General features: G+C 35.9%; 7 protein-coding genes across 11 annotated transcripts in view; 6 read left to right on the top strand and 1 right to left on the bottom strand.

Annotated features, from left to right (window-relative positions):
* LOC132617807 (E3 ubiquitin-protein ligase RMA1H1-like) overlaps positions 1 to 1,680 on the top strand; it is a 1,833-nt gene extending 153 nt beyond the window's left edge. Inside the window, exons 1-2 of the mRNA XM_060332881.1 lie at positions 1 to 7; positions 508 to 1,680. The exon at positions 1 to 7 is cut by the window's left edge and continues 153 nt beyond it. Coding sequence (XP_060188864.1) covers positions 513 to 1,256 — 744 coding nt within the window. The 5' untranslated portion in view covers positions 1 to 7; positions 508 to 512 and the 3' untranslated portion in view covers positions 1,257 to 1,680. The remainder of the gene's footprint in view (positions 8 to 507) is intronic.
* A 25,067-nt stretch (positions 1,681 to 26,747) lies between these two features.
* On the top strand, positions 26,748 to 30,029 carry LOC132617443 (expansin-A12). The gene is made up of 3 exons (XM_060332446.1): positions 26,748 to 27,187; positions 27,994 to 28,303; positions 29,325 to 30,029. Exons 1-3 carry the CDS (start codon positions 27,043 to 27,045, stop codon positions 29,635 to 29,637), a joined length of 768 nt encoding a protein of 255 aa, XP_060188429.1. The 5' UTR covers positions 26,748 to 27,042; the 3' UTR covers positions 29,638 to 30,029.
* Positions 30,030 to 30,589: 560 nt separating this feature from the next.
* Positions 30,590 to 34,774, top strand: LOC132617867 (pentatricopeptide repeat-containing protein At4g21705, mitochondrial-like). The gene is made up of 2 exons (XM_060332935.1): positions 30,590 to 31,189; positions 33,174 to 34,774. The coding sequence occupies exons 1-2, from the start codon at positions 30,875 to 30,877 to the stop codon at positions 34,365 to 34,367; spliced, it is 1,509 nt and encodes a 502-aa protein (XP_060188918.1). The 5' UTR covers positions 30,590 to 30,874; the 3' UTR covers positions 34,368 to 34,774.
* Positions 34,775 to 36,428: 1,654 nt separating this feature from the next.
* LOC132619183 (choline transporter protein 1) lies at positions 36,429 to 43,543 on the top strand. Its single transcript, XM_060334138.1, has 9 exons — positions 36,429 to 36,844; positions 37,729 to 38,087; positions 38,169 to 38,314; positions 38,727 to 38,910; positions 39,959 to 40,146; positions 41,031 to 41,387; positions 41,983 to 42,243; positions 42,343 to 42,570; positions 43,126 to 43,543. The coding sequence occupies exons 1-9, from the start codon at positions 36,651 to 36,653 to the stop codon at positions 43,309 to 43,311; spliced, it is 2,103 nt and encodes a 700-aa protein (XP_060190121.1). The 5' UTR covers positions 36,429 to 36,650; the 3' UTR covers positions 43,312 to 43,543.
* Positions 43,544 to 44,393: 850 nt separating this feature from the next.
* Positions 44,394 to 53,035, bottom strand: LOC132619184 (putative nuclear RNA export factor SDE5). Of its 5 annotated transcripts, none has more exons than XM_060334139.1 (12): positions 52,882 to 53,034; positions 50,645 to 51,289; positions 50,165 to 50,190; positions 49,224 to 49,301; positions 48,126 to 48,196; positions 47,768 to 48,018; positions 46,867 to 46,952; positions 46,673 to 46,729; positions 46,099 to 46,166; positions 45,899 to 45,999; positions 45,749 to 45,816; positions 44,394 to 44,751 (listed from the first exon to the last, which is right to left on the bottom strand). In XM_060334139.1, exons 2-12 carry the CDS (start codon positions 51,258 to 51,260, stop codon positions 44,617 to 44,619), a joined length of 1,557 nt encoding a protein of 518 aa, XP_060190122.1. In that variant the 5' UTR covers positions 51,261 to 51,289; positions 52,882 to 53,034; the 3' UTR covers positions 44,394 to 44,616. The 5 variants fall into 5 exon arrangements, with proteins under 5 accessions (XP_060190122.1, XP_060190123.1, XP_060190125.1 ...); XM_060334140.1 differs by having other exon boundaries at positions 50,645 to 51,269; positions 52,882 to 53,025; XM_060334142.1 differs by having other exon boundaries at positions 44,517 to 44,751; positions 45,895 to 45,999.
* An 11,803-nt stretch (positions 53,036 to 64,838) lies between these two features.
* Positions 64,839 to 69,684, top strand: LOC132616632 (uncharacterized). The gene is made up of 3 exons (XM_060331180.1): positions 64,839 to 64,996; positions 68,081 to 68,171; positions 69,118 to 69,684. Exons 2-3 carry the CDS (start codon positions 68,090 to 68,092, stop codon positions 69,222 to 69,224), a joined length of 189 nt encoding a protein of 62 aa, XP_060187163.1. The 5' UTR covers positions 64,839 to 64,996; positions 68,081 to 68,089; the 3' UTR covers positions 69,225 to 69,684.
* Positions 69,685 to 70,166: 482 nt separating this feature from the next.
* LOC132619363 (putative glycine-rich cell wall structural protein 1) overlaps positions 70,167 to 70,706 on the top strand; it is a 738-nt gene continuing 198 nt past the window's right edge. Inside the window, exon 1 of the mRNA XM_060334295.1 lies at positions 70,167 to 70,706. This exon is cut by the window's right edge and continues 198 nt beyond it. Coding sequence (XP_060190278.1) covers positions 70,167 to 70,706 — 540 coding nt within the window.

Genomic DNA, 70,706 nt, shown 5'->3' with positions numbered 1-70,706 from the left:
TCTATTGGTGCGTTCTTGATTCTTCATCTTTCTGCTTGTTTTTACCTTAATGTTTTTGAGATCTTTATTTTCGCGTATGTGTACTGTACATAATATTAGTTTGTTCTCTTTGTTAATTATCTGAGACCAAGTTTTGTGATCATGTTTGTACCCTCTTTGGAATTGCAAATTGGCAATTTGCTCCTTGAATTTCAGGCTGAATCTTCAATTGGAGCTTCAGATTAAAAACTCTTAAATTTTTTGTCTTTTGACATTGTAAATAAATTGGGTCCACATGCTTTTATTGGAAAATCTCATTTATTTCAATTGTTTCTGGTTATGGTTGGTAGAATGGTGTTAATTATTTTCGTGAAAAAAGATGTCTTTACATTCATTGAACTATTATCATAGATCCTGTCCTTGTAGATTTCCAGGTTAAGTTTCTATCGACAGCCATTTAGGATTTTTTCGTAGTGTCTGAATAAACTTTATGAGGTGACTGATTTATTTGCTAATGTCCTTTAACAGATCTCATGGCTTTGGAACACAATTTTGTTGGTGAAGATATATTCAGTTTTGTATCTGAAGAAGATGTTTCCCTTAAGAAGAAAAGTGCAGTTCCAGTTCCAACATCAAGTTCTGACAGTATAACAGGAGGTTATGATTGTAATATATGTCTCGACTCAGCACATGAGCCTGTAGTCACCCTCTGCGGTCACCTCTACTGCTGGCCTTGCATTTACAAGTGGCTCCAGGTTGAGAGCTCTACTCCGGGATCAGAAGAGAACTGTAAATGTCCAGTCTGTAAGGCTCACATCTCAAACTCATCGCTGGTACCTCTCTATGGCCGTGGAACATCATCAACAGAATCTGAATCCAAGAAGTCTCAACTGGATGTTGTAGTACCGCGCAGGCCTCAAGCCATTGGGATAACAACTCTGGTTAATTCATCGTCTCCAACTTCTCACGTGAGTCAGCAACTTCATCACAGGCGATCTTTCCCCTCTGCCTTTGGTACCTATGCTGCTTTGGCTCCATCCAGCTTCGGGGGTACTCCAGGGATCAGTTTATCCAGCCCGACAGTTGGTGTATTTGGAGAAATGTTTTTGGCAAGGATGTTCGGGAACTCAGACACGAGTTTATTTCCTTATCCTCATCCAAGCACGTACGCCGTTCCAGGAAGTGGCAGTTCAAGAATGAGGCAGGTGGAAAAGTCTCTTAACAGATTATCCATCTTTCTTTTCTGCTGCATCATCCTATGCCTTCTGCTATTCTGAGTGTTTAATATTGATTAATTCTTGATGTACAGATGTAAAAAAATATGTGACTGTTGTCACTAACAGTCAGTCAGTAGATAGTAGAAATACATAGGCTTATAAGAGATTCAACCCAAAAAAAAAAAGCTTAATACCGCGCAAAGGTTGCTTTTTTCCTCTTATTTTCTTTCTGCTTTTTTCCTCTTATTTTCTTTCTGCATTCCCTTCAGAAAGTGGCATCAGATGTATCTATCTGCTCTGTCACTTTGGTAGTCTCTTTTTAATTGTCCTTGAGTAGCATTATTACTCTGCTTATAACAATGGGTTTATTTGGAGGGAACTCTTGTAAGGAGCCCAGTGAACCTTTGCTTTCTGTCCCAAATGGTCTATGATATTTGCAATGTAATATATGAAGAATGGACATGTTCCTTTTTCTATTTTCGTACTTCTGATCTTCATCTTCTTTTCGTTTCTAATTTATTTGGATTTCTTTAGCTATAATTCAAATATGATCTTGCCCGAGTGGACTATTGAAATTGATCTTACATGTTAGGAAATTGACATATTTGTTTCAAGCACTACCATATGTATGAAATCTCGAACATATGTCCAAGATTTCAAAGTAGTGTTTTAAGGCACATACAATACACGAGAAACTTTTCTTCATAAACCTTTTCATGTTGGTTCTTTCTGTAACATCCCGTATGTTCGTACGTTAAGTTGCGTCGTAAGTTAGTCACATAAGCTCAAAGGACAGGATTATGTTTGGAGTTATAAGTGTTTATGTTATGTTTAACAAGTGATAAGCAAGTGCTGTGAAGGTTGGAGGTTAAACGAATCGGAGCAAAAAAAATAAGTTTTGTCAAGTTTGGGATGTTGAACAAGTTATACAGACTCTATGAAATTTTGGTCATATCCAAGTATGCAAATAAAGAGATCGGTGTATAAAAATTGAGTCCCTATAATTCCGCGGATGAACACTGCACGCGGGTGAACAGTAAGGCGGAATGAACCGTGACGGTAAACAGTGAAAATCAGAAAATTTAAAATGAAAAATCTGTTTTTTCTTCAATCACTTTACACCTCTCTCACCCTCTAAACCCTCTCTAAACTTCCCCAAAACCCTCTCTACCAAGTTCATGAAGGTCTAAGATCAAATTCAAGTGATTATATCCAAATTTAACCTCAAAAGTTAACCTCGGTAACGAAGAACAGCTCTATAGCGTTGTGTTGTGTTTAAGGGTGATTGGAAGTTGAATCAGCGGTGGATTTCAAATGGTATTTACCGTTTAAGGTAAGTTTAATATCCCTTTGGTTGTGCTTAAGCTTAATTCCATGTTGGTGAGATTGTTTATCGCAAAATACTACAAGATGGCATTGAAATAGCCTAAGATACGACTACTGTTTCGTTGGATTGTTTTAAGGTGATAAATATGATTTGGGATGGCTGGAAATTATGGAATACAACATGATTGTGATATGGTCTCTGTTGTTATTTGTATATATATGTTTATCAAGTGAATTGGTGAAAGAAACATATGAAATTTGAGATTGAAAGTGAAGATTGAAATGTTAGGCGTGTGGACTGTTTTGAAAGCTGCTCTTATGAACTTCAAGTGGCTGGGAATTATTTTAAATAAATTGGATATGGTACTGTTAGTATGATTATATTGGTTTACATGTCAAGCTTCTTGAGGAAATTGCTAACTAGAAAAGGAAATGGCTATAAAGCACTTGGAAGTTGTCCGCAGTGATATTATCTTGTGTTGGATTTTTTTGGGTAACTTTGAAATTGAGTTGAAGGTTGGAAATCCTTTAAAAAGTATTGATTAGTATACTGGATATACTACTATGTTCAAGGATGAATGACAATGGGGTTGAAGGGTGTTAAAGGGGATCCAATCCGAGCTTACCGCTCGTCGTGAGATATTGATGACTTGTTGTTGACATATTGTTCCTTGTTGTTGATGTTTTATTTGTTGTGTTTCTCTGGTTGTTGTTGTTGATATGTGGAGTTGGAGGAAGTCAATATTATAGGGGAGATGCTGCCCAAATTTATATGGACAAGTTACTAACGTAGAGATTCGACTAAGTCTCTTTACGGTGTTAATCATGGACCTTATTGTATTAATGTAGACTGAATTGTATTGTGGAATGCTTTTGAAAGTATTGGGGAGATGAGGAGATTCAGGTGTGTTAAGGCTAGTCCCTTTCTTTCTAAAGGCATGATTCCTTTCTTATGAACATATTCATGTTTTCCATAACATCCTTATTCCCAAAAAAATGCTAGAAGTTCATGATTCCCAAAATCTTACGATGCTAAAGATAGATGTATTCAATAAGGATAATAATGATGAAAATGTTGCTTTTACTTATGCACTGATATGTATATAGCTACGTGTGGAACCGAACCTACATGGTCGAGTACGGGGATATCGAACCGAACCTACATGGTCGAGTACGGGGATATCGAACCGAACATACATGGTCGAGTACAGTGATATCGAACCGAACATACATGGTCGAGTACGGTGATATCGAACCGAACCTACATGGTCAAGTACGGTGATATCGAACCGAACCTACATGGGCAAGCACGGCATATTACGATGTAGTATGGTGTAGTATAGTATAATATAGTATGGTATAGTATAGTGCAGTATAGTATAGTATGGTATCGTGTATGTATATATATATATATATATATATATATATATATATATATGCAACGTTCCCTTTAGAGAAAGGTTAAATTTACATGATGAAGTCTTAAGAAGTCTATGAAATATAGACTACTCGCTTTATCTTATGCTATCTTCATTCGTGTATTATGTTACTATTCATGCCTTACATACTCAGTACATTATTCGTACTGATGTCCTTTCTTGTGGACGCTGCGTTCATGCCGCAGGTGTAAATAGACGAGACGAGTATCTTTCACCATAGGCTGCCTTCAGGTACCAGTTACGATTGGTGAGCTCCACTTCTTTCTGGAGCATGGCCAAGTCTGAGTCTATATATGTATATGAATTGTGTTAAGGGTACGTCGGGGGCCCTGTCCCGACTTGTATACTTCAGTCATGTTTATAGAGGCTTTGCAGACAGTTCCTGTGTATAGTTTGGTATGGCTGTGTCGGTAGTTATGTTGGCAACGTGACCCATTGTATATATATTTATGCATGATATTATCTTTGTATTTAGCCCTTAGTCTTATTTTTACCATGTGAGACATGGAGGATGCGAGTTATAAGTTGGTTCGCTCGATTCCCGTAGGGTGCCGGGTGTCAGTCACGCCTTACCAAGGTTGGGGTGTGACACCTTCCTTCTGAAGCCATCCAGTCTTTATGTCAATTTAGGTTGAGGGAGTACGAAGTGATCAAGAGAAAGAAGAAGTAACGAAGTTAATAATATCGTAGTAATCGTTTGCTTTTTCTAGCTCTCATCTAGCAGGTGCATATGCTTTATTTTTTTAAAACTTAAGGTGATTGCAAGTTTTGAAACTAATTTCCATGAATCTGTGGATAGAATCTATAGTTGATAGTTCCCTTTCATTATTTCAAGCATCTTTCCTCAAAGGCGGACCCAGGATTTGAAGCTTGTGGGTTCCCAACTAGCAGTGTCTGTTGTCACTGGGTTCTCAGCTCAAATTTCTTATATATTTGAAGGGTTTCACGTTATAAATACAAGGTTCGGATAAAAGTTGTGGGTTCCAGCAAACCCACACCCAATGGTGTGGATCCGCCCCTGTCTTTCCTTCATACAACAATATTAGTCTTTACACTTTCTTTTATATTACCTTTTTTCATATGTAGCGCAATCGACCACACCATATTAAAGATATGAATTTTTTAGCATATTTCTATTTGTTGTTTGATTTATAGTCGTTTAAGGTTTGTTTTGTTAGCTTCACATGTCATTTCGTTATTTTCGATATCAACAAGTGGTATCAGAATGAGGTTGAAGACAGTTCTGTATACGGTAAAACACGGGGTCAACTTGTGTCCGATGGGACCGAAGTAAAAAGTAGGTCCGAATGGGCATGAACGCGTTCAACCCTGCTTCAAAGTCGAAGGTATTTTACCGGACACGGTAGACCCGAACCTAAATGAGCATAGCCGATGTAGGTCCGGATAATCAGTTATGGAGCGGCCACACGTCACCTAACCGTTCCCCCATCTGTGCTGACAACGGTACGGGTGTCAGACCGTACGGATCAGCCTTATCTATTTTAGGGTTTTCTTTTAGAAAGGCTTTTTTACATTGTACTGAGGCCCATTTATGATTACCTATAAATAGAGGGCTACCTCTTCCTTTTTTAGGTTAGCTTTTCACTATTCAAATAATTGTAATCAGCAAAGGATCATAATTATTTCTTCAAGTACTTTGGCTCGGTTAAAGGAAGCTCACTCCAAACCGGACCAACTCACAACATTTGATAACTCTCCCTCTCTAGTTTTTATTGTTATTGCTCAATAATATTTGCTATTACTTACTAATATATATATATATATATATACACACACACACATGATAGAATCTCAAATCTCAAAAGAATAAGTCCACTCACAAATCCTATTCACCATTTATAAATTTAATTGTTACCCACAATCCGGGGGTAAACAGTTTGGCGCCCACCGTGGGACATAGGATAATAGTGGTGGTTTAGTCTTTTGCTACTTCTTTTCTTACTTGCTGTTTGAGAATTTGCAGATTTGCACAGAAAACGTGCAAAATGGCAAGCAGCGGTCATTCCGGGCATGTGAACAACGACGAGATAGTTGCTGAAAACAAAAACAACAGTGGGTTACGGAACCCGCCTGTGGACCAGCCGACCCAAGAGAAGGCCGCAACCGGCAGAATACCGTCAATCAGGAGAATGCCGCCCTTCTAGCCACAGATCCTTTGAATACCCATAACTCAATTACTTTGTCTCGGGCCCAAGGCCGGAAAACACCGGATAAACCAGATGAGATTAACTTACGTTTAATATTTGAAATGTTACAGGAACAAAGAACTGCCATAACCGAACAAGGGATTGTTGTAGCTTAGCTTCAGAGCAAAGACGACAAAGTAGCTTCGGTAAAGCCAAAAGGGGTTACTGAACCAAGGTGAGAGGAAGCACGGATAGTCGAGAGCAACGAGTCCGGAGCCGGTTCGTCTACCTAGGTTTTGAAGATGCTCGAAATTTGGCAAAACGGGTTGATTCAACGGAGAAAAAAGTGGAGACATATAACTCTCGGGTGGATCAGATCCCGGGAGCACCCCCGATCTTAAAAGGACCGGATTCAAAGAGATACATTCAAAGGCCTTTCCCTTCGAGTGCGGCCCCAAAGTTGATCCCGAAAAGGTTCAAGATGCCGGATATTCTAAAGTACGATGGGACAACAGACCCGCAGGAGCACGTGACCTCGTATACTTGTGCCATAAAAGGTAATGATGTCGAGGAGGATGAAATAGAGTAGGTATTGCTGAAAAAGTTTTGTGAAACATTGTCCAAAGGGGTATTGACTTGGTACGACCATCTGCCCTAGCATTGCATCACTTCCTTAGAGATGCTCGTAGATGCGTTTATCAAATCCCATGCCGGGGACAAGAAGGTACAATCCAGAAATGAGGATATTTTTAGGATCGCCCAAAGAGATAATGAGCTGCTACGGGAATTTGTGAATCGGTTCCAAAGGGAACGGATGGAACTTCCCCCAGTCCCAGAAGAATGGGCGGCACAAGCTTTCACTAAGGGGCTCAATCCCTGAAGCTCAACTGCCTCATTCAAATTAAAGGAGAACTTATTGGAATACGAGGCAGTAACTTGGGCAGATGTCCATAACAAGTACGAGTCCAAGATTCGGGTAGAGGATGATCAACTTGAACTCCCCCCGGGTCCAGTAAATGGAAGCAGGAACTCTGAAAGGTCGAGGAGAAATTATGAACCAGAGACACGGCCATCGAGGGAAAGATATCGACCATATTCTCAACCAGAGAAATCTAGATTTAGGTCGGATAAAACAAGAAACGACCCCAACCATCTCTAGAGTAAAGGCGATAAATGAGCTGATCATGGGTCAAACAACTGAGGGTTTTTATTTAGAAGTGATGTCAGTAGTTCGGTCAACAATGGAGATATATCGAGGTTATCAGAGTACAACTTCAACATCAACACATCAGACCTTGTCTCAGCCATCGGCCGTATCACAGAAGCCAGGTGGCCAAGACCATTAAGATCCGACCCAGCCCAAAGAGATCCGAACGTGATGTGTGAGTATCATGAGACTCATGGTCATAGGACCGAGGACTGTCGCCAACTAAGGGAAGAAGTGGCTCGATTGCTGAAAAATGGTCACTTTCGAGAATTCCTAATTGAGCGAGCCAAAAGCCACTATAAAGGAAGGAAAAATCACAAAAAGGCCGAGCTCAAAGAGCCTCAGCATGTAATCAATATGATAATCGGAGGAACGGATACACCACGAAGACCGGTGATGAAAAGAACAAAGGTATCGATTGTACGAGAAAAATGGACCCGGGATTACACGCCCCAGGTAGGGCTGTGCATGTTAACGGTCAAACCAATAACCCAAACCGATTATTGGGTTATTGGGTTAATGGTTCGGGTTAATGGATTACCGGTTCGGGTACCGGGTGGTGTTTTGGGTTATTGGCTTATTAGGTCGGGTCACAGGTTGATCATTTTTGTTAACGGGTTACCCGATAACCCGATAATAATTTAATTAATTACACTTCTACCCTTTCATATATATTAAGTCACTTATACTACAATTAGGGTTACTTCATTTCATTTCATAAAACAGCCTCTCTGCCTCTCTTTAAGCCTCTCTTACCCATTCACGATGATTCTCAAGACCCTTTTTTTCTTGCCTCTTCTTTGACAACCTATTTTACATTCGATTTCGGCCTCTTTCACGAACAGGTACGTTTTCAATTCTCACTCTTCTGTTATGGGGTTTTTGTTGGGGTTGGGAAATTAGGGAAATCACTTCCTTATAATTGTAAATTTGATGTCTTTTCTTTGTTGGGTTGAGAAATAGTGCGAATTTCTTATTGCATTGCTTGCAAATTGAGTTTTTGGTTATGGATTTGTTTTTTTTGCTGTTAAAGTTGCAAACCTGGTAATAATTTGTGCAATTTCTGTTTTTGGTTGAAGCGTTACTTGCAAAAATGGTTCTCTACTTAATTTTTGTGTTCCTTCTTTACAATGTAAGATGAACTGAACTCAAGTTACACAAAATCCAAATGGAATCTGAACACTTAAGCTCCATTTCATCTTATTCTTTTGGTAGTTTGTTTTATTTTTCTCGTAAGAATGCTTCTATATATGTCTTCTTTTAGATATATGCAGAAATTTCTACCTTTTCAAGAATGTGCAGTAAAAGTATTTAAGCCTTTCCTTCTATTTTATCGCAAAAAAACTAACGATTATTTTGTATCTCGTGCAGCTCTATATTCTGCTCTATATAATCGTCATTCTTAGTTTCGGCAATTCAATCATTTTCCGGTAAGTTTCTGATTCTCCTCTTCTTTTCCTTTGGATTTCATTCGAGATAACGAACGTTTGGTTTGTTTTGTGCTATTTGGATTTTTTATGTTTTATTTGCTCACTGTCAATTGTTTGATTATTTGTTTTTTTGAAAATTCATAATTCACAGTGATACAAACACATGGTTGAAAATATGATAATTGATAAAGTAATTGGTGAAAGTGGAGCTTCTAACTCAAAAGCAAGTCAAACTCAAACAGTTCAGTCCAAAAAAAAGGAAAGAAAGGAGAAAAAGGTCTGTTGCATGGACTTATTTTGATCCAGTTATTGATCCTGATGGAAATGAGAAGGGTGTCTATAAATTCTGTAAAAAAGAATATTTTGCTGACACAAAAGACCATGGTACAGGGGGAATGCTTGGTCATATACCCAAATGTAAAAAGATTCCTCGTAATGTTGATATTAATCAAGCACAATTAGTGTTTAAACCTGTTAAGGGGGGTGACAAAGGTAATGTAGTTGTTGCAGCATGGAAATTTGATCAAGAAACCTGTAGAAAGGCTTTGTGTCGTATGGTAATTATCGATGAACTTCCTTTCAGATTTGTCGAAAAATAAGGTTTCAAAAATTTTATGAAAGTGGCACAACCTTTTTTCCAGATTCCTTCCCGTACTATTGTCACTCATGATTGTTTTAATTTTTTTGATTAAGAGAAACAAAAATTGATGATTGAGTTTAAGGAAACACAACAGAGAGTGTGTCTTACTACTGATACTTGGACTTCCTTGCAAAGAATTAATTGTATGGATATTACCGCTCACTGGATTGATAATAAGTGGAAATCGCATAAAAGGATTATCATTTTTTGTCCAATTTCTAGTCATAGAGGTGAAGACACGACAAATGCTATTAGTAAGTGTTTGCAGGAGGTGGGGTTACAAAAGATATTCACTGTTACAGTTGACAATGCCAGTTCAAATGATATGACAGTGAAAGAGTTGTCTAAGAAATTAACTAAATGGGGACCCAATCTTATGACCGGTACTCACCTTCACGTGAGGTGTATGGCTCATATTATAAATCTTGTTGTTCAAGATGGTATAAAAGAATCAATTGAGTCTATTGAAAGAGTTAGGCAAATAGTGAGATACATTAGGCAGTCTTCTGCTAGGTGGGGGAAGTTTCATGAATGTTGTGAAGATGTAAATCTTGTTAAGAAATCTTTATGCTTAGATGTTCGCATAAGGTGGAATTCCACCTACTTGATGTTGAATAGGGCTATTGAATATGAGGGTGCAATTTCAGATTATGCCGATCGTGATATTGGCTTGTCACATCATCTTGAGTTTGTTGATACTATCGATGGAAGTCCTGCAGGTACACTTTTGAATAGTGATTGGAAGAGTGTAAAAAGAATTGCAAAATTCTTGAAATGTTTTTCAAGCTTACTGAGAAGGTTTCTGGATCACTTTATGTTACATCAAATTTTCATTTTCTTGAAATTTGCCAAGTTGCTGTTTACTTGACAAAATTGACATCACATGAAGATATTGTTTTGGGTGAAATGGCAAAGAAGATGAAGCTGAAATTTGATAAATATTGGGGTGCTCCAGAAAAAATGAATAAGATGATTTTTATATCATGTGTTTTGGATCCTCGCTACAAATTTAATTCTCTTAGTTTTGGACTTAAAAAGATGTTTGGGGACAAAGGGCAAAGTGTAGAAAAAGATGTGCTAAAGTACATGACTTCATTGTTTAATAAGTACGTGAAGAACGATTCAAAAGATAAAGGTAGTCAAATTTCTTCAATAGAAGTGGTAACTTCTAATTCAAGGCTCGAACCTATAGGAGAATTTGGTGACTTCTATGAGGAATTATTTAGACATACATCTGGAAGTGGAGGTGCAGATTCTAAGTCAGAGTTAGAAAAATATCTTGCAGAAGATATTGAAATTGGAAGACAAGATTTTAAAATATTGCTTTGGTGGGAAGTTAACTCACCTAGATTCCCCATTCTTTTTGAGATGGCACGAGATGTGTTAGCTATTCCTATTTCAAGTCTGGCATCCGAATGTGCTTTTAGTACTGGAGGGCGCGTTCTTGATTCATTTAGGAGTTCATTAACTCCTAAATTGGTACAAGCTCTAGTGTTCCTTCAAGATTGGATTCGGAGTGAACCAACGCCCATAAGTATTGAGGAATATTTAGATTCTCTCGAGCAACTTGAAAAAGGTAAGACAAGAACCTTGTATTGATGTAAAATTATAAATAATTTATTTAATATTATTGTTGCTTGACTTGTTAATATAATTCTCTTTAGATATGGCCAATCTTGGAAAAGAACCTTCTGTTGATGACAGGTAGAAGTGTAGATTGTTAAGACATGAAACTTTGGTAAGTTAATTATTCAACTCCTATCTTGGATATTACATTTGCTGATTCCAAATATTTTCTCTTCCTTTCTATATTCACTTTGTGATATTGCTTGCAGTTCCTTTTCTCTTTAGGAAGAGAATATGTTACTTTTTTCTTAATATTTCCAGTGTTGTAGACATTAAGTCATCAATTGATACTTTCTCTGTTTTTGTGTTAATTAGGTTTAACCATGCATTGACTTTGTGGTCCTAAAGCTCGATCACCTGTTTGGGATCACTATGAAAAGCTTGAAGAAAATGGTGATGGATGGTGCACCATACAGTGCATTGATTGTGCCTGTGTTGTTCGTTACCATTCAAAGCGTATTGGAACCTCCTTCTTAAGGTCTCATGTTAAGCGTTGTTTGGATCGCTTGGAGCAAGAGCATAACACTATAAGGATTGAGTAGTTTTTGTTTTGTTGACTTGACTAGAACTGTTAGGACTATGTTTGGACTTAATTTTCAGGTTCTTTGACAGTTTGACTGTTGTTTTTCGTTTTCTGAAATTCTGATGGTGTTAGACAAATTATTGCTAACTACAACACCACTTGCATTAGCTACTTTCAGTTTTGAAGTTATTAATATGGAATGGTAACTTATCTTTTATCTGGTGCTAATATGTTTTCAAATGTTGATGGCAGCCTAACCTTATTAGACTGTATACTTGTGCATTGCTGGACTTTTGGTGTTATCGTGCTGCATTTTTATGAGATTAAATGGAAGGAGAAATTTACTACCTGTTTCCTTTTAGAATGTCATAAGCTAGTTTATTCATAGAGTTGAAGAGATCTGGAAAGCAGATTTGCTTGTACACTGTGATCTTGGATCTAGACTGTTTATTAGACTATTTACTTATAGTAGTAAATGCAACTTAAGATTATTCTTAGATCTTGGTACAAGAAGTAGTTCCCTGTGTATGATTTTGCTTGTCACTGTGATCAGTGTTTTGTGCACTGGTAAGCATGCAAGTGAATGAACTATGCATGCTAAGTTGTTGGTTAATTATGCATGCTCCATTGGTGGCTTTGCCTTTGTCGCTGCTGCTCAGTGCCCACACGATGCAGCAATGTTTTGATTATGATAGAGCATAACAAATCATTAAATTTCTTGTAGTAGTAAATGCAACTTAAGATTATTCTTGGATCTTGGTATAAGAAGTAGTTCCCTGTGCATGATTTTGCTTGTACAAAGTGGTCGAGCTATTTTTTTGTTGTGTGAAATCTTAACGGTTAAACCGATAACATACAACAACCGATTAACCGATAACTCATTAACCGATATTTTAACGGTTTAACATGTCTACAAACGGATAACCAATAAGTTAATCCGATAATTTTGAAACCCGAACCGAACCAACCGATATGTATCCCTAGCCCGAGGGTTCCATCTCCTTCAATGATGAGGATGTAGAAGGCATCATTCAGCTGCACAATGATGCATTGGTAATTTCTATTCTTGTTTTTAAATCTCAGGTTAAACGTATTTTGATTGACCCAGGTAGTTCGGCCAGCATTATCCGATGGATAGTGGTGAAGCAACTGAAATTATTGGACCAGATCATTTCGGTAGCTCAGGTGTTCAGTGGATTTAATATGGCAAGTGAAACTACGAAGGGAGAAATTTCTTTGTCGGCCAACGTCGACGGGACTATACAACAGACAGTGTTATACGTCATCGAGGGGGATATGAAATATAATGCTTTACTTGGCAGACCATGGGTTCATAGCATGAGGGCAGTACCATCGACATTACACCAGTTGTTAAAGTTTCCCACCCCGGAAGGGATAAAAACCATCTGTGGCGAGCAACCCGTAGCAAGCGAAATGTTCGCGGTCGAAGAAGCTCCTTTCGTTTCAAAGGGATAGCGAGCCAGTCAAAGATAAGAACTCCAAATAGCAATTAACGAATGCGGGCTCAAATGAGGAGCAGGAGGAAACATACTTGGGTAGTGAAGAGGATGATTTCGGTGTGCCTAGATCGTTGGTATTACCGGATGATTTGAATACAACCAAATCTACCGTGGAGGAGTTGGAGCAGATTGTTTTGTTCGTACATCTACCGGAGAGAAAGGTATACCTAGGCATGGGGTTAACCTCGGAGCTCAGGAAAAAGTTAATTAAATTTCTTCAAGATAATGCCGATTGTTTTGCGTGATCCCATATAGACATGACAGGTGTGCCACCGGAAGTAATAACGCATAAGCTCAGCCTCGATAGGAAGTTCACTCCGGTGAAACAGAAAAGAAGACTAATGGCCGAGTCAAAACATGCCTTCGTAAAAGATGAGGTAACAAAGCTTTTAAAAATAGGATCCATCAGGGAGGTGAAATACCCAGAATGGCTAGCTAATGTCGTCGTGGTGCCGAAGAAAGTATACCTTTGATGTACTTCGCAAATACAACATGAAGCTGAACCCGGAGAAGTAATAACGCATAAGCTCAGGTCATTAGATAAAAGTCACCATTTCTTCTCTCTGCTAAGAAAGAAGAATGACTTTGTTTGGACACTGGAATGCCAAAAGGCCTTGCAAGAATTGAAGCGGTACTTGTCCAGCCCGCCCTTGCTACACACACTGAAGGCAGATGAACAACTATTTCTATACTTAGCAGTATCCTAGGTGGCGGTAAGCGGTGTTCTGGTCCGAGAGGAAGCAGGTACGCAATTTCCAATATATTATGTGAGTAGGACATTAGGTGATGCAGAGACCCGTTATCCGCACCTCGAAAAATTAGCTTTGGCATTAGTAAGTGCTTCGAGAAAGCTAAAACCTTATTTTCAATGTCATCCCATATGTGTAGTAATTACTTACCCGTTAAAAAATTTCATGCATAAATCGAAGCTATCGGGTTGGTTGACCAAATGGGCCGTAGAGATTAGCGGTTATGATATCGAGTATAATCCTAGAACGGCTATTAAATCTCAAATCTTAGCCGATTTTATAGCAGACTTTACCCCCGTCATGATTCCCGAGGTAGAGAAAGAGCATTTGTTAGCCTCGGAAGAGGCTTCGGGTATCTGGTCCCTACATATCGACGGGGCATCGAACCTAAAAGGTACCGGGTTGGGCATTATTCTTAAAGCCCCCGCCGGTGACGTCATTAGACAATCAGTCAGAACTATGAAATTGACTAACAATGAAGCCGAGTATGAGGCTATGATTGCAGGTTTAGAATTGGCTCGGAGTTTGGGGGCCGACGCGATCGAAGCAAAATGTGACTCTCTCCTGGTCGTGAACCAAGTCAATGGCGTCTTCGAGGTCAAGGATGAGCGAATGCAAAGATACTTGGAAAAAACTCAAGTAATATTGCATCGATTTATAGAGTGGATCATGCAACATGTACCGAGGGAGAAGAACAACGAGACAGATGCGTTGGCCAACTTAGGCTCATCGGTTGAAGCGGAAGAGTTCAATTATGGCACGTCGTCCAATTGATGAACTCGGTAGTGAAAAATGGTCATGCCGAGATAAATGCAATGGGTCTGACATGGGATTGGCGCAACAAATCATTGACTACTTGCGTGATGGAAAACTCCCAAACGACCCAAAAGAATCAAGGTCACTTCGAACCAAAGCGGCTCGATTTTGTTTGGTAGACGATCAGTTATATCGTTTGTCTTTTCTCGGACCTCTAGCTAAATGCTTAGGACCTGGAGAAACAGACTATGTGATGAGAGAAGCCCACGAAGGAACCTGCGGTAACCATTTCGGTGCCGAAGCCTTGGTTCGGAAGATCATCAAAGCAGGGTATTATTGGAATCGGATGGAGGAGGACGCGAAAAGCTTTGTCCGTAAATGTGATGGGTGCCAAAAGCATGCGCCGATGATACACCAGTCGGGGAAGTTACTACACCCGGTCTCTTCCAATTGGCCATTTATGAAGTGGGGAATGGATATCGTCGGTCCTCTGCCATGGGCCCCAGGTAAGGCCCGTTTTATTTTATTTATGACTGATTACTTTTCAAAATGGGTTGAAGTGTAGGATTTTGAGAAAGTTAGAGAGAAGGAGGTTATTAACTTCATATGGGATCGTATCATTTGTCGGTTCGGTATCCTGGCCGAGATAACTTGTGATAACGATCCTCAGTTCATTGGCAATAAAGTTAATAACTTCCTCAAAGGGTTGAAGATCAAAAAGATTATGTCAACTCCGTATCACCCGAGTGCAAACGGACAAGCAAAATTCACGAACAAAATCATAATGCAAAATATAAGGAAACGGTTAGACGTCAAAGCACAAATGGAAGGAAGTGCTACCGGAGGTATTATGGGCCTACAAAATGACGTCAAAGTCAAGCACGGGAGAAACCCCTTTTCATTAGTCTACGGGGCCGAGGCTCTAATCCCTGTAGAAGTCGGTGAACCGAGTCTACGTTCCGGTACGCTACCAACGGGTCAAACGAAAAGGCTATGGCCGTAAAATTTGACTTAACGGACGAATTACGCGAAAAATGCGCTGGTCCGTTTAGCAGCTTAAAAGCAGCGAATGGAGAGGTACTACAACCAAAAGACAAACCTCCGATATTTCCAAGTTGGGGACTTAGTACTCCGAAAAATTACCCTGCACACTAAGAACCCCGATGATGGAAAATTGGGCCCTAACTGGGAAGGACCGTATAAAGTAGCCAGAATAACGAGCAAAAGGTTGTATCAGTTGGAAACCGTAGAAGGTCAACGACTACATAACAACTGGAACGTAGCGCATTTGAAGAAATACTATTGCTGAGGTATGGTCTGTTAACCCTTGTGATTATTTTAAAAATTGCCACCTATATTTTTTTGCAGAAATCATATCGAGATAAATTCCGAAGGTATTAGAGCTAGGTCTGAAAACACGTATTGCACTCTTTTCCTTAGGCCGGTTTTATCCCAAAGTGGTTTTCTGGCAAGGTTTTTAACGAGGTAACAAGTACAACGTCTTACCCTATGAAGATGAGGCTTAGAGCCCATAAGTCTGAGGCCAGTTAAACATCGGGGATTGGATAGTATTTCCCCGTTCATACTTCTCAAACAAATACTAGGGGACTACACTATACCCCCACCAAGACCGAAGAAGAGCTCAGCGAAGCAAAACAAGAAACGAAGTCAAGATCTGAACAATTTTTGTTTTTTCTAAATACTCGAGCCTTTTGCATTAGGTTTCAATGTAAGGGCCAAACGATCAAACCAATCGTGCCCGGGTAGTGTTGCTACGGCAAAGAGCATAAGGGATCGGGTGAAATCCGTAGTTTTGTATGAGATAAGCATTCGAAATATGAAGACAAGTACTTCCAAAAAGTATGTCATAAATTCGTTCTTTTGTTAAATTTAACGCACGAGTGGGGACTGTCGTCATAAAATTGACAAAGGCATAAAGGTTATGGTACCCGAACCTAACTTACTAAAAACAAATAGTCAGAAGAAGGTCAAATAATTAAATACCTCGACTTAAATGCCTTAGGTAAGTCGGAGACGTCTAAATTCACAGAGCATAAAAAAGCCCTGCGGGTAAGCCATCTATAAACCTTCGGTCAGAGGTAAAACCGAACAAAATGAAGCCCATAACTGACGAGTTAAGATTGGCTCAATTCGGATAAAAAGCTTAGGGCCAAGACCCGGTCACCCATTACGAAGCAAACGCTCAAAGCAATATCATAAATTATATTCGACTCAAAAATCGAAGAAAATAATGGCAAAAAATAAACATGCATTTCATATATGGCATAGCAAACCGAAGCTTTACATTTAGGATTTTTACATGATCAAAAATAAAAAATAAAAAAGGCTCGTACAGGCCCTATTTTACTCGGTGTTAGAGGAACCCGAGTTTTCAGAAATGGTCTCTTCGGAGTCATCCTCGGAACTATCCTCGAGAGCTTTCTTAGCCTTGTCTTCGACCATCCTTGCATCGAGTATACGAGCTGAGATATTCTCCATACCCCGTTCAACTTGCTCAAGGGTCATCCTTTAGGATTTCCACCATTCATGCTCAGCTAAGAGTGTAGAACGAGCCTCGGCGGCCACTATATCATTAAGAGTTTCATCCAGGTCGGCCTGAGCTTTCTTCAGCTTCTTCTCTAACTCGGACTTCACGTCAATTAGAGTAATTCGAACCTCATTGACAGATGCCAGTTCGGTGTGAAGAGCATCGTTGGCCACGATAGTATCCTCGAGCTGACTCTTAAGCTCATTACTGATCCAGGCGCGAGTCTCAGCCTTTTCTTCGATTATCCTCAGCTTCTCCTTCTCGACGGTTCTTTCGTCTTCGAGCTGTACAAACCTTTCTATCGCTTTCTCAGCCTCGACCTTGACCGACTTAAGCTCACCTCTTAGTTGGGTGATAGTAGCCTCAAACTCACAGAGTTTGGTAGCAAAATTAGCGTTCTCTCGGCTAAGGTTTTTGTTATCCCCGTGCAGGAGCTTGTTCTGTTTGACTGCATCATTGAGTTCGGCCTTTAAATGGAGGTTCTCAACTTTGGCTGCCTCAAGCTCGAATTGAAGATTCGGCGGAGCGACTCCCCGGCTCAGTTGATCCTCTTTTTCCTGCAAGAGAAGTTTGAACTTCTCGGTCTCCCGACCCTAAGCATATAGTTGGGCCTTTAAATCATTCACTAAGTGTTGGGCTCGGACGAAGCGTTCATTTACAAGCACGACACTCTGCAAAAGTAAAACAAACAAAGATATAAAGACCCTTAAACGAAAATGAAGAATCATACATCGGTGCTGTAAAAATACGTAAAAATGCTTACCCGATTGCTAGTATGCATGCCCTCGTTTATAAGACATTTCCACGGGAGTCCTTCCATCTTCTCCTTGTCCGAATCTGAAACAAGAGGTCTTAGATAACTTGCAACCCACCGATCACGGGACAAATCTGCCCATGTCCATTCTTCATGCCTATGTTGGCCGATGATTGTTTCAATCCACTCAGGGAAACCCGCAATAGCATTAGGAATCCATGTGTTATATCCCGTATTTTGTACATTCGGATATCTTAAGATAGTCGTGGTAAGTTAAGGGCAAGACTATGTCCCAAAGTTATTTTAATATCCAAGTTGTTTATTAGTATGGAAATATTGAGAAAGGCTAAGGGTAAAAAGGGAAATTCACAAGGTGGTTCATGGTAATATTGTGGAAGGCTAGGGGAAAAATGGGAATTTCACAAAAAATTCAAGAAAGTTCATGGAAGGACCACTCTTGGCCGTGTGGCTCATGTGTGGTTCCCACCCATGGCTAGCCAATTAACTCATGCCATGAGTGGGGGGCATGTGTCCACTTAATATTAGAGGGAGCTAAGTATATATATAGATAAGTGGTGGCAAAATAAGACATATTCATCTTTCAAGACAAGAAGCTTGGAGAAGAAGAAAAAAAAAGAAAAAAAGATAGGGGCATTCGGCCATGGCTCCAAACATTGGTGTCCATGAAATTGATCAAGAAAAATTATTTTCTTCTAGCAATCCAACCAATTGGAAGGTCCTTATTAACATGAAGGAGTTGTTGGAGCAATCAAATCATTCATTTGTGCAATATACACCCCTAGCCGAGTGAAGAGATAAGTGGAGAAAAGTATGTGTTCAATCTTCTTTTACATGTGTTATGGATGATTTGTGAGTATTGTAGTAGGTAGAAATGGATGAAATTCATGAAATATGGATATGGAGGTCATGGCCGAATATAGAGTGTTTTGATAAGATAAGATGAATTGATTTTATTTAGTAGTTTGATTGTTGTTGTTGTGGATTGCATAATAAAAATGAAGGTTTGATGGTTTGAAATGAAGTTGTAATCGTTGAGAAATTATTGAAGAAGTTAATGTGACGTTAGTATGGTTTCTTGTATTTGTGTAGATAATGTTGTCAACGTGTGGTTGTAGATATAATTCATGAATTTGGAAGTGAGAAATGTGTTGACTTTATTGAGTTTGGAAGATTGAAAGTTGGGTTGTTGTGATTGAATTGAATATAAGTAAAATTTCGTCGAATTATGTAAAAGGAGTTAATAATGTTAAAATGCATTTTGGATTGATTGATGAAGTTGTTAATGTGTAGATTGTTGGTGTAGTTCATGAATTTGGAAGAAAGGAATGTGTTGTTGTTGTCCTTATTAAGTTTGGAAGATTTCGGATTGTTGTTGATAAATTGGCCGAGTTGAATTCTCGGATTGTTGTTGATAATTTGGCCGAGTTGAATTCTCGGATTGTTGATTGATAACTTGGCTGAGTTAAATTCTCGGGGTGTGACATTTACAGGGGAAATGCTGCCGAAATTTCGGTAGACTATAAATGAATTTATTTGAAAGACTAAGACAAGTGTGTGACGATGTGTTTAATGATTGTATCAATTCTCTTGAATGTAGACTAGTAAGCTTGGACGAACAAGCGTAGCTAATAGGACGTGGAACAGGTATGTAAGGCTTACCCTTTCTTTCTTTTGGCATGATCCTTGTGAAACGAACAGACAATGTATATGTATGATTTCAAAGAAACTCCTATTCTTAGAGCCACTAGGATGACTAATGTTCTTGACTCCCGAAAACCGTTTTGCTATGTCTTGATACATTTGTGTGGCTCAAAAAGTTCTATTTTGATTTGATCCATAACGATATTCGAAAGGTACTTGATATGACTATTGCTTTGATTTTCCAAAGATAGCTTCTGAAACGTTCGTAGAGGTTTCTGTACAAAAATGTCCATAACTTTCTTATACTAACTCGGATTGACCCGAAACGTGTTTGTGATCCTTCAAGTGTCGTTTTGAGTACTTATTCATCGAGTCTTAAAATTTGATTTATGTGCATACAGTTTCTCACTACTCTGCTCGTGTATGCCTCAATGTATCTTTCACTGAGTCCCGGGCCAGGATATGTTATCGTGTATATTCCACTGCATTGTTCACCGAGTCCCTCATTAGAGGGCCGGGTACGGTATATGTATATGATGATATGATTATGGCACCGAGTCCCATGATGGGCCAGGTACGGTATATGTATATGATGATATGATTATGGCACCGAGTCCCATGATGGGGGCCGGGTACAGTATGACTTCATTCACCAAGTCCCTCACTAGAGGGTCGGGTACGGTATATATATTTATATATAAGCATGCATGATGACATGATAATGTGATGACATGATTTTTATCTACCGAGTCCCATACTGGGCCGGGTACGGTATTTGATAATGTATGCATGATTTTCATTTCAAAAGGCAAGTGCATTGATGCTTTTAAAAGTCATACTTGTTTTTGGTAAATCTCTGTTTCAGTTATGATCCTCTTTACTGTATTTCATGCCTTACATACTCAGTACATATTCCGTACTGACCCCCTTTCTTCGGGGTTGCGTTTCATGTCACGCAGGTACACCCAGATGAGTAGAAGACATTGCTAGAAGATGTTCCAGCGGGATTGGCGAGCTCCATTTCCTTCCGGAGTGATGCCGAGTCTGAGTATATATGTTATGATTTCTGATTGATGTTAGAGACTTTGCAGACAGAGTCGTGGGTATAGAATGTCATTCTTGTAAGCGGCTCCACCAGCCGATGTGTCATTTTGCGTTATGTTATAAATTCCATATGATTACAAATTTTGTTTGACCTGAGAACGACGAAAAGAATGTTTCTGAAAGCCCTTATTATGTATTTCATTTTTGTTTGACTTAAGAGTCCTAAGCGATTATGTATGAAGTAAGAGTCAGCGGGTTCGCTCGGCCCTAAGTAAGGGTCGGGTGCCCATCACACCTTAGCGAGATTAGGGTGTGACACCATGCTTCGGCTATAATATTGAAAATTTCAGAAAAGGAAGAGAAAAAATGCTCGAATACACGCAAAGGAAACACATCTAAGAAACTCACGTTTATCATTCCATTTTTCAGTAAAAGGCATATACTCAGCCAGAATGATATCTGTGGTCCTAACCTGGACAAAACGCTCGAGCCACCCTCAGTCTCTGTCCTCGTCGATGCGGGAAAGGATCGGGTTTCGGCCTCGTTTGGAGACCTTTATCACACCTCCGCGAAAGATCCTCGGGCAATATAACCGAATAAAATGCGCCAGCGTAAACTCCTTATTGACGTTGTTTGCCAAAAGATGAAGGCAGGCCTCGACCCTCCAGATATTCGGGCCAATTTAGTCGAGGCACACATTATATGTCCGGCACATTTCGAGAATGACCGGATCAATCGGGGGGTCAAGCTTAAGAGTAAACGGATACGTATAAACGTATAGAAACCCTTCCTTACAGTCGGTAATGGATTCGTCATCACCGGGAGCAAAAACTTGTACCGGATGTTTGTCCCATCCACACTCGGCTTGAACCCGAGAAAGGTGATCTTCTTTGATTGACAAGGGGTAACGCCTCACGTCAAAACCCCGGTCCGATGTCTCCACTGCATTTTCAACAACAAATTCATGGTTATAATTAGGCTTCGACGGTATTATGTCTTTAGCCGTGGGTTGAAGAGGTACTTTACCGCTGGGTTTGGAAGCTGGTTCGGCATTCGGGGAAGAAGTCGAGGGTATGTTCTGGGAAGTAGAGTCAGTGTTCATTGACATTTTGATCAAGTATGAATTTATGAAGAGTAGATATGAAGATTTGAAGTCTTGGATGAAGATACGAAGGCTTGGAATGAAGATATGAAGGTCTGGGCTTGAAGATATGAAGGTTTGGTTCAAAAGAGATGAAGATTTGAAGACTTGATGGTTGAAGATAAGGATATTTCGAGATCACAAAGCAGATAAAGCAAAGAAGTGGAGTCAAGAAAAGATGAAAGTGAGAGGTGAAAAGTGAAAAATGTAACTGTAACTCCCTTATATAGACGGATCACTGTGACGGTTTCCAAAGCGATCCAATCAAGAAAGGACATGTGTCCGAAATTTAATGAGATGTGATTTGAAGCGACGTGACCCTGAGGCGGTTATAAAAGTTGGCCATTCGGAATGAGACACGTGGCCAAAGTTAGAAGGACGTGGCGTGAAGAGACGTTACGATTCTTGCTTATTTTCGAGGCAAGAATAAACTTATTAAGGAAGTCACCCGAAGGGTCTTTTCCACTTCCCGTCACTTAGGTGAAACTCTGATCCGAAAAGTGTGGGGACTATCTGTATACGGTAAAAATCGGGTCAACTTGTGTCCGATGGGACCAGAGTAAAAAGCAGGTCCGAATGGGCACGGACGCGTTCAACTCTGCTTCAATGTCGAAGGTATTTTACCGGACATGGTAGACCCGAACCTAAATGAGCACAACCGATGTAGGTCCGGATAATCAGTTATGGAGTGGCCACGCGCCACCCAACCGTTCCCCCCATTTGCGCTAACAACGGTACGGGTGTCAGACCGTACGGATCAGCCTTATCCATTTTAGGATTTTCTTTTAGAAAGGCTTTTTTACATTGTACTAAGGTCCATTTATGATTACCTATAAATAGAGGGCTACCCCTTCCTTTTTTAGGTTAGCTTTTCACTATTCAAGTAATTGTAATCAACAAAGGATCATAATTATTTCTTCAAGTACTTTGGCTCAGTTAAAGGAAGCTCACTCCAAACCGGACCAACTCACAGCATTTGATAACTCTTCCTCTCTAGTTTCTATAGTTATTGCTCAATAGTATTTGTTGTTACTTACTAATATATATATATATATATATATATATATATATATATATATATATACACACACACACACGCGATATAATCTCAAATCTCAAAAGAATAAGTCCACCCACATATTCTATTCACCACTTACAAATTTAATTGTTAGCCACAATCCGGGGGTAAACCAGTTCAATGAGGATTAGTGCCAGCTGCAACAAATTAGAAGGGAGTCCGGCGCCAAAATGGCACCTTTTTGGACGTTGAAGACAAAAATGGTATGTCTTCTTTTTTTTATACTAAAAGGGGCATTTCGTTGGTTATCCAACGAAATGTTAACCCCATTTAACATTTTCCGTCAAATGTTAAAAAAAAAAAAATTGCATTTCGTTACATACCTGGCATGTTATTTTTTTAATCCTTTATTTTGAATATAAATCTAATTCAATTAGATAAAAACATAGTTAAAAGATATAGGAGAAAGAGTAGTTGTAAATTGGTGAAAGAGTAGTTGTAAATTGGTGAAACTTTAGACAGTCATAACTTTGCGCTCGGATATCCGATTTATGCAATTTGTTTTTTTGATTTTGCATATTTTTTCGAGATGCGGTTTGGCCGGGCCGATTTTCTAGAAAACCTCTTTTTTCCCTTCCAATTTTAATTTCCCCCCAAATTGGCGGGAAATTTTCAGTTTTCTTTACTTATAATATGATGATGCGCAATAGACTTCAACATAAAAATTTCGGAGTAATGTAGCTGTGAATGTCAATTTCACTTATGTGGTTTCAATTTTTGAAAATAAAGCTGACTAATTTTCTCGACATATAAAGTTCTATAATAACCTTACAAAAATATAACACTTAAACCTAAAGTTTCCAAAACTACTGCAGTAAAATACTGCTTTATACAAAAAATAATCTGTAACGTGTGTTTTTTTTCTAAGTTTCCTAAAATAAAATTATGAAAATATAAATTTTTGATGCAATTTTATTCTACTATACCCAATTTATTTATTTATTTTTAGTTAGAAAACCTAGCGAAATACAAAAAAAAATAAAAAAAAATTGCATTGCATTTCGTTACATAAATGGCGAAATGCAATAACACAGTAAAAAAAAAAATTGCATTTCGCCATGTATGTAACGAAATGCAATGCAATTTTTTTTTTTTTTTTTTTTGTATTTCGCTAGGTTTTCTAACTAAAAAAAAAAAATTGCATTGCATTTCGTTACATCCATGGCGAAATGCAATAACACAGTAAAAAAAAAAAATTGCATTTCGCCATGTATGTAACGAAATGCAATGCAATGTTTTTTTTAGTTAGAAAACCTAGCGAAATACAAAAAAAAATTGCATTGCATTTCGTTACATACATGGCGAAATGCAATTTTTTTTTTTTACTGTGTTATTGCATTTCGCCATTTATGTAACGAAATGCAATGCAATTTTTTTTTTTTTTTGTATTTCGCTAGGTTTTCTAACTAAAATAAATAAATAAATTGGGTATAGTAGAATAAAATTGCATCAAAAATTTATATTTTCATAATTTTATTTTAGGAAACTTAGAAAAAAAACACACGTTACAGATTATTTTTTGTATAAAGCAGTATTTTACTGCAGTAGTTTTGGAAACTTTAGGTTTAAGTGTTATATTTTTGTTAGGTTATTATAGAACTTTATATGTCGAGAAAATTAGTCAGCTTTATTTTCAAAAATTAAAACCACATAAGTGAAATTGACATTCATAGCTACATTACTCCGAAATTTTTATGTTGAAGTCTATTGCGCATCATCATATTATAAGTAAAGAAAACTGAAAATTTCCCGCCAATTTGGGGGGAAATTAAAATTGGAAGGGAAAAAAGAGGTTTTCTAGAAAATCGGCCCGGCCAAACGGCGGTTTGCACGGCTAGATCTCGAAAAAATATGCAAAATCAATTTTTTTTTTTTGCATAAATCGGATATCCGAGCGCAAAGTTATGACTGTCTAAAGTTTCACCAATTTACAACTACTCTTTGACCAATTTACAACTACTCTTTCTCCTATATCTTTTAACTATGTTTTTATCTAATTGAATTAGATTTATATTCAAAATAAAGCATTAAAAAAATAACACGCCAGGTATGTAACGAAATGCATTTTTTTTTTATTTTTTTTAACATTTGACACCAGCTAACATTTTGGTGTCAAATGTACAAAAAAAAAAAAAAAAAAAAATTGCATTTCGCCACATTTGACACCAGCTAACATTTTGGTGTCAAATGTTAAAAAAAAAAAAATGCATTTCGCCAACTATGTTACGAAATGCATTTTTTTTTTTTTAACATTTGACGGAAAATGTTAAATGGGGTTAACATTTCGTTGGATAACCAACGAAATGCCCCTTTTGGTATAAAAAAAAGAAGACATACCATTTTTGTCTTCAACGTCCAAAAAGGTGCCATTTTGGCGCCGGACTCAATTAGAAGGTAATGAAGAAAGCTGAAGGGCAACATGGGGTTGCGGCGCTTGTTTATCTATATTCGATTTCACTTCATAGTAGTAATAAACTACTACTTGTACTAAATGTAACTGTGTGTATACGAATTACCAAGAGATTTCCACCTGCAGGTATTTACTAGACTAACTGTATAAGAACAGAATTAAACGCAGGCTAATTTTAATTTAACGAGACCATTTGCCACAAGATATATGCTTCTCCGTTTTTTGTTGGAACACTTGATTCTTACAAAATGAGCCATACGAATATGCAATCGATAAGTCTCTAAACTAACATATGTGCCTTTTATTCTCATGGTATGCTTGATCTTACAGTAGTCATATTCCACGGGCCTATCTGAGGAGATCCAGTTCTTTTTCATCGTCGTGAATTGATTGCTTACTAATTACGATGATCAAGAGTTCTTGTTTAGATAATCCATGCAGCGAAGACAAACCAGATTTCAGTTATTCCATGATTCCATCTACTACAATTTTTATTCAAATTCAATTCCAAGAAAATGTTATCTTTTCTTTTTGCCTTCAGCAAATTAATGAAAAGAAAGTACCGGGAAAGAGAGAAAAGTCATACTGCGTATGTACAAACAATATGCTTATACATGTATGCACCTTATTATCTATTTTTATATATAGTTTACTTAATCTATGCAATATCCGATTTAATCTAAATATCTACTTAAGTATTATTTGTGCCTTCAGCCTTCAGCAGGATATCAAGTTCTCTGAACAAAGATTTATTTGTATAAATTAATGAAAAGAAAATACCCGGAAAGAGAGAAAAGTCATACTCCGTAAGTACAAACAATATTAAGTTAATGGAGTTGTATCAATCGACTGACTAAGATAACCTAAATTCATTAGTGTGAATATAATTTGGCTGCTCATATTATCGTTAGCAGCAGACCGGAGAATCACCGAAAAATGCAATATGACAGATTTTCTTGAACTGTCACATGCTCTTGCTTTCTTCTTGTCTATTTTGAACATTTTTTAACAAACTTTTACGTACACTTCCGTTATCTCCAGGGATGTCAACAAAAACAAACGCGCATACTGTTTTGAACTTTCTCAATAATAATAATAATAATAATAATAATAATAATAATAACAACAACAACAACAACAACAACAGCAACAGCAGTAACAAAAATAACAATAACAATAATAATAATAATAATAATAATAATAATAATAATAATAATAATCTCTCCGGTCCTTCTTATTTGATATTTAGCCTTTTGCACACCTAATAATAAGAAAGCTACTTTGAAACATTAATTAAGAATGTCATTGACTATATAAACATTTATCTCTTCTCAAATTTACTCATAAAAATATAAACAATTTGTAGAAATTTATTTTTAGCATTTGTTAGCAAAGGTTAACTTTGAAAAAAATGTAATACATTGTTGGCTTTCGCAAAAATCAATTATCTTAGAAGTACACAAGATTTAAATGAAGTGGCGCAATGCAGGAGAAGATAAAGGGGTGAAGTATAGTCTGATCATATTAGGTGTCATTTTTGTGGACGCCAAATTAAAAATGCTAATTACTACTACTAAAACATAATCATTTTTGCTAATTCGTAGTACTTGGAGCAAGAATAATTAAGTTTCTATTATAAGTAATCACCGACAACCGCGTATTTCTTCCTACTGCTACACTCTGTAGTATGCATTAATGATTTGTTTGAAATTGGGGAATCAAAAGTCTATAAAAGGGTTAATATAGGCACGTTCATTCATGCAGTAATCGAGTCATCATCTTCATTTACTTCAATCCCAAGAAATATCTTAGTACATTCTTGTTCCGCTTTGAAAGTTTCAAGGTTATGGAGAAACTTGTTCCTTGTATTTCGATTTGGGGGTTTGCTTTGTTGTTTACTTGTAATTTGTTTATTGAGGAGATCAATGCCCAAAATTGGCTTAATGGTCACGCAACTTTTTATGGAGTCAATCAAGATCCCAGCACCTTTGGTAAGCAGCTCGATAAATTATAGTAGCATGCATAATTGCATATATTATAGATGTTTGGATATCATGAAATTCTTATACGAATTAGAACACAATATATTTTCCGGGAAATGTTAATAGTCCCACATCGGTATAAGATGAAAATTTGTCTTGTTATATTGTCCTAGACATCCTTTGAGGTTGAGTTAAGCTCAACGTTCAGTTGTTAACTTTCTTATTACGGCAAATGTGAGTCGGGTCATAACATATATAACCCAATTTCCAAATGTGAGTAGCGTCAAAGCATGACATCAAATAAACTAGTCATATATATAACCCAATTTCCAAAAGTTCGCTCATGCCTTAATATTGTCAAGATCGATCACATAAAGGGTTATAATCCAATTCACTCAACATGATACAACTTTCATCCCTTTTATATTGATTTTTGAAAGAAAATAAATACACAATGTGAAAGTTAATATAATTTTCTTAAATTCTTCACATAATTTTCAGTATCCAAATTTGATTCTGTATTTTTCGGTTGCAATTTTGACATGTCAATTACGCTATATATTTTGATCTGTTTTGATCAATAGTATATAATAGGTCGAGTTCAATATGCTCGATTAAGTAAACAAATGAGTCATAGTTGAATCCACCTAACTTGAACAGATTGAATATGTTACTAAAGTTGGCTTCGATTTTGCCACCTGTATATAACACGTACTATCCTTCACCTATACTAAGATGATAAAATTCTTTCGTTAGACGTACCAAGAAGTACAACCTATAAGCTTATAATTAATTCCTAATTGATTGGTCATTAGGTGGAGCTTGTGGTTACGATAACCCGTATCACGCCGGATTTGGAGTAAACACAGCAGCATTGAGTAGTGCTTTGTTCAGAAATGGACAAGCATGTGGAGCTTGCTATAGAGTGAGGTGCAACCGCAATCTTGATCGCAGGTGGTGCCTCCCACACGGGGCCGTCACGGTGACGGCCACCAATTTCTGCCCTCCGAACAACCACGGAGGGTGGTGCGATGCACCGCGCCAACACTTTGACATGTCCATGCCTGCTTTCCTCCGCATTGCTCGACGTGGCAATGAAGGCGTTGTTCCTATTCTCTACACAAGGTAATACACTTTACCTTGTTGTTTAAGTAGTTATAATAATCAGTGATATACGTAGAATTTTATACTATCAATTCGAATCATGGTTTTTTTTTCATTATCTTGAAGCTCGGTGTCATCAAAAATGGATTTACTCTATTCCAAATTAAAGGGGTTAACTGTATATATATCCTTGTTTCAAAAAATTGTTTTAGGTTGGCAACTTACACTCCAAAATAGGAGTATATGTTATTGATTCCCGTTAAAATATACTCGAAAGAAAACCCATAATGCCGCAGAAAATATTATTTATGTATATATTGGTGAATTCTTTCGGGAAAGTAATGTTCGATCGATAACACTTTTCTCCTAGAAGATGTCTTTACGACTTGTTATAAAAAGTTATTTACTTTCATTCCCAATTTAACTATCTATAATTCCAAGTGATATGACTGTACTTTATGGACGTTGGTTAATAAAGTCAAAGTCCCCCTTTTTTCAAATGCTACGTACATTGTAACTTGTAAGACTAAAGAAAACGAAAAGACAACATGTAGAGAAAAGAATAATTCGCATGTGAGCAACTTGCTTCCTGTCCAAGAATAAAGCCTACAATAGAATCACACTACAGTCTATAACAGGATCAACAACTTCTGTATATTTTTAATATATACATAGCACCTTTAAGCACATTTACTTTATATATTCAACATTTATTGGGAAGGCAACGATTTTGAGTATTTGGATTTATAAATTCTGAAAAGGCAACTTATTGAATTATGGATGAATTATTTATACTATCAAATCTCTCTATAACGGAGTATATTATACCATGAAAATTTATTCTAAAGAAAACATGGTTGTTATAGTGAAATTATGTTACAGATGATGGTTGTTATAAAGAGGTCAGCCTGTACATATTAAATGAACTTTTAAACACAAATGCAAAGTCTGGGCTAAAACTATTGAGTTATGCCGAAAGCGTAATCAGAACTGTAGCTCCGTCCCTAATATTCAATACTGATATATATTTTTTTTTTTGCAGGGTGGCATGCAGGAGGAGAGGAGGAGTACGTTTCACTCTAAAAGGACAAGCAAAGTTTAACATGGTGATGATATCTAATGTGGGTGGTAGTGGTGATATTAAGAGTGTTTCCATTAGAGGCTCAAGAACAAGAAACTGGATTCCCATGTATAGAAATTGGGGTGTCAATTGGCAAAGTCACAATGACCTTCGATCACAAACGCTGTCGTTTAGACTCACTTTAGTTGATGGCAAGACCATGGAGTTCATCAACGTTGTACCTTCTGCATGGAGATTTGGACAGACTTTTGCCTCACGCAGACAGTTCTATTAAACTAAATACCATACTTGAGGTCTAATTAGAAGCTTATATTTAACCTACATATTATAATTATGCACGTTCACGGCCTGAGCTTTTTTAGATGGTTCATGAACATGCTAAGTTATTCAAAAAAAATTGTTATAATTTTTTACGCCTTATTTTGCATGACGATTTCATTATATATATTGGAATTAGTCGATGCGATGAATAATGTTTCAAGATTTTTAATGTATTAATGTCTCGGGATGTAATTGTCAGGCTCGAGAATATGAGAGCGTGACAAGCTTCGTATATTTACTAATTTCATTAATTAATGTAATCTCAAGTCTCAAGAATGAGCAAGGAGATGATGTGTTGGTGTTTAATTTCTTCGAAGGTTTATTTTTTGGGGATCTTTTCTTCCAAGTGATTGGAGATGATAGTTAACATTGTTGACAAGGAATAGTGGAGTGGTAAGTGTGCTTTATTTTCAAATCAACCACGAGCAACTTCAGTAATTATTTTGATAAAACAACATACTTTCAACATCCATTAGTAAAATATTTACCTTAAATTAGATTTGGTTTAAATAAGATAAGATATTGTGGGTTAAATTTATTTGAACTCGATGTTTGCATCAAATTAATAAATTCAAGATACATTTCTTTTATATACACATATTTATTACTTTACCATGATAAATTATATGTATTCTCCACTTAAATTTTAATTGCTATATAAAATGATTTAGTTTGGTGTAAAAATTAGAGCGAGTGCGCTTTGCATTCAAGGATAAATCAAAATGATTAGTTTAGGGGAGGGGGTAAACCTATTTACTCAAAAAAAAAAAAAAAAACACGTGTAATATCACTTGAAACTCTTTGGAGCGTGTTGTTCACGTAACATATCATATTCAGGATATTTTTAATATGAATTCGTGATAGTTCACGGAGATTCCTGTGAATATCAAATAGTTTAGGTGTACATTGGCAAAACAGCGATAATTTAAGAATTTATAATCTATTAACTTTTGATAATATAGAGGGTGAAATTGCATATAAGTCATATTACATAGATGTTTAATGTAATTTACCCTTTTTTTTTTTTTTTTTTTTTGTTTACTACTAATAAGGAGGAAGTAATATTCCTTAATACTTTATCATCAGTGTCAAATTGCAATTACTTTATTATTATTACATAGAGATTTTGATTAGCCTAAAACCCTAAATCTGAACTTTCTTCTTTGTGCAACTATTTTTTTACAATTTCAATGTTGGGGACCTTAAACCAGTGTTGTACAGTATCACCACAACAGGCCTCATCAAACTCAATGAATTTTTTTACAGTGAATAGACTAATTTCTTACAACCCTGTTCCAAGAATCCGAGCATATTGCACTGTTGTTTATTGCTCAAATTCAAAGCGTAATAATTTGTTTTCCAGGATTAGCCCTGTTAGAAAAGCGGATCTCATAATTCCAGTTCTTGATCAATGGGTTGATGAGGGTAGAAAAGTCACAAGTATTGAGCTTCAACGTATTGTTCGTGATCTTCGTAGCCGTAAACGGTTTTCTCAGGCCCTTCAGGTTCCATTTCTTATCTGCCTTTTCTTTAAGAATTCGTGCATTTTTTTCTTAATTACTCCATCCATCCGGTCCAAAATAATTGAGGTTTTAGACTTGAACACATGGAGTAAGGAATTCACTTATTCCGCTGTATTGACTAAAATACCCTTCATTAAGAGGGCTCATTGAATTAAGAGGAGAAAATTACATCGTATGTTAATTGAGACAACAATGCTATCAAAATTGATCCTTTTTTGAATTCTACAAAAAATGACCCGAACTATTCTCTCTCTGCCTTCTTATATGTTGGGATAAGTGTTTGTATATTTTGGGCTATTTTTTGTAATTTAAGTTTTGGGCTTTTTTTTGCAATGTTTGTGACCAACTTGTATATTTATGAAATTTTCCCAATTAAGAATGTGTCAAGGGTAAATTTGGAAAAAGAGTAGATTACCTTCTTGATAGACTAAAAACCTCAATTATTTTGGACCGGCTAAATCCTCAATTATTTTGGGACGGAGGGAGTAGTGTTATTAGAATGGGATAGGCTCAGATAGAGTGGAATAAATGTGAAGGATTAATTATAGCCGACCCAACTAATTTGGGATGGAGGTTTAGTAGGTGTTTGGATATGAACTGCGTGATATTTAAAATCAAGTTGAGAAAGGGCTATTTGGTAAATAAGTTAATTTGAGAAAGGGTATTTGGAAGTTGAACATGTGTTTTGACATGCATTTCACATGAAAAAATGTTCAAGTTTTGCCACAGAATTTTGTTTTTGACCAGCTTTTCAAGTTTGGGAGTGAAAAATATGTAACCAAACAAGCTTTTGAAGTTGATTTTTTCCCCAGTTTTTCATTTTTTTTTTCTTTTCAAGTTTTAGAGTGAGAAATCGACAAAATGTATAACTTAACAAGCTTTTTGAAGAAAATTTGAAAAAAGCAAAAAAACATCTTATGTCCAAACAAGCCCTAAGTTGATTGGTTTGAGTGATTTCTTTTTGTTTTCGGGGGAGAGGGATCACACAGCTCTTGAGTATTGAGATTGAGCTTGTATTCTTTGGTTTTAGTTTTCATCTGCAGAAGGCATAGAAATTGCACCTATCAAAAAAAAAAAAAAAAGAAGGCATAGAAATTGTAATGATCTCAATGGCTCAATTGATAGAATTAAACAGCTTCGCCACAATTGTTATAATTGATCTAATGGTCACTAAATCCAATTCCTCATTTTAACAATAACCAAATGAAATGCAATGATACTGACTAAAGAGAGCTAAAGGAAATAGCTATATCAATCGGTAGTAGCTCTTGGCAATTGGCATCAATCTCTACTTGATATATCTGAAGCATAGATCGAAAGCGAAGATATAATAGGAGGAAGAAGGAAGATAGAAGGATAAGGAGTAGAGAGGAGAGAAATATGGATGGAAAGAACAGAGAGAGATATCGGTGAGAATAGATAAATATTGAAGAAGAGAAATTTTAGATAATTCTGGATTCTGACGGCCTTTGCTGTCATATCTCATCTATATATAGATGGAATAAATTCCCAGATCGGCATGGAAGGTGAGGTGCCGAGCGAAGTCTGCTCATGTGACTTCAACCAACCCATGTGCTGCTTAACTGATTGAGGTTGCCCGGACTCTTAAAAAATGTTGACGGGTGTTTGTCGGATCCTCCAAAAGTAGTGCAATTTGTTAGGATTGAACATGGGTGCGAACATTTTTGGAGAGTCCGAACAAGATAGGATTCAGGTTATAACAGAAATGGATTGTTAATGAAGTGTTCTTAGACAATCCTAATTTTTTACAAAGAAGATATTGATTAAGAAAGGGAAATGCTCGTGCATCTGAATGTAGAACGGGAGAAAGGAAACATGTTTCAACTTATGATCTCTTAAATTTTTCTTCTTTTTTGGCTTGAACTGTGTCCTGATACTATTTTACTACTTCATCTGACTTTGCCCTTGTTTCTAAAGTTGTTGCTGCATGCTTGTTGCCATGTAGGTTTCGGAGTGGATGCGTGTAAGAGGTCTCTGCCCTTTCAAGTCAGGAGACTGTGCTGTGCATTTGGATCTTATTGGCATTGTCCATGGTTGGGAAGCGGCAGAGTGCTACTTGAATAACCTAACAGACGAACAGAAGAACGATAAAACATATGGTGCTCTCTTCAACTGTTATATTAGACAAGGCCAAGTTGAGAAGTCCCTAGCCCATTTTCAGAAAATGAAGGAACTTGGTTATGCTTACAGCACTCTTGTCTACAACAATCTCATGTGCCTTTACAGAAGTACTGGCCAACTCGAGCGAGTCTCGGATGTGCTATCGGAGATGAAGGAGAATGGTGTCACCCCTAATAACTTCAGCTATCGGATCTGCATGAATTGCCGCGGAGAAAGAGCTGACTTTAGTGGTATGGAGAAGCTTCTTGAGGAAATGGAAAGCCAGCCTTTCATATCAGTGGACTGGATAACCTATTCCATGATGGCTAATTTTTATATAAAAGCTAAGTTAAAGGAGAAGGCTCTTGTTTTCTTGAAAAAGTTAGAAGATGAGCTACATAAAGATGCAATAGGTTACAATCATTTGATCTCCCACTATGGGAATCTAGGCAATAAGGAAGAGATGTTGAGATTGTGGGGTGTACAGAAGGTTGTTTGTAAAAAGCAAATTAACAGGGACTACATCACCATGCTAGGTTCATTGGTGAAGCTTGGTGATCTAGATACAGCTGAGACCGTGCTAAAGGAGTGGGAGTCTTCTTGCCACACTTATGATTTTAGAGTGCCCAATGTCCTTCTAATTGGATATTGTCAGAACGGCTTAGTTGATAAAGCCGAAACAATGCTGCAAGGCATTGTCAAGAAAGGTAAGACACCAATCCCCAATAGTTGGGCTATCATCGCTGCGGGGTATGCAAATGTGGATAAGATGGAAAAGGCTTATGAATGCATGAAAGAAGCTATAGCAGTACGAGGACAAAATCCAGGATGGAGACCTAAACCCCATCTAGTGTCAAGCATAAGTAACTGGCTCAGTGACCCAGAAGACGCTAGAGAACTGGAGGCTTTCCGAAGCTCGTTAAAGACAATAGTTTCTGGAAATAAAGACGTGCATAATGCCTCTGGAAGCACAGATCCCAGTAGAATAGAAGAAGAGAATGATATCGAAGAAATTCTTAGCTATGAGCAGAGCAAGTAAACTTCTGCTCAGGCCTGAAAAAACTGGCGTCTCTCTCATTTTCTGTATTATCCACCTCCATTTGTTTGGAGAAAAGAGAGATAAAAAAGAGTATGCAGCGGGCTTGAAGATTTGCGGAGAGCAGTTAATGGTATACGATTGCAGCGAGCTTGCTTCTTGTGCTGTCAAACTAGGGGGAGAGAACTGGTGGTTTTGCAGCCTAGTTCAGATTTTTGTTCCAAAATAGATCAGGGTGTACTAGGTGTTTAAGGTTATTTATTTGTTTTTTTTTTTCCTCTCTAAAGCTAGAGTTTGCAAAGATAAAGGATGTACTTCAAGTTGATTGATTTTTTAATTTTGACATCAACGGTTTAGAATAAGCTCATGATTTATTCACAAAGAGAATTATGGAGAATTACTTCGATTGATTTGTTCGAAAAAGACACAGTATGATTGAAAGTTGAAGCCTGAATGCATCAAGTTCACATGGCCAAGTAAGTCCAAGGTTCAGTTAAAATAAAAACATAAGAGATCGGAAAAAAAAAAAAAAAAACATACTAAGAGATTTGAAAAGGCCAATTTCATCTATTCAAATTATATGAGGGTAAAAGATCTCATTTCCTCAAATAAAAGGTTATATGGAGTATTATAGGCGAGCTAATAGTTGTACTTGTATTATACAACAACATATCTAGTATAATTCTACAAATGGGGTATGGCCATGGCAGAGTGCAACAAACGTTACTCCTACTTTAAAAGTAAAAAGTTGTTTCCGATAGATCCTCAGATTCAAGAAAAGGTATTTCAAAGAAAGTAAAAAATATCTGTACTATTATAAGGTGAATTTATATATAAAAGTTCCTTAGAAAATAATAATTATTTTTTAGCTAAGATTATTTTTGTTATGAAAAAATGATAAATTTTCTGAGCTGTTTCAGTCCAACATACTGACACACCGTATCTTGCACTCTTCACAACATTCTGAAGTCGTTGATATATCATTTTCATTCAGCAATTCAAAGCGACAACAGGAAGGAGGCTACTGCCTTTAGTTGTTTCGTTTCGTTGTTACTTAAATTAGTATACTATTAGCAAACTACTCCAGATTTTACGGTGCTGAGAAATGTGTTTCCTAAAATTGCATCATATAAAGGGATGGTTAGTTATGTAGGATAATGAATAATAATTTTGGAATAAAATATGAGATTATTTATTCTCATACTTAGTTGGAATTTTATTGTCACTTTGCCGGTGATGAGCAATTTCGTGATTACTTATACCATAATAGTATTGGTGTTTATTTTTATCTAATAATGTGGGATAACAATTCTTGGATATTTAATCCCAGAATAAAATAATCAAATGACAGAAATATCCTTCTCCATAGCTCATCTTCAATTCCTTTTAAAACGCAAAAGTTAAAATTGAAAAAAAAAACTAAAATAATCTCTTACTACCAAATAAATATTTTATACTATTATATTCTGTATATCTCATTTTAATTCAACATCTATATTACCTGGCGCCTACATATAAAATTTCAACTTTTTTATTCAATATCTTTTTTTAATAGTAAAAATGTTGAAAAATCTATTCTTGGACAAAGTGAAAGCTTTAATACACTTCCCTTGTTTTTTCGTAAAAGTGAAAGCTTTAATACACTTCCCTTGTTTTTTCAACGAGATAGACTTGCTCGTCTCATAGTTTCTTTTCATACCTTATATTATTATTCTTTCATCTAGGATGCTCTTTTACACCATTGTGTCTGTTTTTATAACTAAAAAATAAAAATTATTTCCAGAAATAAAGCCTTTTTCTTTTAAAATTAAAATATTAATTAATCTAATTCTAAGAATATCAAATATTTGATATCTTGAGGGACTAGAGCATTTATTTTGGGCAATTCTTGTATTATACAAACTTACAAGGGTATTTCTAAACTTTGTGAAAAAAAATAATTAAATGAAACTCAAACTAGTCCACTTTAACTAGTTGGCAACTGGCATTAGATTCTGTCTTCTTACCCTTATAAAAAAAAAATATCCAATACAAATCTTTGTCTTAACACTTAAATTTATTTAACTTTAAATCCACAAAAAGCAATATTTTTTTATCAGTACTTAGTGGAACCAATACTGATTAGCAGAAAATATTCCCTTAAACCCCTGTCCCTTTTTCACACTATTCAACTGACCTTTTTTGCTTCTTTTTATCAGTGTGCAAAAACCCCATTTTTATGAACCTTTTTTTCTATTACATTTTCAAGATTTGAAGAAAATTTAGAGAGATTTAAGTGTAGTGAAAATGAGAGGACCTTTAGGAGCTGTAATAGGGAGGTACCCTTCAAGTACTGATGGAGGTACAATTCAGATAGGGGATGGTATAATCAAACACAACAGGAAATGTAGAGATATTGTGTTTCTTGTTATCTTCATTGCTTTTTGGGTTGCAATGATTGTTAATTCTAGCTTTGGATTCAACCAAGGAAACCCATTGAGGTAAAAAACAAAATGATAAAGTTGCTTGCTTTTTCTGTTTCTTTTCCATGTCCTAAATGTGTTTGTGCTGTCTTTGCTATTTTGATCTATTAGTTTAATGTCTTTTGTGTAAGGTGTTGTTTTTTTTTGTTATTTTGTGTTCTTTTTGTCACATCTTGAGTTACTGTAATCTGGGCTTGATTCACTTTTCTTTGAAAGGTTACTCTTTTGTTGTATTTTTCTGATTGCAAATTTTTTCAGATGTTGCTTTGTTTTTCTCTTCCTGATGTAAAAATTCCCTTCTTTATGACTCTGTCTTTTGAAGGGTGTAGAAAATGCACAAGTTTTTCCACTAGTCGAAAAGAATGTTCCTTTTTGGCTCTTTGTTATTGAGATTGTCACTAAAAGAACCTAATTTTATGGCCAAAGTTATCACTTAAAGATTGATATATGTAAACTCCTTGTTTGGAAACAAGAAATTGTGTGACCATAACATCAAGCTCTTAGATTTACTTTTATTTACTTAAGGTATGTCTTCAACTATCACATGTGGCCTGATTCATCTTTTCATGGCCAAAATGTGGAAATTCTTTTTGGTAATAAGTGGCGGTGAGACTCGAACCTAAACAACTGTCTGCTTTGATACCATGTTGAATTGTGTGTCTATCGCATCTAAAAGTTTAAGCTTTTAGAGAGAGAACACTTATATTTACTTAATTATGTCTTCAACAATATCTTTCAAATATTCTGTCTTACTTTACTGTGAAAGGTTCTTTTCTTTAAATAAAATTATATTATAAGAGCTGTTTTCAGTCTATCCATGCCAAAAAAAAAAAAAAATTATATCTTTCCTTTGTCAATGGATATACTTGTCTGTTGTATTTCTGATGCATCTGTTCTGGCAGGCTAACATACGGGCTGGATTATAAAGGCAATATTTGTGGCGACAGAGGTGCCGATCCTGATCTTCGTGAATTGGAACTCAGATACTGGGTGAACCCTAATCAAGTCTATGAAAGTGGTTCAAAGGATAATCGGGCTAAGATTTCTAATGCCAGGACCATTTGCTTGATGGACTGCCCTATCCCATCTGAAGATTCTTTAAATTGGGTGTGTGACTATCCAGAAGGCGACGTTCGTTTGTCGGTAGATGACTGGATCGATAGAAATTATGATTATTTTGCAGACCTTACTCCAGACCTGAGAAACACTTCTCTTCAGCTTCAAGGTCCTTGCTACCCTGTCATATTTCCAAGTGTTAATGGTAAGTGTAAACAGAAGGCCAAATTACAAGTGTTTTGAGATGTTTAATTTCTTTTTAATATTTTAACCTTTTGTGTGCCAGTTTATTGGAGCTGCCAGCTTATCGCCCGTGCATCAAATGTGTCTTTGCGGCATTGGAAGGAGATGGGTGGTGTTAACATTGTTGAGGACATTGCAGTTGATAAATCTATTCATGGCTTAATTAACTCTCGATCATTGGTCTTAAAGGTCGAGTGACATACTTCTCTTGTTTTACTTGTAAAGTACTCAGCTAAAATGTTTTCATTGAAATTTGCATGGAAAAATGAGGCGCTCAATAGTGATAGTTGTAGTTTGCTCGTTTCATTGGCTGTAGATTGCATTTTCACTTGGAACTGCATTAAGACACATAAGCGCATGTAAAAAAAGGTTCCTTTTTATATCCACAAAACCTGAGGAATTCTTCCTTCAATCAGTAAAAGTGTAATTCATTTTCATAAGCAACAAACGTGTTTCATTTGACCTATGACTAAAAGAACAGAATGCTGAAATGTTCGAGTAACGCATATTTTTGTCAAACTTGGTACCTTACTCGTATTCTCTATGGTATCACATTTTGTTATTTAAGAGTTAAAATTTCACATTTGAGTTTCATTTTCAGAGATATGTAGCTGATGTTGGCAAGTCATGGGGAGTGTTGATTGTTTGTGGAGGAATTTTGCCAGTGTTTCTATCAGTGATATGGCTTTTGATGATCCGTCACCTTGTAGCTGCAATGCCTTGGATAACTGTCATCCTCTTTAATGCCCTTATAGTTTCAGTCACAATGTTCTACTATCTGAAAGGTTAGGCTCTCTTTCCTAATGCTTTCCCTCTGTTGTTAGTTGTTACATACTATTAATTGTAATTCATCTCAGCTTTCAGTTCTACATCCAATTTGTAATTGAGATGGAGTAACTTCCAACAGACTTTATACTTCTATTTGTAGTTCTATGTCCAATAGGCTCCTAGCACTGTTAGAACTTCTGATTCTGGCTTTTATATTTTTTTAACCAGCCTTATGGCTTCATCCCCACCCCCTTCCCCCAGGGTTGAAGAAAACTAGACAAGTCACCTTTGTTAGCTTGACTGGCCAAGCTTCTAAAACCAGTTTATTTTAAAAAGTGTTTTTGGTGAGAAGCAGTTTGTGTTTGGCTAATTGATTTGAAAAACACTTTTGAGCAGCAATTAGTGTTTGGCCAAGATTTTAAGAAGTGCTCCTAAGTGTATTTTCTCAGAGGTGTTTTTCAAATAAGTACTGCTACTTTTTTTAGCTTTTGAAAAATAACTTCTACTACTCCCCAAAAACACTTATTTTCTCTTAAAAGCTTGGCCAACACCTCACTTTTTCAAAATAAGCACTTTTGATCTCCCAAAAGCTTGGCCAAACAGGCTATAAGAGTGGTTCATGGGAAACATAACTTCTTCTTTCCTTTTTCTTCCTTCCATTTTCTGATATCCAATTTCATTTCCTTAATGAAACACCGAAAAACAAGCCTTAAATGCTAAAGTTAATTGAAAGGGGCCAGATGAGTCCAAATTGGAAGTTTCGAAACTTCAAGTGTTTGATAAATAATATAAATAGTAAAAAGGCCCTGATCAACAAAAGAATTAGAAAAAGGCTTCTTGTGCACATTCACCAAGCGTATAACAGTTTGATGATGTAATCCTTTCTTTCTTTTTGATAAAGCATTGTTCTTTCTTTCTTATGCAAAGATCCTTCTATTTTTTGTTTTTCCTTTGCTATGTTAAGATTTCGTCATAGTACTGCATTCTATCTTATGTTTGTTGAGTAATTGAACAACATATTTTTCCATTGGGTGTACTAACAAAATTATCCTTTTTCCTGTCCAGCTGGATGGATTGGGAGCGACTCTATCTCCCCCATTATTGGTGAACATGATCCGTATTATCACGTATCTGCAAGGGAAATAGGTCATCTCCATGCTGCTGCTGTTTTCATGACTGTTGTGATGATTATTTCGGTCTTGTCATCCATCGCTATAGTGCGACGTATCCTTATGGCTACTTCAGTCCTGAAGGTAAGTCCATCTCTCCCCCTTTCTGAGCTTTATAGCACCGTGTTATGTGTCCTTTTCTGAGTCATAAAAGGGTAATTTTATTAATAATCAGCACTCAGATGGTGCTGTAATATATATCCAAAGTGAAAAAAGCAAAAAGCAAAATGTTTAGTTCCTTCTTTCTAAAATTTGAAGGATTCTACAAAATCTATCAATGATTCAGCCTCCTGAACATACCCATTCTGCACCTACAGAAAAAATACAGTCAAACCTCTCTATAACAACAATTTTTGTCCCTATATTTTTTGTCTGCTATAGCAAATGCTGTTATAGAGAACATATAATAACATAACACGAAAGAACGGTTTCACAGAAAACATGGTTGTAGTAGTGAAATGTTGTTATAGAGAATGACTGTATACAATAAGCCTTGTAGAATAATAGCACTGTGTGATAGTTTTGCACGGAAATGATGACCCCCATACACAAAAGAGTGTTGTAAATGCCTTTTGCAAGATAGAGTAGAAAACATGAGACGGATGTGGTAGACCCTGGATATTATGAATGATTTCTCAGTTTACTTTCATGCAGAGAAAATTTTCCTATTTGCAGAAACACAGTAAGAAGCAAGTTTGACTGTTTTCTTAGTATTACAGGTTTTGTACATTACCACCAGAATAACAAAAAGAACAAAAATTACATTAAGAAAACATGTCTTGTACTCTCTGTAGCAAAACGCTCACCTAGAAAAATAGCTCGTCTTACTCTTATGTTTCCTAGATAATGAAAGAATTGACTTCATACAGTATCACTGTTTTCCTGTTCATGGGTTTGAGTATTAAGCTATTTATCGCTAGATAAATTTACTTATAAGTTAAGATGATGATTGCAAATTTAAATTGCAGGTAGCTGCCAAGGTCATTGGAGAAGTACAAGCACTAATAATTTTCCCCATCATTCCATATGCTATCCTAGCAATCTTCTACATGTTTTGGTTTGCAGCTGCTCTTTATCTTTTTAGTTCTGGACGGATCGTCCAGAATGATTGCAACACCAACTGCTGTGCTTATGATCTTAAATCAAAAAGAGTGAGCTGTGATCGTTGCTGCGGTTACAGCATCCAATATACTTCCCATATTGCTGCTGCAATTTTTTTCCATTTGTTTGGCGGCTATTGGGCCACTCAGTTTTTTGTGGCAAGCTCTGCAACAGTCATTGCTGGCTCTGTCGCTACATACTATTGGGCTCGAGGCGGAACATCGGTGGGTCATAAATCCTCCTATCTTAATTTCTTTTCATCAGTTTCAAAAAAATAATATCATCTATACATTCCAGAAGTACTTCGTCTTTTGCTGAGATTAATAACCTACTCTTATTAATCCACATAACTTTCTTTCACTTTTCGCTAGATGATTTTCCAAATCATTCAGAATTTCTGCTTTTTCTTCTCATAATCATGTTTGTTGTTTGATGCTTGTCAGCCATCAGCTTCAGTAGCCCATTTCAATGATTTCATATATTGTTGAGATAAAAAAATTCTTGATGTAAAACAGAGTACTCCCTCTGTTTCAATGTGTTTTTCTTACTTTATTTCCTTTTAAGCCTGTTTCAAAAAGAATGCCTCGTTCCTAATTTGGCAACTCGTTAATGTTAACATCCTGCATGGCATGTTTAAGACCACAAGGTTAATGGCATCTTGGTACATTATACATATGTTTAGTTAAAAATAACTAGATTCAAAGTCTTTTTTACTTTCTTAAACTCCGTGCCAAGTCAAACTAAGACAAACAAATTGAAAGGGAGGGAGTATTGGGGTATGTTCTAGTGACTGATCAACTGCTACTTTTGCAAGTGCAGCCAGAAATTTCATTCCTCCCAGTGTTCTCCTCTATGAAGCGGCTTGCTCGTTACAGCATTGGATCTATTGCTCTTGGTTCTCTGTTCGTTTCATTTATAGAGTCTATCAGGTTTATACTTGAAGCACTTCGGCGTAAACTTAAAGGTGCTAAATCTGCACCAGAAAGTTGGTTTGGAAGAATGGTATACAATTCCTCACAATGTCTCCTGCGGTGTATTGGTTGGACCATCAAATGTGTGAATCGTAATGCTTACATCTTGGTAAGTAAAAAAAGTTGCAATCCCATTAGATATTCCTCAAGTCTTATAGTGATTATTTTAACAGCATCAGTTAAGATAGTGCTTGTGATACTTTTGCAGATAGCGATAACAGGAAAAAGCTTTTTCAAGTCTTCTGAGATTGCAACTGATCTCATTATCAGCAACATTCTTCGGATCGGAAAGGTGAATGTCATTGGCGATGTTATTCTATTTCTTGGGAAGCTGTGTGTCAGTCTCGCAAGTGCACTTTTTGCTTTTCTCATGTTGGATACTCACAAGTACAATATTGGACATAACAAGATCTCATCTCCAATATTCCCGGTGCTGGTAAGTCTAATTCTTGTGGACGGATTTTCCATTTAAGCAGATGCATCTATTAATTTTACAAAACTAAGAAGTACCAAATTGCTGAGATCCTTTGAGCAGTTCCTGTTACCACTTAAAAATCAAGCAACGTATAGAACTATAAATAGAGAGAACACTTATATATATGTAAAAACTTTCATAGTATCATTTAGAAAATGCGTTGTTTGAAGATTTCACTTGATAATTACTTGTGAACATGTTTTAGAGGTTCAAAAGAGTGTGTTTCCATGAATGATGACTCATGAACTACGTCTGGTATTTAAATGGATAAGGGTAAAAGAGCTCACATCATCTGCCAGACTTTTGAAGTTGGCTAACAAGCTTCTTCAAATCTAACTTCTCTTCGATGAATCTTCTGTAAACTATGGCGGATCTAGAGCATACTGAATGGGTTCACGGGAAGCCTATACCTTTTGCGCGAATCTCCATAAACTTCAAATCCTGGAACCATCTCTGCGTAAATTCCTAGATAATTAAGTATGGTATATCTGAACTTGACTCATGTTTCTAATGCAGGTCTGCTGGTTTCTTGGTTACATCGTGGCAACTCTTTTCTTTGCAGTTGTGGAGATGTCAATTGATACCATAATACTTTCATTTTGCCAAGACTCGGAGGAGCACCAAGGAAATGCCCAATACGCCCCTCCTCTTCTTATTGAGACATTGAATGACCAAAATGAGATGCAAAGACTCACACAATGATCAATGAAATCATCCAAATGATTGTCTCATGCATTAGCTTGAATATTATTACCTCAAGTGTAATGGTTGATCACCTAAATTTATCTTGTCAGCTCCTTTTCTGACTTTGTTTTAGCCATTTTGATAGATTTTTTATCTTTACATGTAAATATTTTTTTAAGTCCAAATTAGATTAAGCACACTCCATATTGTGTGGCATATGCCGAATGATAATAGTTTCCGTTGGCACTAACATGTTCGTTCTGGATTGCAGTTCTACAGTGAAAAGTTACGGATAATGAGAAAGATACTGAAGTAAATGTTCAAAATTTTATTTTAAATCCAACAGGTTAGATACGAGATTTGAAGTTTATGGGTTCCTGCAGCTACTTCAAGCTAATGTTATAAATGAATAACTGCAATTAAATCAGACTTCGAACAGATATTTACTGAATATCTTGGAATACATACAAAGTTTGGGCACAACAAAAGTTATTGGGTTCTAGTGAACGTGTAACTATACGTTCATGCGACAATTTAAAGGAAAAAAAGAACGCAAGACTTGCAGCTTCAAACTGGCATTTCAAATGGCAGTCAATTCATCTGAAAAGATGTACACTACCCTCAATCCAATATTAAATTCTTCGAGTTCGAGATACTAGCTTGTATTTTTTGAAAAAGGAAACAGTATTAAAGGATGTGCTTAAGCCATATTTACAATTCAGAAGGCAGAAAGTGTGGCCCCGTTCTAACTTATAGGGAGTCCATAATGTCTAGGAAGATTCTGCATCTTCTAATAAGCTTTATTTACACAAAAATATGAAACAAAAAAAAATCATCTTAACTTTTTGAATTTTCTAATAAGCTAGTTCAAGGCACTGGCTTGACTTCTCCCAAGAGAAGTTATCTACGGTTAACCATATAAACAGAAATTCGTTTTATACTGAGTTATTTCATTATGTCAAAATCCTTGATTGAAGAAGTACTTGCAAACATCAAGGCATGCAACTTGGCAAAGGTAAGTGAAAGCAAATGCATGGTTATCTTTTTTTTTTTTTTTTTTTTCTTTTTCGACAATGAAATGCACGGTAAATTTATAGTACTTCTCAAATCAATTTGCAAAGTATTAGTCATTACCAAGTAAATCGGTGCCTAAGCAAGACTTTTTCACTGAAATAAGAAGGAAAACTAAAGGATCAAATATAAGTCCTTTTGTCAGCAAAAAGGGACAAAAAGTTCCTTGTTGCATGAAAAAATGCAGTATTTCACAAGATCCAAGTTCATACAGAGCTCGCAGGTACATCAATTATCTCTTCAGTGATGTACTTATCGATTTCTGCTAGTTGATTTTTTAGCAAAAGTCATTTTCCTCGGATCGATCTCATCCGCTCTTATCACAATCGCAGTGCCGTCTTCTTCTTCCGTCCAAGCTATGGAGTCCCTCTCCAAAAATTTAAGTACCTGCTTTCAAATATCTCAGTCTTCATACTTCTGTTTGTCCAACATTGATTAAAGTAGCTAAAGAAATGAGACGTAATAAACATAGAATAAAGAAACTTTATTCATTTGGATATCCTACTGGGATATGAAACAGTGGAGACTGAATCAAATTCATAAATAAAACATAAAATCTTTTAATCCAACGGCATGGGATAAATCTTTTTAAATGCATCTTGTCTCAACCCTAACTTATCCAAAGTCTTATACATAGAATATTCTTGATCAAAATAATGAAAATGAGAAGAGTCAACACTAAAACATTCTTTAAATCACAGTTGTTTCTTTTATGTACATTTTGAAATAAATTATATCATATACTATTTATTTCCTAGAAGGAAATAATTTGGATATCACCTTAAATTTCCTATGCTTGTAGTATTGATCGGTTAGAAGGACCATAAACCTAACTACACTGACACCTCCTTGGACTATAGTTCTAAAAGGTGCTTGACTGTAAAGTTAAATACTGTAATTCAGCAGTGTTTCGATGTCAGAACATTGTGGATTTACATTTATGAAAGGTGTAAATGGAATTTCCACTTTCATATTTTAGAGGTGAAAAGATGAACTGGCATACAGCTTAATTGCACCGTTTTTTTTCTTTAACAGGTAACAATTACAGCATAACTGCACTTAAACTTCCCATCTGTCAGATTTAAGGTCTATTATCTTCTAGAGTTACCAATCTGGAATGAGTTGTTTAGACTTCAATGCCAAATTTTCTGAACCATCTAGATTGTTAAAAGGCGCTATACCAGGTATGACATGTCAAGAGGCAGGACGAATAAAAAATGACCATTTTCTTCAAAAGAAATTTGTAGATCCTGAGAAACCCTCTTTTCAAGTACAGTTTTTCCAATTATCGATAACGTATACCCGTGAGAAAACAGCAGCAGATGGACCAAATATTCAAACATATCACCACCCAAAAAAAAAAAAAAAACGAAACAAGTCATACCAGACGCTTCCGGGGACCTTTGGCATCTTCGGCAGTCATCCCAACTAAGACTTTGAGATATTGAATAGCTGATAAAAGGAAACCTATCAATGTCATATATATATATATATATATATAAATCAATGAAGGCCTGTAATGACAATAACCTACACGAGAAACCACAAAGAGAAGTCAACTGAAGTTTGAGTACACGCACTGCATCCTTTGGCTCCAAATCGTGAAGGTCGACTGTCACAATTTCTTTGCTGTAACTGCAACCAAGGTTGGAGTATTGGCGTAAATACAAGCTCTGTAAGCAACATACATGAGTAGAGAAAGAAAAGAGAAAGGAAGCTGGTTCTATGCCTGACCTGTTTTCAAGAAGCTTTTGAGAGGATAGTTCATCAGTCTCTCGCGCCTTCGTCATGAAAAATTGTCCCTGTCTCATGAGAAGATTATGAGTAAATTGCCAGCGCACACCACCATAATGAAAATTTAAACAAGTGGATCAACCAAGGCAAGGTCAACTTTTGGGAAGAGAAGATTTCGCACTGATTCAACATTGTACCCAGCATGAAGTTAGAGCTTTTTTCTTTCTTTTTTTTCCCGTGATAGATGATGTTATGAGTATTTTCTCTTCCGTTGTGCGAGAAGTGAAAGATGTTGATGAATATTAAGAACTTGAACCTGGAAGCTTTTTCTTCAAAAGACATTTTACGCTGTTCAAGTTACTTTGCTAAGCAAGTGCATATTTGGATAGTTTGAAATAATATGACAAAACGCTCAGACTCTGACCAATTAACAGAGCTAAGATGGCAATTGCACACCACCCACTCAGCCGATACCAATCAGTAGAACATCTCATAGAGAGGCCAGTTATTTCTTCACTAATATTTCAAATATAATCAGTGAAGGAGACTTTAGATAAAGGAACAAACACCCTACCTCTTCCAGGAATTTGCGTGCCTTGTCAATATCTCCTCTGAAAAATGCTTCAGAAGCCTGGAACACAATTTTAGTTTATAATATCAGTTATGACGTAACAGACTAAACTTTTCTTCTTCTCGTTCAACACAGAATGAAGCATCTTAATGGTATTCAGACCATGAAACAGTAAAAGAGAGATTTCCATGACTCACCGCTTTATAGTACTCTTTCATTGTTATCCAGTACTCCTTTACAGCTTTCCGAAGAACTTCGTAGCTTTCTTCATTATCCTCACCATCTAATAATAGAAATTCAAGATGTGTTCACATGAGAAAATGAAGCAAAATAGCTAAAAGAAATAGAGCACTTTCACTAGTGACATCGCATTAAAGAAATATGTCCCCACCCATCCCCCAACACCCACACCCCACCCCCACAAAAAAAAAAAGTTTAGTTACTAAGCAGTTTGAAGCCATCTAAAGATGCAACAGTGGAATGGTCAAATATCATGCGACACTGCACATCATTGCCAACAATGCATTATAGAAAGATTTAATTCATTTAGGGTAGCAAAACCACCCAAATAGGTTGTATTTCGTTAAACAGAAACCTGCTTTGATTTGAGGGACAATTTATGAGGGAATTCTGGTATACGATATTAGTTTCCTTGCTCAGGTGTGCTATTTTAACATCTAAAGGGAGGATACCACCATTAGAGCTTCTGTATTTGTTCTTACTGGAGCTGAATGCAGCATCCTGCTCAGAGACAAACATATAATTCAAGAGCCTCCAATGTCAATACGATGTTGCAGCAGAGAGAATTGATTTCTAACATATCCATGCGGAAATTAAATATTGAAGGATGACCAGTACTAGTCCAACATATAGAACTTATACGATTAAGAAAAGAAAAAAGAAAACAAGCTCTGCAGTTTCTGGCTTACCAGTGGCAGATTCCAACTGAAAAAAGAAATTTTGCCATAGAAGAGTACAAAATCAATAGAAAAGGCAATCAAAAATAAGATATGAAACCCTTAAGAAAAAGCCAAATGTGATCATAAACACTTTTTCCATCTGTCAAACACAAGGCATAAGCAGTTAACTGCTGCTTACTTTTTGCATCACTTTGGGGCGTCCTGATAAGAATCTGTTGGTGTAACGTGTCCTGTAATGGTTTCTCTACAATGTAACTTGATCGCCTAGACTTCCCAACTTCCCTCAACGGACGAATCACTTCAGCCACATCATGATGTCTTGCAGGTCCATCAAACAATGCCTGCAGAACTTCCTTTTGAAGCTCATACCTGTCCTGCTCCCTCTTAGATAGGCTGAGCCTATTTTTAGTCTTATTATTTGCTTTGGAACTGCATTAGAAAAAAATATAAGGATGACCGTCAATGCATAACACCTTGAAAGCCTAAGAAATCTGTTTAACCAAAAAAAAAAAATTCTTCCTTGGGGAACAAAGTACCCGACAGTTGGATCTAACATTGAAGGTGTCTCTTGCGATGCAACTGATGCAAAATCTGGACTCTCCACAGACTGTTATATTAGATCAGAGAAAGCATAGTAAAGAAATAATTTCATGTGATTTAGACAATTTTTAATTGCATATGGAAGTTGGAACTATTTTTTTCCTGTTTGGAACTATTATAGAATTACCATTAAAGATAATTCTTCTGTTCCTTTCTTTTAAAAATAAATTATCTTAAGTAATAAGGAATAGGAAAGAGTGGTTGGTTATCTATTCTCTTTAATTTGAGAGACGGGGAAATTGGTCTCACCGAGCTTAGCAGCCAACAAAATTCAAAAGGAATTTCTAGATTTCAAAGGAATGTAGATATTTATATGGTGAGTAAAATGAACATTATTAATCTTGACACTCTTTTTACAGCTAGACGCAACGTCAAGTATTTTTGGCGACTGCATCGCTACAGATCCAAAACTATTTCCAGTTCTAGAGAAGTTACCTCACAGAAACCTATCGTTACGAATAAAATATCCCTTACAAAATTACCTCCCAAAATATACTACTCATTTTTGTTGTCGGTAGTCACATCAGTTGGTTAATATTAACTTGAATCTATTTTTTGAAAATCAACTCGACTGCATATTCAAGAGATCAACCTACCATGACAATTTGTAGAGATGTGGAACCCTTTTGTCAAAGCAAAACTGATCCTTAGTACGGTAATAACTTCAGCCATTAGCACTTTTCTCAGGCCAGGAGAGAGAGAGAGAGTCAGGGGAAGAGAACAAACTGGCGTGAGGAGTGAATGGGCTAAGGAGTCAGGGGAAGAGAACAAACTGGCGTGAGGAGTGAATGGGCTAAGGTGGAGGAAAAGGAGAATAGAAGAGAAAGACACCATCCTTTCCGAGGATTTAATTGTGAAAAAGCAATCTCATTTTCTTTCAAGAGCATGGTCAAGAAAAGTGAAAGCATGGCTAGGAAGCAGACTGCCTCCCCAAGATTATTATCACTAAATAACTGTCGCTTGTAAGTGAGATTATCTGTATTTAGTTTTACAGCAGACCTGAGCAACACCAAGTGACATACAAGAAAACTTACTTTCTCGACACCTATGTTTAAAATATCATCACTCTTTCCCAAAGTTGATGCTGACATATCTAGCAGCTTATCCATACTCTGCATATTCAAAGGAAAGGGGGTGTCATATAGGAAAAATGCAAGGTTAGTGCGACATGCAAATCTGTGTAGAGAAGTACACAAATCTATATGTAGTATGCATGCAAAATTTCTGAAAATCAGGGAACGACAAAGATAGAAGCACCCAAGCAGGAACTAAAGAATCATAGTCAGGCTGATGTATTCAGAATCAGATGATCAAACAGCAATAGACAAGCATTGTATTGTCTGCTTAGCATGAAGCTTCTGCAATTCAGCAACAAAAGCTGGCCTCATCTTGCGTGATTCCCCACATGCATTGTGGTTTCTCACCATGAAAATTATAAAACAGTCAGCAAGAAATTCATTTATTGATCCCTAGTTCCTCAAGCTAATTTTAGGTAGATGAGGTAATTACTTTAACCATGATAGAGGTAGTATGGGGCATAATTTATTTTCCAATTAAATGAGGACTTCTTATCACACACATCAATCGTTAAAACTGCTTATTAAACTTTAGCCACAAGATCGAAATCAGAAACAGGATTAACTTTGCAGAGAACCTAGAGAAGTGTATAGCCGATCGCACTTTGGACACAAATCAAACCAAACACAGGATTACATAAGTAATAATATGTGGGAGTGGGAGAATAGACGGGCCAGATGGTATCTGCAGGTTCTTAGAAGAGCAACTTTCACATGTATGCTTAGCACTTATTTCTATCACGACATGGTGTCAATTACTGAGTAACAGCATACAGAGTTAAGTGCCAACATGTCTATGCTGAATGTAAACATAAAATTGAGCCAAATATATTGCTACCATTTGATGCCTCAAAATAGATACATAAAGTATATGAAGTGGTTGAATTGATATCACTAACCTTGTTCAGATCATAGCCGCATTGGTCTGCAAATCGAACAACACCAGATTAGCAATGAGATTGTCCAAAAAATGTGACAGCTCCTAGGAATTAGGATGCAGTTATAGGCTCATAGGAATTACAATGCAGTTATCAGGATGAAAAGAAGGAACGAAAGTTAAAAGTCATCTCAGCACAACCTATAAAGCAGGTGAATACTCTTTTCTATGTAGGGTGGTGACAATGTTGAGCACAACCTGAACATGTGGACCATCCACAAGTTGCATTCTACTTCACAAAATCAAGTCTCAAAACAGAATTTAAAGAAAAATTTAACTGACTTTCGCAAGTTTCATTAGAAGATCAACGAAAAGAAGTGAAGAAAAAAAAAAGACATGATTTCAGGTAATTGAAAGTGTACATTAGCATCACTGCATGTGCCAACGCAACTTCTCAAGTAATCTTACGAACACTTACAATAGACATGAGTAAAGTGCTCACCCACAACATCTTTTATAACACTCATATCAAGAGAGAATTCACTTCCGAGCATTTTGAAGAGGAACTCCTCTACACTGCTGGCAAGGGTTTCACTCATAGCTGCAGCGCCTAATGGAGCTTTCTCATCCCTTAGCACTGGGGTAAAAAAATCATCTGCATTTACTTTCAATGGCTTGATTCTCGTAGAAGTTTCTGTAATATGTGGCCTATTCGTCATATAGTCTTTTGGGATCATGCTTGAGACAGTCCCCATTGACACTGATAACTTTTTTTGCTTTGATGAACTGGGACCAGCTCTCTCGGCATCAACCTCAGATACAGATTCAGAAGTTAATATCACAGAATCCCCTACTTCCTCAAATTCAGATTCAGAAGTCAGTGTCACAGAATCCCCTATTTTTTCTTCTGATGCCGAGGTACTAGCTCCAGAGGTGCTACCTTGCAGATCTCCAACAAGTATATGACCTGTAATAGTTGGATCCCGACCTGCTTTACAGTAAGCTGCAGCAATGTCATGGAGAGAGACAACAGATCCAAAGACATCAAGCAACTGCTCCAGGTTCTTCGTATCATCATTAGTAAGCAAAACTGTTGAAGGAGGTACTTCCATCTTCATCCTTCCAGCCTAAAATGAAACAAGAACCACTGATAAGAAGTAAAGAAACCTATTAGTCAAAGGCTTTGTAACATATTGTAGAGTAACAGAAACCACAAAGTAAAGTAAAGTAGCAGAAATTAGACAGCATAACAACAAGAGAATCCAAAATTTCACGGATAACAGAACCTAAAGAGAACCAATAGTTGTGATAGGAGAAAAGCAACTAAGCAATAATAATAAAAATGGAGAAATACTACTAACTGGCTGTTTTCTGACTTCTTTTTATGCTTTTATGCTTTTATGCCTTTATTGAGCCGAGGGTCTTTCGGAAACAGCCGTCCTACCTTGGTAGGAGTAAGGTCTGCGTACACTCTACCCTCCCCAGACCCCACGATGTGGGATTTCACTGGGTTGTTGTTGTTGTTGACTACTAACTGGCTGTTTAGATCTAACTGACCAAATAATCACTTGTCTACACAGCATCATTACACTGCCATAAGCGTAATGTTGGTGAATTCTTTGGTATGAGAACACGATTTGCAACTGCTGCAAACTAATTCACTTCTCGTATCACCCACAGCCACAAGAATCTCTTTAGGAATGCCAAATTTTAGAACTAATTCACAAAGGCACATTGCAAGTCAAAACTTTCAAGTTTCAACTCTCAAAGAAAATCGCGAAGAGGCACATTCTAAGTCTGACATTTCAACTTTCAAGAAATTTGATACTCTTTTCTTCCTCAAATTGCTGAAGATTACATTAAGCATACAACTATTAAAAGATGCTAACACACTATCATTCAGGCTATTCTGATGAATGAGAAAGGAAGGCAGTGCTACCTAAGAGTGGAACTGTTGAACAATATTCACAAAAGGAAGAAGAAATACTATCTCCTCAACATTCCTTAAGGAAAGTTATTATCAAATTATACAGGACATTAAAGAAAGAACAAATAACAATAAATGCTAATGTACATACACATTACATTCACCAAAAAAAAAAAAAAAAAAAAAAAAAAAAAAGTCTAACCGTCTAGGTCACAAATTAAAGGCAGGCTTTTCATTCCATCACTTTCCGCAACGAAGTTCGCAACTGACACAAATTTATTTTTTGTGCAAAAAACTAGGTGCTTCTATAAGTGCTAAACAAAGCAAAATGCAATTCAGTTCATTTGAATTACAAATGATTAATCACATCATACTTGATTAGAATGTGTATTTCCCTTAAGAAATTAATCGCATGTTTTTTTTTTCGCTTCATTTTCCACAACGAAGTTTGAAACTAACACGGCAATGTACTTAGACAATTATCCACACACACACACACACACACACAAAAAAAAAAAAAATCATAACAGTAAAAGGAACATTCTCCTATTGAAGTATAAACATCAACACTTTATTCAAAAGTGACAAATTTATTATTTCGCCATGCTTCGACGAATGCTACACAATGCAATGCAATTCGATTCATTTGAATTACAAAATTGCTTGAGAATATACGGTGATAGAACAATTAAATTTTTCAGCCAATAAAAACAAAAAAAAACAGTGTGATTAATGATTAAACAAAAAGAGAAATAGAATCATACAATAAATTTTGAAGGTTAAACTAAACAAAGTTTGGTATAATAAAGTACCTTCCCTCCGCACAAGAGGTTTTGTTGCTCTTCGGCTTCTCAGAGAAGGAAGAAGATGAAGAATGAAGAGATACAAACAAAGTTTCTAATTAAGTAGTGCTACTACTATTTTATTGTAGACACGCGGAAATTGCTTAAAAGTTAATGAACAATATTCGTTTGACTGGTACTTTATTCTAAACTACTATTTTATTATTTATTTAGTTTTTTTAAAGGAAAAATTGTGTGTACTGTATTCACTCCGAAATAATTTTTTATACATATATGATATATGTATCAACTTAAAGATAAAAATATTTGAACTTTTAAGGCAAAATAGTAAAAGATCATGTGCGGCTTATTTCAAAGTGGTTGTAAAACTTTAAATTATAGGGTATTTGTGCGCTTAAACTCAATATAATCAATTTCCAGGGCTGCACAAATAAAGATAATCTGCTAGTAGATTTTGAATATGGATCATAAAGTAAAAAAAGGAAAATTATTTTCAAAAATTTTTAAAAAAAAAAAAAAAAAAGCAAAATATACGCTCCTAAGGGCATAAAATCGAAAATTCAGATTGGTTTCGATTCTCTAATTTTTTGATTTTGATTTTAAAAACTTGACTCTTGGTTCGCTTCTAGGTTTTAAATTATTGATATTTTGGTTAACTGAAATACTGAACTATTTTAGCGAAATTACACGGAGTATTCTCTGTGGTACTGATACTCATTTTTTGTCCCCATATTACATATGCTGCAAAATACCCTTTTTTATTTATATTTTTGACGAGCACAAACACACTATAAAATAAGCTTGTGCTGCGTAAAAGATAGTATAGAAAAGTATCGAACCCACAAAAACTGGAGTAAATCAACAACAACATAACCTATGTAGTCCCACAAATGGTGTCTGAAATAGTTATCAATTAATTTCTTCAGGCAGTGAAAGTATAAAATCCAAGTTTTTTTCTTAAAGTTCTAAAATAAGAATTTAAAGTGATCTAATTCTAAACTAATTGAAGATTTAAAGGAAGAAGACAGGGCACATAACTTTGTTCCTTGTGTTAATATCTATTCTTGAACATAAATATTGATTGCTTCTCCTGAATATAATCGTCAATCCCTAAACTCAATTACACTAAGTCTTCTCTCAAATATAATCGCATATCCCTAAAATCATTACACAAGGTCATTTCTCGAATAACTGTAGTCTAACATTTTAGAAATGCATTGGGTTCAACAGGTGTATGGTCATTAAGTGACAAATTTTAGGATTATTGAAACTTTTCTCAAATATCCTAATGCTTTAAAAATGCTTCCACAACTAATTGTTCTCGCCAATAAACGAGTTAGAGAAGAATAATCTTATAATAATATATTTTTCTCTTGAATAAATAAATCACAAAAATCAATTCAAGCATATAATCGATTTTATTACTTCTCTCGAATAAAATAAAGTCAATCTTGAAGAACATACCGTCAACCATACATAACAGATATTAAAACAAGAAATTAAAGTCTAAACTAAATCATCATCAAGTTTCCATTAAAAATTATTCCGTCAAGGCATTTATGTTGTAAAGCATAAGAGAAGAAGAGAAAACATTACAACCAAATTGGGAATGAAATCTATATCTCCGTTGTCCCTCGCTCAAAACTTCAATGTAAGTGTTAAAAGACCTTTTGTTGCGGCGGTAAACCTCCAAGATGCCCTAATTTGGACAATTTTAACTCTTATATAGTTCAAGAGGTAAACAAAGGCTATTCCAAAATTGACCCTGGGAAAAGAATCACGTCAGCACAGTGCACTGCAGTGCAGCTGAAGTCTGGACATGCAAGTGGGCATGCAGCCTTGACAGTGTCCGGTAAAAAGATCACAACTTTGCGTAGGAGAGTCAAAAAGACATGCCGTTTGAATCACTAAAACTAGATACAAAGCTCTACATTTTCTTCAAGAATAATGATAAAATTCTTCGTAAATTGGGAGATATCATTTGTTAAATTCGGATCATATATTTCTACACAGAAACTATTGCTCCATGCTCTAATTCTCAATATCTATTGCTTGAATCTTCATTACTTATGCCATATGACTACCAAAATATCGTATTAAATAATCAAAAACTACCATTTGCTATATTTTGTATATTCTTAGACCTTTTCACATTTTTCTTCTAATGTTTAACCTCACAACTTTTGCACATCAGTAAAATATAAAAGTGAGTTTTCTAATAAGAATATCACCGAAATTACTCACAAATGACTAGCAACATCGCGAAATATAACCAAACCAAACCCTTGATGTGCACTCATCAAGTGCCCCTACAATTAATGCTTGCTCGTTTCTAGCAAATCAAAGAATTAAACTCACGCAAAAACTCGACTCTTAAAGATAATGGACAAGCAAAATCAACCAAGAACAATCCTTTAAATGCATACAACCTTAACCTCAACCATGCTAACCTGTTGAAATCGAAGTCAAGTCGTCACCAAATCCTCGATAACGCCTCACAAAGAAGGGATTGTCCATAATCACAATATACTCATGAAGAATAAAATTGGGCAATCATGCAGTATTTTGCTCACACTCATACAGAAGTAATTCATGCTTTGAAGAATACCTTAAGCTTGGCAATCGTGTCTCTCCACTAATGTAGAAACAAACGAGTCAAGTTCATGCAAGGCTTTGCATTTGGTTGTAGTGTAGGCTTCGGGATAGCAGAGATATATGAATAAGCGTGATGCACTTCTACCTTGGCACTACACTTTCTGAGCATTATACGCAAAGAACTACACCCTCGATTCTGTAGCAAAAGTCACAACCTCGTTCTCCCAAGTTCAATCCCTCACAAAAGCATTTTTTTGTTTTGGTCAATCCTTTTTTTTTTCTTTTTCATGAGAGGTAATGCCTCAAACTTTTTTTATTATTTACAACTAACGTTCCCCATGCTTGAGTAAAATCATATGCTCAACTTCAACATAGTGCCAAGAGAAGAAGCAACATAAACAATATAGGTATTGATTCACAAAATTAAGCTAAGGGTTAAAATAAGCTACAAAGAAAAAGGATAGATTTTTCAGGCTCAAAAGGGCTCGCCAAGGATAATAGATTAATCAAGGTAGGTTATTTAAGGCAAAAAGGGATAACAAAGAAGGTCTACCATCACCTCCTGGATCAAAAGTGTCCTAAGACTCTGCCTTGAATCACAATCAAGCCAAATTCTAAATTCTTCAGAACATGATTATTAAGCAAACATGTCTCACCACACAAAGTATTTAGGAATTGCAGACGACTCAGCCTCAGTCACGGTAAGCTCATCTGACTTCAAAGAGAAGGTGAGCATGCATCCTGCAGGCTGGGCTCAGTCAATTCTGCGCTTCCCAAGTCTTTTTCATCAGCTCAATTTAACTCCTAGTAGTATTCAAAAATTTACTAAGCAAAATAAAATGTAATCCTAGAATATTCTTGGTTCAAAATGTTATAACCATGGTAAAGAACCAAACAAGAAATCCATGAAAGTACAGGTTACGAAGTTATACTAGACAAATGAAAAGAAAATATTTTTCAATTTTCTTATTTTGTTTTTTTCCACATAAGTAACACATAAAAAGGCTCAAAAGAAAAACACATATATATACAACTCTCTAACCACACTTAAATTGTGGCTTGTCCCCATGAAACACAAATAAAAGATAAGAGGTATATTCTTAGACCTCTTCACCTTTTTTTCTAACGTTTAAGTTCACAATTTGCCTACACATCAATAAAATACAAAGTGAGTTTTCCAATAAGATTACCAAAATTACTCACAAAATTACTAGTAACCGCACGAAACATAACCAAATCAACCCATGATGTGCGCTCATCGGTTTTTGTATAAGTTATAGTTGATATTTTTACTCTTTCATTCCTATGTTTCTTCTCCAACTCTTCTTTTTTACCAATACTAACACAGTTCTTGAATTTTGGAAGCTTGAACTTCTTGTTTTGGGGTGGAAACTCAAAGCTAATAGTTGATTATTGTTTAAAATCATTCGAGTGTCGATTATCTATGCTTAAATTTTTATTATCTATGCTTATATGTTTAGTTCAAAATTTGATTTAGTGTTTTTTTAAGTATCTTGAAACTCCATTGTCGGTCTTTAGGTTTAGTGACTTTTTAAAAATATCTCAAAACTCCATTGTTGGCCTTTAAAAAGTGTCGAAGAAGACAAAGCGGATATTCTTAAGTTTGATTTAATGTTTTCATTCCATCAATTTCCACAATGAAGTTTGCAACTGACACAAATTTATTTTTTGTGCAAAAAGCCCAGTGCTTCTATAAGTGCTAAACAAAGCAAAATGCAACTCAGTTCATTTGAATTACAAATGATTAATCACATCATACTTGATTAGAATATGGATTTCCCTGAAGAATTTAAGGGCATGTATTTTTTCCCCCCTTCATTTTCCACAACGAAGTTTGCAACTAACACGGCAATGTACTTAGACAATTATCCACACACCAAAAAAAAAAAACAAAATCAACAAACATAACAGTAAAAGGAACATTCTCCTATTGAAGTATAAACATCAACACTTTATTCAAAAGTCAAAAGTGACAAATTTATTCTTTCATCATGCTTCAACGAATGCTACACAATGCAATGCAATTCGATTCGGTCAAATCGCAAAATTGCTTGAGAATATATTGTGATATTCAGTCGGTGATAGAACAATTAACTTTTTTAGCCAATAAAAACAAAAAGCAGTGTGATTAATCATTAAACAAAAAGAGAAATAGAATCATACAATAAATTTGAAGGTTAAACTAAACAAAGTTTGGTATAGTAAAGTACCTTCTCTCCACACAAGGTTTTATTCACTCTTCAGTATCTCAACCTTCAGCTTCTTAGAGAAGGAAGAATATGAAGAGTGAAGAGGTGAAAAAGTTATTTTTCTAATTACTCGTAAGTACTAATACTACTGTTTGATTGTAGTCTCGCGGAAATTGCCTAAAAGTAAATGAACAACATTCGTTTGACAGGTACTTTATTTGACACTACTACGGCCTTTATTATTTATTTAGTTTTTTTAAAAGAAAAATTGTATGTACTGTATTCACTTCGAATAATTTTATACATATATGCATGACCTTAAAAGACAAAAATATTTGAACTCTAAGGCCAAAAGGTAAAAGTTCAGTTATATGAAATTTCAGACACATCACGTGCGGTGTTATTTCAAAGTGGTTGTAAAACTTAAATTATAGGGTATTTGTGCACTTAAACTCGATATAATCAATTTCCGGTGTTGTACAAGTCAAGACAATCTGCTAGTGGATTTTGAATATCGGATCATAAAGCAAAACAAGGAAAATTATTTTCAAAAATTTAAATAAAAAAAAGAAGCAAAATATACACTCCTAAGGGCATAAAATCGAAAATTCGGATTGGTTTCGATTCCCTAATTTTTTTGGTTTTGATTTTAAAAATTTGACGCTTGGTTCGCTTCTAGGTTTTAAAGTATCGATATTTTGGTTAACCGAAATACTGAACTATTTTAGCGAAATTGCAGGGAGTATCCTATCTGGTATTGATACTCGTTTTTTGTCCCCATATTTCATATGCTGCAAAATACCCTTTTTTATTTATATTTTTGACGAGCGCAAACACACTATAAAATAAGCTTGTGCTGCGTAAAAGATAGTATAGAAAAATATCGAACCCACAAAAACTGGAGTAAATCAACAACAACATAACCAATGTTGTCCCACAAATGGTGTCTGGAATAGTTATCAACTAATTTCTTCGGGCAGTGAAGGTATAAAATCCAAGTTTCTTAAAGTTCTAAAATAAGAATTTAAAGTGATCTAATTCTAAACTAATTGAAGATTTGAAGGAAGAAGACAGAGCACATAACTTTGTTCCTTGTGTTAATATCTATTCTTGAACATAAATATTGATTGCTTCTCATGAATATAATCGTCAATCCCTAAACTCAATTACACTAAGTCTTCTCTCGAATATAATCGCATATCCCTAAAATCATTACATGAGGTCATTTCTCGAATAACTATAGTCTAACATTTTAGAAATGCATTGGGCTCAACAGATGTATGGTCATTAGGTGACAAATTTTAGGATTATTGAAACTTTGCGCAAATATCCTAATGCTTTAAAAATGCTTCTACAACTAATTCTTCTCGCCAATAAACGAGTTATAGAAGACTAATCTTATAATAATATATTTTTCTCTCGAATAAATAAATTACAGGAATCAATTCAAGCATATAATTGATTTTATTACTTCTCTCGAATATAATAAAGTCAATCTTGAAGAACACACCGTCAACCATACATAACAGATATTAAAACAAGAAATTAAAGTCTAAACTAAATCATCATCAAGTTTTCATTAAAAATTATTCCGTCAAGGCATTGATCTTATAAAGCATAAGAGAAGAAGAGAAAACATTACAACCAAATTGGGAATGAAATCTATATTTCCATTGTCCCTCGCTCAAAACTTCAATGTAAGTGTTAAAAGACCGTTTGCTGCTGCGGTAAAACTCCAAGATGCCCTAATTTGGACAATTTTAAGTCTTATATAGTTCGAGAGGTAAACAAAGGCTATTCCAAAATTGACCCCGAGAAAAGAATCACGTCAGCACAGTGCACTGCAGCGCACCTGAAGTCTAGACATGAGAGTGGGCGTGCAACCTTGACAGTGTCCGGTAAAAAGATCATAACTTTGCATAGGAGAGTCGAAAAGTCATGCCGTTTGAATCACTAAAAACTAGGCCCAAAGCTTTACATTTTCTTCAAGATAATGATAAAATTCTTCGTAAATTGGGAGATATCATTTGTTAAAATTGGATCATATTTTTCTACACAGAAACTATTGCTCCATGCTCTAATTCTCAATATCTATTGCTTGAATCTTCATTACTTGTGCCATATGACTACCAAAATATCGTATTAAATAATCAAAAACTACCATTTGCTATATTTTGTATATTCTTAGACCTTTTCACATTTTTCTTCTAATGTTTAACCTCACAACTTGCTTGCACATCAGTAAAATATAAAAGTGAGTTTTCTAATAAGAATATCACCGAAATTACTCACAGAATGACTAGTAACAGTGCGAAATATAACCAAACCAAACCCTTGATGTCCACTCATCAAGTGCCCCTACAGTTAATGCTTGCTCGTCTTCTAGCAAATCAAAGAATTAAACTCACGCAAGAATAATCCTATAAATGCATACAACCTTAACCTCAACCATGCTAACCTGTTGAAATCGAATTCAAGTCGCCACCAAATCCTCGATAACGCCTCACAAAGAAGGGATTGTCCATAATCACAATATACTCATGAAGAATAAAATTGGGCAATCATGCAATATTTTGCTCACACTCATACAGAAGTACTCATGAAGAATAAAATTGGGCAATCATGCAATATTTTGCTCACACTCATACAGAAGAAATTCATGCTTTCAAGAATACCTTAAGCTTGGAAATCGTGTCTATCCACTAATGTAGAAACAAACGAGTCAAGTTCTTGCAGGGCTTTGCATTTGGTTGTAGTGTAGGCTTCGGGACAGGCAGAGATATATGAATAAGCGTGATGCACTCCTACCTTGGCACTACACTTTCTGAGCATTATACACAAAGAACTACTCCCTCGATTCTGTAGCAAAAGTCACAACCTCGTTCTCCCAAGTTCAGCCCTTCACAAAAGCATTTTTTTGGTTTGGTCTATCCTTTGTCTTTTTTTTTTTTTTTTCATGAGAGGTAATATCTCAAACTTTTTTTTTATTATTTACAACTAATGTTCCCCATACTTGAGTAAAATCATACGCTCAACTTCAACATAGTGCCAAGAGAAGAAGCAACATAAACAATATAGGTATTGATTCACAAAATTAAGCTAAGGGTTAAAATAAGCTACAAAGAAAAAGGATGGATTTTTCAGGCTCAAAAGGGCTCGCTAAGGATAACGGATTAATCAAGGCAGGTTATTTAAGGCAAAAAGGGATAACAAAGAAGGTCTACTACCACACCTCCTAGCTCAAAAGTGTCCTAAGATTCTGCCTTGAATCACAATCAAGCCAAATTCTAAATTCTTCATAACATGATTATTAAGCAAACATGTCTCACCACACAAAGTATTTAGGAATGGCAGACGACTCAGCCTCAGTCACGGTAAGCTCATCTGACTTCAAAGAGAAGGTGAGCATGCATCCTGCAGGCTGGGCTCAGTCAATTCTGCCTTTCCTAAGTCTTTTTCATCAGTTTAATTTAACCCCTAGCAGTATTCAGAAAACTACTAAGCAAAATAAAATCTAATCCTAGAATATTCTTGGTTCAAAATGTTATAACCATGGTAAAGAACCAAACAAGAAATCCATGACAGTACAGGTTACGGAGTTATACTAAACAAATGAAAAGAAAATATTTTTCAATTTTCTTGCTTGTTTTTTTCCACATAAGTAACACATAAAAAGGCTCAAAAGAAAAACACATATATATACAACTCTCTAACCTCACTTAAATTGTAGCTTATCTCTAACCTCACTTAAATTGTGGCTTGTCCCCATGAAACAAAAATAAAAGATAAGAGGTATATTCTTAGACCTCTTCACCTTTTTTTCTAACGTTTAAGTTCACAATTTGCCTACACATCAATAAAATACAAAGTGATTTTTCTAATAAGAATATTATCAAAATTACTAGTAACTGCGCGAAACATAACCAAGTCAAACCCATGATGTGCACTCATTGGTTTTTGTATAGGTTATAGTTGATATTTTTACTCTTTCTTCCTATGTTTCTTCTCCAACTCTTTTTTTTTTTTACCTACAATAACACAATTCTTGAATTTTGGAAGCTTGAACTTCTTGTTTTGGGGGTGGAAATTCGAAGCTAATAGTTGATTATTGTTTAAAATCATTCGAGTGTCGATTATCTATGCTTAAATTTTTGTTATCTATGCTTATATTTTTAGTTCAAATTTGATTTAGTGTTTTTTTAAGTATCTCAAAACTTCATTGTCGGTCTTTAGGTTTAGTGACTTTTTAAAAACATCTCAAAACACCATTGTTGGTCTTTAAAAAGTGTTGAAGAAGACAAAGCGGATATTCTTAATTTGGTGTTGTTCGTTTAAATTGGTGATTATTTATATGGGTGTTTGGAGGCTTTATTTCATATTTGATATCGTTTTGGAACAGATTTGGGGTGATTTAATTAATCTAATTTGAAATTGCAAATTCGAAATACGTTGTGTTGAAAAACATATACAAGTCATGCTAATTCACTAGCATTTGTAAATAATTTTATAAGACAGGTCGAATGCAGATAACATGTCAATCCCACTGAATTCGGTGAATAATTGAACCAATACAAAGTCATGTCATTCTGGCAGAGTTCATCCTCAGGCTTTCTTATTCCAAGAAAGTATGTAGTTACAAAGAGAAAAATATATAGTTATTCTAAAATGTTGGCCCTATTAGTTGCTGTGGGTCACGACCATGCAACTTTGTGAATTCCAGCAAGACAATTGGACTAAATATAACACAAAAATCTTACATATTTGTCATGATCTACATGTCATTGTTTGAAATATAATTTTCTTTTTGTCACTTTGAAATATACAAAAGATGTATCATGAGTAAAAAATTTAAAATCACGACAACGACATATATAATTTTTGAGCTATCATATTGTTTTTCATGAATTTTAGCCACTATTTTGAAATGTATTTCTTTTTCTTTTCTAGAAGTTTTTGCACAGATGGCCCTTTAAACGCATTGGTCTTTAATTTTTGTCCCTCATATTATATATGTGATCTTCAATTTTTTCCCCTGCCACTTAGTTAATGAAAATATTCCGACCTGTTTCGCTCGATGTAGGTTCTGTAACATTTTTAATTCTTTGCGTTGAATTTTAATATGTGGAATGATTTTGAATTTTATTCTGGTTGTAGTTGTTTTTAGTATATTTAGATCATTGTTTTGATATTATATCAATATTTAGTATTTATTTTTTAGTCATCTATGTATTATATTAATTGAAAAGTTTAATATGTGTTGTTAAATTTTTAATGAAATAAAAGTAAAAATTTAATTGAAGTCTTCTATAATAGATGTTTACAATAATTTCTCTCTGTAAAACAATCTTGATAGTAAACGTTCATTGATACTTGCCTTTTTTTGTAATTTGACACTCAAAAACACTTTTTAAAGAAGATTTGCCAAACACAATTTGTTTATTAAAAGTAGTCAAAAGTACTTTTCAAATGAATTAGCCAAACACAAATTGCTTCTCACTAAAAGTACTTTTTTGAAAAGCACTTTTAAAAATGGGAAAAGGACACAAATGGCCATCCGGGTGAAACTATTGACACCCGGTGGCCAAGAATCTTAAAGGTTAATTTTTAGCTTTTTCAAAATAATTCCATTTTCTAGCCATTTTTCAACTAATTCCAGCATATGTATATAAACTGTATCATTTTGTATAGAAAGTGTATCATACGTATAGAAAACGTATCATACATATACAGTAATGATGCATATTCTATATAATAATGATTATACTATATATGTATAGAATGTTGCATAAAATATGTATCACTACTGTATATGTATAAAAAAAAATGCATAATATGCGTATAATTAGTAAATATACATTAATTATATATTAATTAAACAAGAATTATACATTGATTATACACAAATTATACAACAATGATATATTTTCTATACATATACTTTAGGGATACATATTCTATACGATAATGATACAGTTTCTATACGTGTGATACATTTTTTCTATACCTATATAGCAGTGATACACATTCTATACAACAATGATTATACTGTATATGTATAGAATGTGTATCACTACTGTATATGCATTTTTTGAAGGCGCATAATTTTTTTCGTTGAGTGGCGGCACTTAGTCGCCACAAATAGTCCTTTTTTTTTTTTTTTTTTTGCAGCGAACTTTAGTGACGACTTTTAGTGGCGACTAAAGTCACCACAAAAGTTTTTTTTTTTTTTTTTATAGTGAATGAGCTGGGCGTCTAGTGCTCGAAATTAATTTGGGCCGCAGGGTTGCGATATTAGGCCCAAAATGTGGCCTTTTTCAGCCTTCTTTTTTGCTGGGGCCTCTCAATGTCCTTTTCATTTTTTTTTTTTGTGTGGATTGTCCTTCAAATTCACTGGTCTTTAATTTTTGTCCCTCAAATTGGTGATCTTTAAATTTTACCCTTCGCCAAATATCATGAGGTTTGGGGTTAGAATTTTCGCTCAGTGAAAAAAAAGACAATTTCGCAAGGCAGAGTTTTGTAGCAAAGTTAGACCTATTCGGGCCAAAGTTAGGCTTCAAGGCAGAGTTTTGCAAAATTCCAACTGAGTAACAAAAAAAAAAAAGTTTCAAACTCTGCCTGAAGGTAGGTAGAGTTTTGCAGGCAAATCTCTGTTTTGCGAATTCAAACTCTACCTTGCAATTTTTTTTTATATTTTTGACTGAGCGGGGGTTCAATCCCGAAACCAAGGGGTTCTAGCGAAGGGAAAAAAATTAAAGACCACCCCCGAATAAGGTGCAATCATGCAAATTGCCCTATCCTTTTCTTCTCAAAATAAGCTATTTTTAGCCTGCAGACCAAACAGACTCTACGTTTGAGTGGAATGCAAGGTAATTTTCAGGATTGCCCTTCGCTGGGGGTGGTCTTTAATTTTTGTCCCTCAAATTGGTGGTCTTTAAATTTTATCCTAAAGACCCAAATTACATGGCCAGTTTTGCAAATTCAGGCCATGCAAAGGCTGAATTTGTATGGGCAGAACTCCTACAAATTCTGGCTTGCAATTTTTTTTTTTTTTTTTACTGAACTGGGGTTCGAACCCCACAACCTCGGGGTATTAGGTGAAGGACAAAACTTAAAAGACGACCAATTTGAAGACCAAAAAGTAAAGACCACCCTAAATGAAGGTCAGTCCGCGCAAAAAAAGGGAATGCAATACCCATAAGCCCAAGCTCAAGCCCAAGTTCCTAGCCCTTACCTGGATTCTCTCTGTCTCTCTCGATCCCGACGAAATCCAACCGTCAAATATCAGGCAACCGGCAACCGGCGGCAGCTCTTTTCTACCGGTAACTCTCTTTTATTCATCCTCTCCGTTCTTTTACTTATCAGTATTCTTGTAGAAACACAAAAATATGCATCAATGTATCAATTTTTTCTGAAGTATAATAGCTTATGTCTTTTTCTTTTTTTTTTTAGGTGTAAAAAATGCAAAATGTTTCCGATTTAGATTACTGTATTGAAATCCTCAGTTACCTTGCAAACTAGAATAGACAAGAGTTGAAGTTTTCTAGTAATTAGCAGTTTAATACAGCACCGCCTTATTGTTGCTAATGTGCCATGAAAATCTATCTTATCTATTAAATTTACGTGTCTTAGTTTGACTGGACACAAAGATTAAGGAATAAAAGGAGACTTTTGAATCTTGTTGTTTTAAATTAAAGATGTCTGTAATGTACTAAAATGTCCTTTGAATCTTGTGGTATTAAACTTGTAATGTAGGATGTTTGAATTGTCAACTTACTAAATATAGAAAGAGAGCATTCTTTTTGGGACAAACCAAAAAGGAAAGTAAGACACTTAAATTGGTACGGAGGGAGTAGTAATATTGTCATTCAGAATGAAACAGAGCAAGTACGTAAGTATTAATTTTCTAGTGTTCCTTTTTTCGTAATGATCTTATTTTATGTTCTAAATGAAAAGTGTAAGCACTGGCATGAAGAAATGGAGAAAAGCAAGGAGTAAGGAATAAAAACTGAAATAGCTTGAGATGTTAACCTTTTCCTGCCTGTCACCGTTTTTTTAAATGATCATGTTGTGAACCGAGTGATCATCCAATTGGTGGATTACTTGGTTTGATTTACTACCTCAATTCAGTAGGCAGAGTATTAGTGATGGAATGTTGTAGATGCCTTGAACTTGAAGTCGCGTGCCTAAACCTCAGAAGTAACCAGATGGAAAATTGGATTTCTAGGCCCCTTGATTTTCTAATACATATGTTTGAGCAAAGGTGAAAGTCCCATAAAATTAGTCTTTGTTGTGTTGCTGTCGTAAAGTTTCCTTTTTCGTTCCGTCATTCCTATTTCTTGCCTTTTTCCCAGTATGCTGCTCTTTAGCTACAAGGTGAATGTTTGCACTTTTGACTCAAAAAAAAAAAAAAAAAAGGTGAATGTTTGCACTTTTACAAGTTTGTTTTAAAGTTATTAGCTTCCCTCCTACCCCTTTTTCTTTTTTGTAGTTGTGTTGTCTTTTCTTTCATTTCCTTTTCTTTTTTCCTAGAAACAAATTTTCTTTTATGTCCTCCAGTTCTTCATATCTTATATGAAATATTATGCCCATTTTACTCAGAAAAGGGGGAAAATTAGAATCTGCTTCTTCAATTGAATAAATTTCCAATATGTTCATTTCGATTAATGGGTTTCGAACTATGAAATCATTTTCAACATCCAAACAAGGGATTTCAATTGCCAAGAATTTCGTATCCTTAAATTTAAAATTCATGGATTAGAATCCTTTGTATATCCAAATTCCGTTGTCCAAATGTTACCATAATGAACTTCTTCAATCAATAACTCCCGATGCATATTAGACTGCCCCAAGTTGGTTCCAGGTGCCAAGTCTGGTGCCTTTACTTGGTCCAGCTTATATTATCTAAGCCCTGACTCGAGATGTTCTTCTTTTCATAGTTTTGCATTCCCTTTTTGACTGATTTATCTTTTTCAAATTGAGGGGAAAATGAATAGAAAAGGTTTTCACGTTTTTGGTACTAGCATTGTAGTTTGCTGATCTAGTTGTTCCCTATGGGTTTTCTTGTTAAGTATCTCCGAATAGTTCTATTAATTCTCTCGCAATAATTATAGCTATCTTCAAAATAGTATTCATTTTTTTTTTTTTTGGTAAAGTAATAAAATGTCATTAGTAAAGCATCAAGAAGATGCAAGGTTACAGATGAGCAAAAAGCTGCTTCAAACAAAACATGGAGCAGACTTAACAAAAACCTGTAGAACATTCTAAAGTTATCCCATCTCTACTGTACTAGAGAAAGGGAGCTAACAAAATCTAGAAAGTTATCCACACTGTTTACAGGGGCAAAAAAATGCCAACTGAAAAGACTAAATAAACACCTAGACTTTAAAAAGCAAATAGGAGTTGACATTCCATCAAAGCATCTACTGTTTCTCTCCTTCCATAAGGTCCAAAAAATTACTGCTGGGATCATTCTCCCGATCCTTTTGATGGATTTGTCAACTCTCCAAAGTATCCAGCTAGCATAGGCATCTTTGATGTTGAAGGGCATTACCCATTGGAGACCAAGCATAGAATAGAAGAAATACCAAAGGCTGGCTGCTGCAGGGCAGTGCAAAAATAGATGGTTGACACTTAAAATAGTATTCATTCTTTACAAACTGGTAATGGCATTGATTTTGCTGACTGTTGGTCCCTTGAAGAACAATTTGACAGCGTCATTCTCTCACCTGAGTGTTTGGATCTCATTTAATTATGTTTGTTGCTCTGATTTGCTTCTTCCTTTTTGAGCCTTCTGTACTTTTACAAGCCATTTTCTGCAAAATAGTTGTGTATTAGTTGATTTTGGTTTTTTCGTTTTGAATTGTTTCATCAGTGAGCTAGTCAGGCAATCTGATAGAGCAACTGAAACATCCAGTGGATAAGTTTTGATCTTCTGCATAGAAGCTAATTTAGATACATTTTTGTTGTTAGGGTGTGGCTGCAATTTCAATAGTGTCTCATTTCCTTCAATTTTGTGCTAGAAACACATGATCTTCTGGGACTTATAAGGCTGCAGATCTTGGTTTTAATCACTGATCTGATTGCTATACTGGACTTTATTATAATGCAAAAGTTTTGAACTTTGACCATATGGTTTCAGTTTTCTCTTTTACAGTTGAAAGGGAGGAAAGAAAACAAATCTAAACAGTAAGAAAATAGTGAAACCATGTATACCAGAGAATTCCAAGACTTAGAAATATGAAAACGATATTTCTCGTTGTACACCAGGTACATTGAGCAATATGAAAGCAATTAGAGTTGGTGAAAAAATCATTCTAAGATGTGTTTTCCTTGCTGAACTGGACTTTACTGCTGTAGTTCATGGTGAGAAATTCACATTCTAATACATGTTTTCTTTGCTCCAGTTTTAGCTGATGGGATTTGGGAATAGAGGAATCGTTGCTGACAAATGGTCAGGGAGGCTTTTATGGGTCTGCGCAATTGGAAGTGCAATTGGTATACCATCAATCTTCTTTGATTTTTCCTTGAGATTTTTCTCTCTAGACTAGGAATTGTTATTTTAAGCCTGTAATGGACTGGCAGGAAGTCAACAATTAACAAATTAGCTATAATGTCAAGACTTAATTAATAGTCATACATATGAAATCTCCACATATTAATTGATGATCCACAACTAAGCTCTTTACTAAGCTAGAAGTACCTAGTGGACTGCCAACTGCTTACCATATTCATCCAAAAAATATTGCATGTAATGGTGTTTGCTAAAATTCTAAAGGTGTTTGCTCTATAGGCAAAGAGCTTATAGAAAAAAATCCTATTAGCTTCAAAAAAATTGTTGGGTAGAAGAAATTCTACCAGTTAAAATATAGAGATCTTCCAAGTTAAGTGAAAACTTGTTTCTCGATGCACTATATTATAATTTTGTTTTAAAGTTTTCGTACATTTGGAATAACTAATTCTCAACGATCTTTGTGCAAATTAGAATTGATTAACTGAGAAGTATGATGAACGCTGAATCAAAACCCCGCTGGGTTAATGGATCAACTTTTCACCTTATAGTGATCATCAAAGTTTGATCATATCGTTACTTTTATTCTGTAGATTTTGACTTACATGCCAGTTTTTAGGTTATTTTAATTGCAGAAGGTTTTGAGGGTGCCATGGTACATTTTGGGGTATGGATTGCTGAGACGATCTACTTCCATTCTCAGTATGCACAATGACTCCCTTGATAAATGACCTTACCTTATCAACCAAAAAAAAAAAAAAAAAAAAAAAACAACTCTTGATAAATGAAAAATTATGAATAATTTAATGATACATCAAGATTTAGATATATCTATGTGTTTACTGCGACCAATCTTTGCTGAGTGCTTAAATTATTTTTAGCTCTTCTGTTTGAATACTTGATATCGTTCTTTATCTGTATCTTGTTTGTTAGGCTTCTATATGGTTGCTGTGGAAAGACAAACACAGAATAGAGCAAAAATGATGGCTGAAGCACTGGCTGATGCAGGATCAAGTGTAGATGCCAGCGACCAAAGTTGATATTATGGACTTGATAATGCTAATACATTTCCATTAGGTGTCTTTTCTTTCTGGGGCTTTTTTCTTACTTTTTGCCAGTCTGAGTCATGCTTTAGAAACTACTCTTTTGTAATAAATACTCGCGATCCTCATAAAGGAAAACACATTGCTGATCAAGAATTTCGAGTTGGGAAATGTGGGACTCTGTTCTTTAAGCATTTGTGCTGCCTAAGTTTGGAACTAGACATGAAAGAGAAAAGAAGCTGCACGTCCTAAATTAAATTGGTGAATTCTACCCATGACAGCAGCAAAGAAGGGATATATTGAATTTTGCAGCAAAGAGAAGAATACCGTGCTATATATTGAATTCTAGTTTGCATTTAGGGGTCTGTTTCCAGTGTTAGATTACTGGGAAGTACCCAAGTAACAGGGTGGAGAAGAATATTTCTGTTTTCTTAAATAAGTTTCTTGACATTTTCTATTGGCTTCTTGATTTCCTTTAAGAAAAAAAGATCAAACATAAAGCAGCCTCTCCTGGCAAAGTTTTGGGCGAAGGGTTGAAGGATGGAACGTGCAAAGTAAAAATAACCGTGATGTCTGGACCAACTTGGCTTCTTGATATTTTTTCTAAAATCCTTTTTGATGGTGGTTAAAATTAGAAGCTGAGGAATCTCCTTCCTCAAATCAACAAAAGTGTATGCCTTGTGATTGTTGATCATGAAAGAAAAAAGATCTAAGAAAGAGCGTATGCAAAGTTGATGACTAGCGGCAATAATGGTGACATATAACTCACGATTTTGTATCCATGCAAAGTTGATGATTCCGTAATGCTCGAGCAATGTCAAGGGTGTTTTCTTTGAAAATAGATTTTCACATGCATTTAGCAAAACTATAAGTACAGATGAGTTCTTTGTAATTTCAAGTAAAAAACATTTCCGATTCAGTACTTGATTAATTGCCAGAATGGCTTCTCAAAAATGTATTCCATTAATTTTATCTCTCTTCATAAGTTTAAGTCTTGGCTCTGCTCAAAGAGTTCTCCTGGAGGAACCCACAAAAGCTCAGAAACCAGAAAATGACCAAAAACCCAGTGGAGTGACCAAACCATCCGCCGGTGGCGGTGGAGGCTTTGGTTGGGGTTGGGGAAGCGATGGAAATAGCGGAGGAGGTGGCGGTGGTGGAGGAGGTGGCGGTGGCGGCGGTGGAGGTGGTGGCGGCTCTTGTGGAAGTGGAGGTTGTAATCAACCAGGAATTCCAGGGTGGATTCCCCCGGGAATAAGTCCTGGTGGAGGAGGTGGAGGCGGCGGCTACGGTGGCTCTTGTGGAAGTGGAAATTGTAACCAACCAGGAATTCCAGGGTGGACACCCCCGAGAATAAGCCCCGGTGGAGGAGGTGGAGGCCGAGGAGGAAGAGCGGGTGGTGGTGAGGGTGGCTCTTGTGGAAGTGGCAATTGTAACCAACCAGGATTTTCGGGGTGGATTCCCAGCCCGGGAGTCGGTGGT

Source organism: Lycium barbarum, chromosome 11, assembly GCF_019175385.1.
Source record: "Lycium barbarum isolate Lr01 chromosome 11, ASM1917538v2, whole genome shotgun sequence".
In the NCBI taxonomy this organism is placed as follows: domain Eukaryota; kingdom Viridiplantae; phylum Streptophyta; class Magnoliopsida; order Solanales; family Solanaceae; genus Lycium; species Lycium barbarum.
The sequence above is the reverse complement of the archived record's forward strand: the minus strand, read 5'-3'. Positions and strand labels throughout refer to the sequence as shown.

What these genes read in the sequence shown, in the direction of transcription:
- LOC132619184 (XM_060334139.1), bottom strand. Translation starts at nt 51,260, where the DNA reads ATGAAGATGGAAGTACCTCCTTCAACAGTTTTGCTTACTAATGATGAT. An exon ending in TAAACATAGGTGTCGAGAAA is followed by an intron (nt 48,197 to 49,223) that starts GTAAGTTTTCTT and finishes CTAATATAACAG; the next exon opens with TCTGTGGAGAGTCCAGATTT. An exon ending in TTCTCTTTGTGGTTTCTCGT is followed by an intron (nt 45,817 to 45,898) that starts GTAGGTTATTGT and finishes TCCTTTTATCAG; the next exon opens with CTATTCAATATCTCAAAGTC.
- LOC132617443 (XM_060332446.1), top strand. Translation starts at nt 27,043, where the DNA reads ATGGAGAAACTTGTTCCTTGTATTTCGATTTGGGGGTTTGCTTTGTTG. An exon ending in TCAAGATCCCAGCACCTTTG is followed by an intron (nt 27,188 to 27,993) that starts GTAAGCAGCTCG and finishes ATTGGTCATTAG; the next exon opens with GTGGAGCTTGTGGTTACGAT. An exon ending in GTTCCTATTCTCTACACAAG is followed by an intron (nt 28,304 to 29,324) that starts GTAATACACTTT and finishes TTTTTTTTGCAG; the next exon opens with GGTGGCATGCAGGAGGAGAG.
- LOC132619183 (XM_060334138.1), top strand. Translation starts at nt 36,651, where the DNA reads ATGAGAGGACCTTTAGGAGCTGTAATAGGGAGGTACCCTTCAAGTACT. An exon ending in AACCAAGGAAACCCATTGAG is followed by an intron (nt 36,845 to 37,728) that starts GTAAAAAACAAA and finishes CTGTTCTGGCAG; the next exon opens with GCTAACATACGGGCTGGATT. An exon ending in CTCGATCATTGGTCTTAAAG is followed by an intron (nt 38,315 to 38,726) that starts GTCGAGTGACAT and finishes TTTCATTTTCAG; the next exon opens with AGATATGTAGCTGATGTTGG.
- LOC132617867 (XM_060332935.1), top strand. Translation starts at nt 30,875, where the DNA reads ATGTTGGGGACCTTAAACCAGTGTTGTACAGTATCACCACAACAGGCC. An exon ending in GGTTTTCTCAGGCCCTTCAG is followed by an intron (nt 31,190 to 33,173) that starts GTTCCATTTCTT and finishes GTTGCCATGTAG; the next exon opens with GTTTCGGAGTGGATGCGTGT.
- LOC132616632 (XM_060331180.1), top strand. Translation starts at nt 68,090, where the DNA reads ATGGGATTTGGGAATAGAGGAATCGTTGCTGACAAATGGTCAGGGAGG. An exon ending in CGCAATTGGAAGTGCAATTG is followed by an intron (nt 68,172 to 69,117) that starts GTATACCATCAA and finishes CTTGTTTGTTAG; the next exon opens with GCTTCTATATGGTTGCTGTG.